The following is a 56069-nucleotide window of genomic DNA, read 5'->3' on the forward strand; positions in this document are numbered from 1 at the left end:
GCCTTGATTTCCCCCACTGCCCTTGCACGGCCGCTGGGGGGCAGCAGCAGACACTGATCAGAGTTGCCGCAAAGAGCGTACTTGTGTCTGGGCAGCCTTCTTTTCCAGCGTTACTCTGTAAACGCATCTCCCCAGCAGAGGCTCCCTTCCGTGTAGCCTGTGTCATCATAGAGACTCTCCACAGTGCCGTTCAGTCAGCCTGGCACCCAGAGCAGGGCACTGTGTCCTGAGAGAGCAGGTTCCAGGCTCTGGGGTAGAGCGGGAAGTCCAGGAAAGGTGACTTGAGTGCCCCCCAACCCTAAACTCTGAGTACAGGCACAGCCCTCCAAGAACCACAGGGAATGGGGGAGATGTCTGTGCGGGATGCATGTGCGCCCAGAGTAGCTGGAGATGGGGCTCTGCTGCACCTGGCTGGGTCGTGGGTCTGCCTGAAGCTGAACATGTGCGTGAAGCTGAGCTATCAAGGGGTCTTTGATCCTGGCGCCCTCCTGGTGGGGTGAGAGGGCTTCCCCGTTGCTGGACAGGGATGAGACACAGACCATGTGGCCTGTGTGCTGGGTGCCCAGGGCTCATTCCTTGTTGGGCTCAGGCTCCGCCCGAGGGGCCCTGGAACTGTGGGCTGGGCAGGGGTGTCTGGGCTGAGCTTCCCAGCCGGCCTGCTCCTCCTCTATGTATTTACTGGTTTGCTTTAAATGTTCCCATTACTCAGGCCTCCAGTGGGCACCAAGACAGAAATAAATCCCACAAGGCAGTCCAGCCAGAAGCCAGGAATACGATTCCCCCTCAAAGGCCGGAAGAGGCCCCTGTGCAGTGTGCCAGACCGCAGTGGCCCACACACTCCACATGGCCATGGCTGGGGCCACGCCTTCCCCTGCGCATCTGCACACCTTTACATGCATGTGCCCATGCAGACTACCCATGCATGCTGCACTGCCCCGCGCACAGCTCCTAAATGCACATGCATGCACACACAGGCCTGACAGCCAGGCTCATACCCAGTTGTGACCACACACCAGGGTCACGGGCTTGGCCATCCTCAAGGTGCCAGTGGGCAAGATGAGTGGGCGAGACCGCGTAGGCTGGGAGGACGAGGCTAGCCCTTGTGTAGTCAGGGAGGAGAGTGGCCTCATGGGAACACAGGCCCAGGGCTGCCAGGGCTTCTGAATTTTTTAGAGAAGCTGGAAAGCTGGATTTTTTATGTGAAATATCCTGATTTTTAAATGTTGGCCCAAGATGTTGAAAATAGTCTGAGAGCCAAACCAAACATGTCTGTGAGCCAAATTCCACTCAAGGCGGCGTTTGCAGACCATGAGTCCACAAACACACACACAAATAGACACGCACGTACACAGGCACACATACACACAAATAGGCACACTGGTGCATGTATGTAAGTCACACACAGAGGCATCCATACAAAAGGCACACACAAACCAACGTGCAGACACACATACAAATACAGACATGCACGCAGGTAGACATACGAAAGAACGGCAAGCACGCACAGATTGACATGCAAACACCCACACATAACATGCAAATACGGACACCCCAACCCCTGCAGAGACACTGAGCGCACCCCTCTGTGTCACTGATGTGGGTGAGCTTGTTGGGGACAGGCCATCTGCATAGACAGGGTGCTCCTTGCCAAAACTGGCCCCTAAATCGTCCAGTGTGAGCAAGAAAAGGATGGTAGAGGCGAGGGTGCAGGGAATAGGGCACAAAGCCCTGGAGAAGGGCCTTGTGGGCTTGGCCCTGAGAGGGAGTCTGACCCAAGCCATGGGGACATACGGTAAAGGTTTGGGGTGACCAAGATCCCACTGTCCAGTGCCACAGCCCATCCTCCAGACTGCCTTGGCTCCTATCTTATGGCCCTGGGAAGCAGACCCAGCAAGAGACCCAAGCTGCTGGCCGTAGACCCCAAAACTCCCAGGCTTCTGTCCACTTCATATCATAATGGACCCTGCACTCAGCCCCTCTCACAGCAGGGTGGCAGGCAGGGAACTCAAGGTCCACGATGAATGTGGGACACGCAGAGGCCCTGCCACCCTCCTCTCACCCATGGCTGAAGTGCCACAGCAGGCTGCAATCCAGGTCTCCTACCTGTAAGACCCCACCCCTTCCCTGCCCAGTCACATTTTGAGGGTATGGACCCTGGCCCCTGGATAGGCAGGGTTTGCAGAGTCCCTGCTCAGCAGCCCTTGACTCCAAAGGGAAGAACCTGTTGCTCCAAGCGTCTTGTCCTTGGACTCCTGACCCCAAGGGTCTCTGATCCATGCTCAGGAACAGTCAGGAACCCTATCCAGGCCTGGGTGTCTGCCAGGGAGCAGTGTGGGGTCCACAGTCCACTCTAGGGCCAAAGAACAGCTGGGATTCAGAGGGAAGTGCTGCAGAGGGTGGTTACTCACTGCCTGCCTGTTCCAGGTATGGGGGTGGGGAGTGGAGTTACACTCCATCCTCACTCTCTGGGACTTGCAGGTGAAGTGGGGTTGTAGCATCTCCTGATGACCCTGGAGAACATCCCCTGCCCTGACTGAGCCTCTGGAGGCTTTGTCCAGGGCTGGGCAGAACCCGTGGCACCCTGCCTGCAGGAGTCCCAGGTCTCCCAGTGTGGCGGTGGTGGTGGGGTGAGGTGATAGGCCTGTCTCCAGGCTCAAGTCAGGTGGCAGTGGGGAGACTGGGGCAGCCGTGAGGTGTCTGGATGCCGTAGCCAGTCGGGCCAAAGGATTGGGGTCTCTCCTCTCTGCACCCACTGCTGCCTAGCTCGGCCGCTGTTTATGTGTTCCCTGTGGCTTGGCTGGTCCCGGGGCCTTGAAGGGAGAAGTAACCACCTGGCTCCAGCTGCTGCTCAGGGCAAACACAGCACTGACCACCAGCCAGGCCCGCTCAGGACTCTCATTTCCTCTGCCAATACCTGGATGGCTCAGCCAGGGCCCAGATGCCTCTCAGAGTGGAGGCCGCTCAGGCCCAGGGGCTCCTAGTCTAAAGCCTGGCCTGGGGGTAGGTGGGGGGCTTGAACTGAGGTAGGATGTCCTATGTACTCAGCCTGCAGGGGAGGCCTAGCTAAGGACAGATGGCCTGAACTGTGGAAGGTGTCCAGGTGAGCTGTGAGAGCTGGCCTGACCGGGGGACAGAGGTGTGGAGCAGGGGAAAAGGCGGGGGACACTCAGTCCAGACAACAGCACTCTCTCAGAGGTGGTCCATCCCAAGAGGAGGTGTGACATAATTGGTCCTTGATGGGAATCCCAGGTCCGAGGGAAGAGGCCAACCCTGTCCCAGAGGCAATCCAGATTGGGAGGAGGGGCTGGACCCCAAGGGGTCCCTTGGACTAAAGAGTAAGGCACAGCCCTGTCTTGAGGTTTGCTGAGCTCAGTGCTTCCAGCTGGTCAGGAGAAGCTCAATGATGGGGGGCTCAGCAGCTTGGGTACAGCCTGGGGAGGGAGCAGCTGGGGTGGCAGCAGTGAGGGAGTTGGGGGCTCAGGCTGGATTCCTGCATAGCACCACTGGGCTGCCGTCGCCTCTGCAAACCTGAGCTCTCCCACTGGCCAGGCCGGATCCCCTCCTCCTCCTGTGGGGCCAAGACACCAGGACTGCTCCGTGGTTCCTGGCCTCTCCCCTACTCCTCCAATTCTCCAAGGCACCCAGCCCCTCCCTCCTGAAGACACAGAAAGCCACACACCGCTTCCTTTTTCTTTTTTCCTTTTTTTTTTTTTTTTCTTATTTTTCCTCCTGGCCACAGCCCTGAGCTGGCAGCCACCCAATCACATGTCTTTTGGTCCAGTTGTCCATCCCTCTGCCACACCAGCAGGTCCAGCCCTGGATGTCAGGTCACATGACTGTCTCCCACTCCTCCTGCAGCAGGGCAGGCGGCCGCTCTGGCCCTGAGGGTTCCTCATCCAGGCCGGAACAGGAGCCATTGAGGAATCCATCGTCCTTGGGAACAGCCATGGCAGGTTGTGTGGCTTCAAGCGCTGGGACACCTGGTTTGGCATGGCCGGGCAACTGCGGGTGGCCATTGGCTGTGGCGGCGGGCAGCAGACGGGGGCTAAGGGACAGGCCAAGCCCAGCACGTGGACCCACGTTGGTCACGCTTGTGTGGGACACCATGGGTCCATAGCTGTAGCTGCTGCTTCCACTGCGCGCCTTGCGCTTGAAGTCCAGTGCCAGTGTCCAGCGGCTCCAGGATTTCTTGATCTCAGCCTGCACCTTGGGGTAGCAGGAAAGCAGGTGGTCAGGGGTGTCTTTGCCCCTGTGCTGCATGTCCCCCCACCAAGTTCTTCAACATCTACCCTCATATTTAACAGAAACAGCAATAGAGAACCCAGTTCCAGAACCCAGTGCCCGATGGCTCAAACCCAAGATGCTTGAAAAGCCCCAAGGATGGCCAAATCCTTCAATGGAGTTTACACAGAACTCAACCAGCCAGAAAGTCATGGGGGGCTATGCCAGTTCAAGAAGACCCCACAAATCCTGATACCTTTGTCCCAAGGAGTGTTCTCAGAGGAACAGAGAACAGGGCGTACAAGTGGAAAGACATTGGGTAGCCCCTGCTTACCTCGCCATTGCAGAAACAGTATATGATGGCCACAAAGAATCCCTGTGGAGAGAGGGGTGCCAGGGTCAGGGGCAGCCCTACCTGCCCCACCCTGCCCTGACCTGCCCTAACCCCTGCCTGGCCTCCTGGGACCACACACCTGGAAAGAGTTGAAGAGCATCTCGTAGTGCATCTGGATCTGCCAGAGCGTCCCTGAGACCTCGGTGTAGGGCATGGCCATGAAGACGGTGTAGTGGACACCAAAGAGCGGCATGAGCACCAGCGTAGACTTCAGCAGCTTCCTGGGCCGGGGTAGGGAGGTCATGGCCAGGCCACTTCCTCCCGGCTGTGTCCCTGGGCATTATCAAGGCCCCTGGGTTCTCAGAGATGGCCTCTCTGCACCCACAGGGGGACATACCCCCTCTTGCCCATGGTCATCCACAGCACACCTTCCCCTCTGACCTGCTGAGGGGAGGGCCGAGTTTGCTCCAGCCCCACAGACTCCCAACTCCAGGGCAGGGCCTGACACCAGCTGGGCCAAGCTGATCCCCAGGTGGCCCGGGATGGGGAAGGTGGTTGGAGTGAGGTCGGTTCTGCCCTGGTGAGAAGCTCCTTCCTTCACAAAGCAGTGTCAGTGCCCATGGCAGGGCAGGCTCACCGGTACTGCTGCCGCGTGTCACACCGGCCGGCGTTGGTCTCCCGCAGCTTCGTGGCCAGCACCCGGACGATGTTGAGGAAGAGGATGAAGTTGAGCTGCGGAGTGATCAAGGTTACATGGTGAGTCTGCAGCTCGGCTGGGCAGGGCAGGGCAGGGACCCAGGGCTCGGCTCTACCCTTGCCTTTTGGGCTCAGACCTGGGGTGGGCGGGGTAGGCGAGGTGCCCAGAGGATACCTTGAGGCCCCTGGCACAGGGTTCATGTCCACACCGCCACCCACCCCTGCTCACCACTACAGAGGCCAGGATGGGCACCTGGATGATCCACTTCTTGTGGCCGGAGCTCAAGTCCCAGCACCTGGGAGAGAATAAGGCATCAGCTGCCACCCTTCCATTAGGCACCAAAGCTGCCCACAGAAGGTACCCCCTCAGCTCAGCCCAGACAGCAGCAGCTAGTGGGTGTGGGCATGCGCCCCACCCTCAGGGCAGGACCCCAAGGGTACTCTAGGCTACAGGCTGGCCTCAGGGCCAGGGTATAGGAAATTTCCTCCTGCATGTCACAGAGCAAGAAGGGGTGTCCCCTTGGCTCCCTTCTCCAGCTGGACCTACCCGGTGTTGGCCAGGGTAGCTCTGACACTAACCCAGACAGCCACAAAGATGGCAGGCAGACCTGTGGACACAGAGGGGTAGTGCGTGAGGGGCCTTGGGTGCTACTCTCGCCATTGGGCCTCACCCCCTCTCCGCCCCCCAGGTACACACTGCTGGGAGACACAGCCGCCTCCCATCTTAGTTTCAGCTAATGCCAGCACTGTGCTCTCCATACCCCACCCCTTCTCTCATGACTAAGGCCAGGGGGCGGCTGATGGCCCAGACTGTGGTCAGGGGCCCCTGGGGTGCTGCGTTCCTGAGTCCCAGTTGAACTGGCTCAGAGGGCACAAGATGCCACCAAGAGCCCTGCAGCCCTCCCCCTGACTCCATGCTAGGCCTGGTGCACCTTTATGGACAGCTGTGTGCCCTGTGTTTCAGGTTAGAGAGAGAACCGTGGCGTTCCTGGGTCACCACAGGCTTCTATGTGTTACCCATCTGGTGTTTCTGGCCCCCTCCCCTGGCCAAACACTTCCTGGCCCCAGAGCCCACCTCAGTTCCTAGGCCTGGGCCTGCCCACCCCATCCCCTGGGTCTTGCCATGCTTGAGGTCAGGGGTAGGTTGTGTGCCAAGGGGCAGGGCAGCTGTGGCTATTGACCTGAGGGCCTCTGGGTGCCATGTATGGGGAGGGCTCCAGCTGGCCCACCCCTCCACAGTTTGGCCGGTTTCCCGGGAGCCCAGCCAAGCTGTAGAGCTGCCAACAATAACGGACAATTATCAGTAACCGATCCCAGAACCCGCGGGGGCCGGGCACGGTGAGCTAAGCCTGGGAACGTGTTCTGTAGAGGGGCCTGAGCCGCTGGGCCCAGAGGACACAGGGCCAGGGCCTGGGGGCGTGGACCCCACCTCCCTGAAAGGGAACTGGTGGGACCACAACAGATGCTAGCGCCAAATTACACTCAGAACCTGTGCTCAATCTTGACCCCAGAGAATCCCTCTCCCTGTCTCTTCCGTGTTAGATCTGACCTTGGGTGAATTGCTGCCCCATCCCAAGCCAACACCAGCTGACCCAAGACCCCCTGGCCAAGTCCTGTCCCCCGGCCTGGAGTTGGGGGTGGGGGCACAGGCATCCCACCTGCAGCCCTCCATTGTGTGGGCAGCGCCCTCCCCCTGCCAGCCGTGCCTCGCCTGCGTACCCCAGCCGAAGACCGTGAAGCCCCACAGGTACTTCTTCTCTGAGAAGAAGGCCATGAAGATGAGGCTGTGTAGGTACAGCCCCTCCACCAGAATCCAGTAGTAGTTGGTGGCCAGGAAGTAAAGGAAGAAGGTCACAGCCACCCGGCAGCCCGCCTAGGAGACCAGCTGGTGTTAGCAGGAGGGCTGGGCCAGGGCTGGTGGGACCGGACAGGTGCAGGCCTGGTGACTGTGGCACAAGGGGCAGTGGGACATGCAGAAGCCTGGGGCTGGGTGCGAAGCTCAGGGGTGCCGAGGACACAGTGACCCGAACAGGGGACAGGCAAAGGGGAAGGCCGGACTGCAGGTGCCACTGGCACGGCAGGACAGCGAGCTGGGGGTGGCACTCACGTAGCCTGCGGCAGCGGCGGCTGCAGGCGGCGGGGGCGCCTGGGCGATGAGGCGCAGCTCCTCCTGGGTGAGGCGTTCGGCCTCATCCAGCGTGAAGCCCGAGTAGAGCACAGCATCCTTGACAAAGATGCTCACGGCACGCAGCATGAAGGACAGGAAGAGGTGCATGTGGATGTAGTTGCGTGTGCAGTGCAGCCGCCTGTAGGACGGGAGACGTCACCATGAGGGGGTTGGTGATAGACTGGGGAGGGGACAGTCGCGGTTCCCACACTTCAGCCCCACCCCTCACCACGCCCACCTGAAGTAGGCCAGGATGAGTACGGCCACAGTGAGGGAGGCCAGCGACATGGAGTAGCCCACAGTGTAGATGAGGCCCAGGCGGTCAAACACCTCCTGTGCGGGGTGGACACACGGTCAGAGCCCTGGGTACAGAGTCAGGCGAGGCCAGATCAGGCCTGCTGGGGGAGGCCTTCTGGGGTCAGGAACTGGGGGGAGAGTGAGGTTGGAGAAGGCTCGCACCCGCTCACGAGTCTCATTGCTCATGAATTTGAGGCATTCGGTGTAGTTGGCCCACGTCCGGTTGTGCCCTGGCACCAGCTCCCAGCTGCCATTGCGGTCACAGCGTCGGTAGGCGTGACCTACAGGTCAAAGGGCAGGGCAGGACGGGGTGGGGGTGGGGAAGAGAGGTCAGGAGCCGCCAAGCCACCACCACCAAAGCCCTGGTGCTCCTGGAGTCCCCCACGTGATCCTGGCCTCACCTTTGTGATTGAAGTCATAAATGTAGTCAGGACAAGGCACGGCCACCACCTCGCCAGGAGCTCCCAGCGGCCAGCACAGGATGTGGTCCCACTCCGGCAGGCAGGGGCGCCCTGTGCCGAGATAGGTGACAGAGGATGGCACACCAGAGGGGCTCAGGTTCGTGGCTGTGACCCACTGGCATGAGCACACACCTGTGGGGATAGATGCAATCCCCCAGGACTGCAAACCCCCAGGCTGGCCTTCCTGCCTGCCATACCCTGCCCTCTCAGACCTCACCCAACTCTCTGTATTACACCTGCCCCACCTGCCAGTAGAGCTGACCTGACAAGTGGGTGGGAGACCTGCAGCTCACACAGCCCCAGGCCCTGCCCTCCTCGGGGGCTCAGCCCAACCACAGGCCAGGGTCTTCCTGCTCTCATTTCCACCTTCTAGGCAAGTTCCCACACAACTGGGTTCCCAGACCCCGGGGCAGGAAGGCAGGATATCTGGCCTCCAAGGCTAGCCCCAGGCAGCTGTCCAGGAAGTCGGGCCAGACCACACCTGCCTCTGTGTCCACCACACTGCAGCGCTATCCCTGCTGTGCCACTTCCATGGCCACTCATGGTGGGGACACTCCCCAAATCTAGATAGTTATGGTGGCAACTTCTTAGGGTGCACCTCTCTCTAGGGTCCCCAGCCTCACTGCAGACACTAAGTTGAGTGACCCCACTGGGTCCCAGCCACTGGGTCTCCCTGCACCAGCCCCAGCTCCCTTCCTCCATCCATCCATCTATCCATCCCCAACCGGGCTCCAGCCACCCTGGAAGGCTTCCTTGATGGCCCAACCTACCCAGCCTGCTGAAAGGCTCTCTGTGCTGGGCACCATGTTCCCAGCCCCTCCCAACACCAGGCCCACAATTCCCTCTGCTCCCCAGGGAGCCACAGTGTGACCACAGCCGCCCAGATGTGGCCCATCTGGAATCCGCTGCCCACCCGACCGGTTCAAACCAGCCCTGTGGCCACAGCCTGGGCTGTGTGTGTGTCTCTCCTCACCTCCCCGAAGGACAACACAGCCTTGCGTCCCCTTCCCTGTCCTCCTGCCTATCCTACTGTCTCCAGCCCACTCCTCTATTGTTCTGTGCCTTGCCTAGCACAGCCCCTCTAGCCACTGAGTCACAGACCCACCACTCTGGCCCCCAGTCCCTTCTCTGGCTCTTCCTTTGCACAGGTGGTCGTAGCCCTGTGGCCCCTCCTGGGTGGTGCTGGCACCTAAGTCCATTCAGCAATCCATATGTTACCCTCCTGGATAGCAAAAAAGCTAAGGAGCCAGGATGTACACAATGGGGACGATGGGGACGGGGGGGAGGATCCAGGCCCACACCTGAGGGACACACGTAGGCAAGGACTTACCTCGGTGCCTGCTGCCCGCAGGCAGCTCCGTGTCCTCCTTGGACTCGACATAGAGCTTCCCGGATAACTTCTCTTTTCTGGGCTTCCCTGAAGTGGACACAGACGTCCATTTCTTGTCTGACTCCATTATGTCAGCTGCCGAAATAGAGCAGGGGGTACTGGCTGCTAGACCCATGCATGGGCGGAACCCAAAGGCAGGGAGGTTGCCGACCATGGGCACACAGGCCCCAGCAGGGGGCGCCAGGGAGTGCGGACAGAGGAGGTGGAGGTGTGCTACCCAGAGGCTACCCCCAAGGGAGAAGGAGGCAGAATGGACAGAGGAGACCCGCCCTGGCCTGTGGAACCCTGGAGAGTCCAGCCTGGCAGGAGGTCGCTCTCTGGCTGCCAAGCCCTGCTCCTGGCCTGACCTGCATCCCTTCCACTGCACCCCAAGCAGATGCCCCTGTCTTCCCGTGTCAGGGTCTGAAGGAAACTGTCCAGAGCCTGGACAAAAATGAAAACCAGTATACCTGTCCTCTGGCCTCCACCCTTGGGTGTCAGTGGGTGTGGGGAGTAAGAAGCAGGAGGGAGGGGCTCCTTGCAGGCCAGGAGCAGGTAGCAAAAGGCATATCACCCTTTATCCCCCCCCCCCCCAAGCATCCACAGTCAGGACCAGGCCCTCAGCTAGGCCCCTTTGGCCTTGCGAAGACCAGGAGCCACAGGGCTGAGTGTGACCACAGCTCGGATGCACCTTGAAGGGTGGGTGTGCCATCGCATGCTGCATCCTGGGTGTTCAGCAGCTGAAAGACCTGCTGTGGGAAGGGGCCGCTCTGGCGGCTCAGTCCAGCAGGCCTTCTATGGGTTGGTGGTTAATGAGACAGACATCACAGGCCCAGGTGGGTGCTGGGGGGACCCTGGCTCCACCACTGACCTGACCCAAGCCCCAGGCGCCATTAAACTGAGTGCCTGCTTCCAGGGAACAGGGGTCCCAGAGGGATGCTGCGCAGGTAAGATGCAGTTCTCTCCCCAGGCCAGGCCCCGCCTCTCTTGGCAGTGGTAACAATTGGGTCCCAGACACCCAATTTTCCATCCCCACCCGGTCCCTGGGGCACTCAGCTTGCTCCCACCAGGGAGCCCTCTGCCCTGGGGTGAGCTCCCAATCTGGGCCTGCCTCGCTTGACCAAAGCCCACTGACCCGTGGCTGCCTTCCTGCCCCATCCCCAGAAAGTCAGAATATTCTGGGAGGACCCTGCCTGAGGCTCTGCCACTGTTGCCTCCTACCCAGTGTCTGGCAGATGAGGGGTGTCCAAGGACCGATGGGGGTCAACCCAAGGACTCTTGAGATGTCCAAGAGCATTGAGCCTGCGGGTCCCACCCTCCCTGCTGCCCCCTCCCTCTCCTGACCTGGCCTCCGCTGAACCTCCTTGAGCAGTTTGTCGCACTGGGCCTGGGCTCGGTGAAGCAGGAAGATCTGTTCCTCTTTGGTGAACACGTCGTCCGCATCCACCTGCCGGGCAAAGGACAGGCTGTAGGTCAGGGGGTTCCAGCATGGGGGTGGGGAGGCAGAGCCATCCCGGCCTCTCCCAAGGTGGAGAGGCCGCCACAGCTGGGCAACCTGCCATGTGCAGCTCCCAAGCCTGCTCTAACGGAGGGCAAGAGGGAGTGCTGTCCCTGGCCCTGCCTGCTAGTAACCCTGAGGCTGTGGCCATTGCTATTCTGTGTCAGTCCACTCCCCAGGGTCCAGGCCAGTGGATGGAATGTCCCAGGACAGATTCTCACAGGGTCCTGGCTGCCTGCTGGGGGCCTGGATGGCGGTGGGGGATGGGGACAGAAACAGCCTGGATTCCTTCATGTCTTGGAGCCCCTAGAGACCTTGGAAGTCACCAATTTCCATCCTGGTCCAGCTCCCCAGCGAGTGAGGAAGGCCTCAGTCCCTCACCCCTCCCAGGAAGCACAACAGGGAGAAGACGGAAGGCTTGTTGAAAGTGGTCAGTGTAGAAATGGGTATCAGGGAGACCGGCGCAGGAGTCCCTCACCCTGGAAGCTCCTTCCCTGCCTCCAAGCACAGCCTGTGTGTGAGCACGCCGGGAGGCCTTGCCTTGCACCTGTCGCTTTCTGCCTGCCCTCTCCCGCTGCTTTTCAGCCTCACACCCTATGAGGGCTCCCTGGTATCTGGTTCAGGTGGAGGTGAGGCTGAAATGTCTGAGCAGGTGGCTGCGGAGGAGGTCTGAGCCCTGGCCCCTGGGGAGGATGGATTTAGCTCTGCAATATCCAGCTTGGCAGTGAACACCCCTAAGCCCTCACTGGTGGGGTGATGCACTCTAACCCTGTCCCACACATAATGGAGTCAAGATTCAACCCCCCTCTGACTACAATTGGCAGAGCTTGTCTTGTACTTGCCAGGACAAGGCTGTCCTCCAGGCAAGCGAAAGAGCGGGGCTATGCGGAGGGGCAGGGAAGGAGGGGCGGGCGGGTCAGGAGGCTGGCTGCAGGGGAAGTTAATTGACCGCGTCTCTTGGCGGCAACAGCAGCAAGGGCTCACAGGGCCAAGGAGTCTCCAATTGGCTCGGCCAGCCCGGGAGTTCTGCTGGTTTCACTTAGCGAGGAGCGCGCCCCCCACAACCCGCCCCGTCCCTGCGCCTGCGCAGACCGCGGTGTGTCTTTGCGTGTGGCCGGCCTCCTGTGTCCTCCCGTGGGCAGGTCCGGCGTGCAGACTGGGGGTGTGGACCTGCCGCATTCGCGAACATGCATGAATTCGTGTATTTTCTGGCAAACGTCCACGTGTGCGACGTGGCGGAGTCGTTAGTCTCCACGTATCTCTGGGGCCTGAGCTGGACACCCGTGCGCCCCAAAGGAAAAGGCTGAAGCGGAGTGCCTCGTGCTGGCTGCTGGCTGCAAAACTCGTTCATCCCGCTGACCTAACCCGTAGCAGCTAGGGCTGAGCCGGCAGAAGCGGCCGCAGGGTGACGGCGCTCGAGGGCGGACAGATTCAAGCTTGCCAAGATCCAGGGGATGCCAAGGCTCTCGTGAAGCTCCCCGCGGGCCCCGCCCAGCCTGCCGCTGTCACAGCACTCACTATCACTTCCATCTGTCCAAAGAGCGGCTCCACCCTGGGACACAACCACCATCACCACCATCCTGGGCTGTGGGATCAAAGCGGTAAACACCATCCACACTGCCGCCGTGGCCACCAGCAGCTCCATCACAAGCCGCGCGTCTGCCCCGCCACCCTCGCCACCGCCACCAGCACTGCTGTGGGTGCCTCCTCCGCCATCTTGGCCTCCTCCAGCCCACCCAAGACAAGCAGAAAGTGCATCCCATTCCCGCCAGCCCACAGAGCACTCCAGAGCCCTGACAAGGCCCCCTCTGGACACCAGTCCGCTAAAGCAGCCGGGACTAGAGGCATAAGCGAGAACTGGCAGACACAGCGACCAACCCACTGACCACCAGGAACGGGCGACCCACAGGTGCCTCTGCTGCTTTAGCCACATCCCTTTCCTGGGTCTTATTTGCATGGGAATGCCCAGGAGGGGGATCTGTGCTTCTAGCACCTCTGGACTCTCCAACTCCTTATGGCAGCTGCAGGGAACATGGCCCACCCCTTGCCCCAGTTAGAGTCTCCTCTGCAGCAAGAGGCATTCAAATCAGAGTGATGGAAGCAAAGGGGGAGGTACCTCTGCAGCATGTGCGTGGCGGCTTCCAAGTGTCAGTGCACAGCTGCCCACATGCACTGGCCTCTGCCTTCCCTCTGTCCAAACAAGCAGCCTCCACCACCTATGACAAAAGCTGCTGAGCCCTCCACCCCTCCACCCCTCCACCCCGTGAATTCGGCGTAATCCCAATGCAGCTGTGAGACTGAATACTGAATGAGAGGATGCAGGGAAAGCTGGGCAGCTCTGTGTGGACTTGGGGGGGAGGGCGGTGATGGGACGGGGAAGGAGGACAACCTGGGGAAACTGGACTGCTGGTGTTGGGTGGGTGGGTGGGCTCCAGGCAGGGTGCAGGACAGGGCTAGAAGTCGATGTGTTACTTATAAACACAGAGGCTGCTTGCCCAGGGAGAGAGTATGTGCCCAAGAGACCCAGGTGCAGCTGAGGGTGGCTCAAGGAGCGGGGTCTCCGCCAAGCAGGCAGGAGACCCTCAATGAGTTCCTGGCTCCTGGCTTTGGCCCAGCCCAGCCCCAGCTGCTGCAGGCATTTGGGGAGTGAACCAGCGGGTGGTAGATCTGTCTGTGTCTCTGTCATTCAAATAGAAAATGAAAATAAAAGATTAAAAAAAAAAGCCTGACCAAGTCTTTTCATTTCCTAAGAAATTCACCAGCAGAGGGGAATGACTGTTGTGGTCACAGACCCTGGTAGGTGGGTGGGGAGGCGTGGGCGAGCTTCCCAACGGAGGATGATGGGGATGGTAGCCAGGGTGCTGGGCAGGGCAGAGGGAGGCATGTCAAGGCTGCCCACTGTGATGGTGACAGTGGTATGGATACAGCCAGGTCCATGCCACCAACCGGACGGGGACCCCGCCCCCTTCCTCTCCTAACTGCCAAATTCTACACATTTGCTGTCTGTAGTCCCAGACGTGCCGGAAGCCTCTCCCTCCGGACAAAAAAACCAAGGCAGAAACAAAAGGGACCCTTCTCCGGCTGCCACCACCACCTCTGGGTGAGGGGCTACTTGGGGGATGCCTTCTGGAAGGAGGGGTCACCTCTTCCTTCCTTGTCCGGCACAGCCTGGTCCCCTTAGGGGAGAGGGACCGGTTGCTTTTCTGCTCACCTTCACAGAAAGCAGGTCTATCTGGTATTTTCCCCTGGAGTCCCATGGAAGCCCCTGCTCACTGCCCCTGCCCTCCCCACCACCCAGCTACAGCCTTGCTTTATAGCCTTCATCTCCCATCACATCCCCATTTCAGCCACAGAATTGGCTGTCCAGAGCCTCCCCATACCAGGTGAGCATCTGGGGGCTGCCCCTCTATGTCACAGGGGCAGAGATACCTGTGGAGCCACTGGGGACGGGGTGCCCACCCCAGTTGTCCCTGGGCAGAATCCAGCTGGGCCATGGTTATTAGGAGCAAGCCTCAGGGAATCCTGCACCCATCCTCTGGGGCCCATTCCCGGGACCCATGCAGACACCCCTCAATGCCCCCTGCACCAACTGGCTGAGGACCGTTTCTGTGGCCCCTGCTGCCCCCTGTCTGTACTGCAGGCCTGAGCAGGCTGGACAAGCTCCTGGTCCTGCCCTTCCACCGCTGACAAGTACTACCCTTCCCTCCCCCGCCCCCCCAGGCCTTCTTGAACAGGCCTGCCTGTGTCTGGGACTGGGAGGGGTTGGGGGGGTGAGGCACGGTGACACCTCTCATGCTGGCCAGCCAGCGTGGCCGCCTTTGGAGCAGGCGATGGGATGGAGCTGGGGACGGCTGCTGGGATGCAGTGGATCCCCACAGGCGGCCTCCACTTGGACTGGAAGACCGAGGCCTGGAAGGATGACCCAGCCTCACCTAGCACAGCCTGGGGAGCAGAATGAGGTTCTAACAAGTTCACAGCAGGCCCAGGGCTGGCCCCTGAGTGGGGCACTCTCAAAGGTTGGGAGCGCCCTGATGTCTGTGCCAACCTAACTCAAAAACTGTGGATGCTCTCTCAATCGCACCATATCTGCACCAGGGTCTGCAGCTCCCCACCCTACCTGCTCTTTGTCCTGGGGCTCGCTCAGAAATAGCCATCTTCCTGGTGTGGTGGCCAGACCAGGGAGTGTCCCCAGAAGGCCCACAGCAGGAATCTGGGGGAGGCCGCCTGCTGCCTCATTAAAACATTCCGAAGAAAACCCAAGTTCCCGGGAGGGTCGGCTCCCCCCTCTCGCCGTTCTGTCCACAGGCAAATTCTGAGAGCTGGGGTGGTTGGGGGAGGGTGGGCACGCGCAGAACAGCAGGATGTGATATAAAAAGCTCTGAGAAATCAATACGAAAAGGATAAATAACCCACAGAAAGATGGGTAATGTCTCTGAGCTAGCTCTGGCAGACGACGGATCACACACCCAGGTCAGGCCAGAAGCCACTGGTGCCAGCATATGAACAGGACAGATGCTCAGCCAAGGTGGCCCTGAGGGGTCCCCATATGTACTAGGAGACAGCAAGCGCTGGCAGTGGGACCCTCCCCATCAGCCTGGGTGTCAGGAGCACAAACCTGTATGAGCTTCGTGGAGAACAACTTGGCTATGCCTGTTACAATAAAAAGTGTGTATGCCCTCAGGCCCAGTGATGACAAAATCTAGAAATATCCTACTAGGAAGTAGTCACATGGGACACAGGAGGCCATTTCAAGGGGCTTTTCTGTCTAGAGTCTCTCTCTCCCTCTGTCACACACATGCAAAATACGAAGATGCAACTTGGACTATTTAATGAAGGGAAGGTTCTGGAATACTATGCAGTACTAAAAAGTGACAAATAGCCCCCACCAAGAGGAAGTTCTCTAATCTACACCTATAAGTACAAACACACGCTCTCCCCAAGCCTGTATTTAAAAACAAACAGCATGGATTTTTTAAAACAATCCTATTACAACCACAAAACTGAACCCTGGACTAAGTCTACACACAATGAGCTACTGTTCAGAAAGACACCAAATGACGAATGGGGGACACCTCCCGCACCCCACCCCAACTGTTACAAGGGGAAAGACATTCCCATTTTTAAGCTGTATTTATTATCTGGCTCTCTTATATGAAAGAACATATTCATGTATCAGTTACACAATTAAAAAATAACAGAAGGATTCTATTTTCCCCCAAAGGTTAGAAGAAGAAGAAAGCACCTCAGAATGGGACTTGCAGACCATCTGCCAGGGGCAGTTCGCAGCCTGCTTTACAGGAAGGAGCTCAGCCAGGCAGCCAGGAGGCCTGGGTTCACCCCACACTCACGGGATGGACCCAGAGAGCCAGTGCCTTAAAATGGCCGGTCCTCGGAAGCATCAGGCAGATTTCTGTGACAAGGTCCAGTTTGGAATCCAAACACTGCCACCGCTCAGGACTCCTTGGTCCTTTCCCGTCTTTTTAAAGCAAGCATGCTCCCAACTGCTGGGGGTCTCCACTCCTCCCAGCCAGCGACTCATTATGTCTCCCCACACCAAGCTCCTGCCTTGCAGGCTGTGGCTTCTCTTCTCCAGGCCTAGGGGGCCCAGGGTATCCTCAGGAGCAAACCCTGAAGACAAGCCCTCCCCGCCGCACCACCCCCACCTCCACCTCCAGATCCATCGGCCCACCTCCTCCTCCAAGCTTCACTGCCCGTGACTCCGGGGCCTCCTTGGAAGGCACAGGATGAACCAGCTGAGTCTGGTTGCCACCGGTGACTTCCCAAGGGGAACGTTCTCTTTGGCCCCTGCATGGTGAGGTCGCTGGACGTGGGAGCCTGGGTCTCGGAGTGTGCTGACAGGTGGCACACAGGTTTGAGGTTGGGGCTATGAGCTGAGCTTGGTGGGCTTGCTGGGCACTGGTGCAGATTTGGCTGGCAGGGGTGCCCAGGGTATTGGGTACCCTGTACCTTCCTGTAAGGAGGTCCAGAACCACTGGTGCTCCAGCTGGGTCAGGAGCATGCTGGGAGCCTGCTTTCCCCCAAACCTCATGCTTGGGCAGGTTCTTGGTACATGGCTCAGCTTCCCTGGAGAGCTGTGGGGAACCCTGGAGGCTCAGAACACCCAGAAGCAGAGGGCCTGACCTGGAGGTTGGCACGAGGCAAACAACTGCGGCAGCACATGTGACTGAGATCAGTTGGATGGGGGCAGTTATCAGGGAGACTATCCTGTGATGATGCATGTCAGACACACAGCGTGTTCACAACAGCACCATGCAGATAGATGTGCGGGGTAAATCAGAGAAGGCCACAGACCTGGGTGTGAGAATGCACACACACAGCACACATACACAACACTCTCACAGAGTGCCACCTTCACATGCGCATGAACTCACCCCTGGATTTGGTCACTCGCGGTCCCCCCACAGCCCATCCATCATCACACACTGTGACACCTGTCACTCATGGCCCACCTGCATGTGTGTGCATGCGCAGAGCTCACCGAAGCAGGCTGGGGAATGACCCTGGCCCCATCGTGCCCTAGTCTCTCCATCACAGATCTGGGGTGCCTCTGGCTGGGGCCGCAGGGCTGCCGGGATCGAGACCCTGGTAAGCGGAGGCCACTGGGGACCTGAAGGGAGAGGCGCCAAGCGGGGTGCTGCCAGGGAAAGGTTGAGCCTGTGCTCTGGGCAGCAGAGGTGTGGAGAAGGCCACCCCAAGCGTGCACAGGCACCTAGCAGAGCTGGGTCTCCAGGGCTCCAGCTTCCCCAGGGGGACACGCAGCTGTTGCTGCTTTGGGGAGGGGGTTGCCTACCTACCCCTCTGGACAGGAGACAGCAGAGGTCTTAATGTCAAGTGCACAAACCGCCCCCCCACCTCCTGAAGAAGAGGTGCCCTAGGGCAGGGCTGCTGGGGGATGTGGCTGAGGGTGGGACACCCCCAGGCCAGGACGCTGCCCCTCTACCTTCGCCTCCCCCCTCCCCTGTTCTCACCTCTACCCACTTTGTCTCCATGTCTCCTGAGCTTTCTCCACTGTCCTGCTCTCCACTACACAGGAACACGGGTGTCCTAGCCGTCTCCTCACTTACCAGAGTCCCCCACCCTGACCCCACCGCACCGCCTCTGTAGGCATGTGGAATGAGAAAGGTCTCCAAGGGACCTCTGTCCCTCTGTCCCTCCCTTTCCCCTGGGGTAAGGGGTTTCCATTTCGGATAAAACCGGACTTGCATACATGCTGGTGTGTGTGTGGGTGACCACCAAACCCGGATGGAGCCCCAAAACCCTACCCCTTGCCTGCGCAATTCTGACCTCAGGCTCACAGCCTGGGTGTTCAGGGCTGCAAACAAAACTTGCAGAAAACCCAGGAACCCATAAGCAAATTTGGCGTATAGCTCCCAGCGGGGATCCGAGGACCAGTCTTCTGCCCCAGCACGTTGTCACCTCAGGAGATGCGAGAGCCCGCGTTGCTTACAGGAGCACAGTTCAGGGAAACCCCAGGCACACTCACGCAGCTGGCAGAGCCGCAACCCCAAGCCCAGGCTTCCCAAGTAGAGACGACTTCAGCCATCTGCAGCCCACATTCCAGATACTCCAAGACAACAGACACGGGGGAGCCTAGAGTAGAGGGGACCCCCTACACACCTCCATGTTCAGACCGCTGGGAGAAGGCAAGGCTCCGAGCGCGGCAGCCGCGCGCTCCAGGGACCCTAGGGACAGCCAGCAGCCTGTCCCGCGGCGTGAGCAGCGAGGGACTTACCAGTGCGTACGCGGAGCTGAGCACGGGGCAGCACAACAGGAGCGCCAGGCCGGGTGCGATCCGGGCGGCCCCCATCGCCACCGCCTAGGGTCGCGTCCCTCGGGGCAGCCACCGCCGCTGACCCTGGGGTAAGGGGGGGTGCAGAGCTGCGTCAGGCCGGGCCGCCCCGCCCACGTCCCGGCCTAGGGGACCCCGGCGTCCGGGCGGCCCGCGGCCCCGGCGCCCGGCGCGGGGCCCATGCGCCGAGGGCGGGCGAGTGAGTGAGCGAGCAAGCGAGGGATGGAATAGAGAGGGAGGGAGGGGAGGACGGGTAGCAGCCTAAGGCCGGGCGGGCGGGCGCCGAGCGCTGCGGAGCGGCCCGTCTGCCTTGGAGCGGAGAAATCACATCCATATGGCCGGGCCCCCCGCCCCCGGCCCGCCCCTCGCCCCCCTCCCGCGCCGCCTTTTCTTCCTTTTTTTTTTTTCCTTTGGGGGAACTGGGAGCTGTGGCTTCGCCCCACGCCCAGTGGGGGAGGGGCGGGGGAGGGGTCGGGGTCGCGGTCTGCGGGGGGCGAGCAGAGCTGTTATTTTTAGCTCGGCGGCGTGGGGCGGCAGGGGAGTCGGGGCGGGGCAGGGGGCGCGTTTGGAGCCGCGCGGGGCATGCAGCTCCAGGACGCGGTTCCAACTTTGCTGCCGCGGTGCTGAGCCCTTCGCAGCTGCGGCCGCCAGCTCCGGGTTCCTCGGCCCCTGGCCCCCAGCAACCGCCTCCCGCACCCCCTACCCATCCTCGGTCTGAGCCCCGCCCTGCGTCCGCCCTGCACGAGCGCGCCCGGCGGCCACGATGCTCTGTCGGTCCACGGGTCGATCGGTCCGTCTCTAGCTTCCCCTCAACCCGGCCTTGGCCTCCGAGTTTCCAGCCGCCCCAACCAGCTCGGTTTCGGTCACTCCCTCGGTCCCCTCCCCCTTCCCTCTCTTCGAAAACATTTGCAAGTTTCCAAAAAAGCCACCGAGCCCAGCGGCGGCGAGGGGCTGGCGGCTCCACCGGGCTCCGAAGAGGCGCCGCCGACAGCATCGAGACAGAGCGGCCGGGCAGGCCCGGCCGGCGCCCGGAGTCACCCCCTGCCCACCTCCGGCCTCCCCTACCTCCCATCCCTTGGCGCCGGACCCCCCCACCCCAGCCTTCACTTACTCCGAGCACGCCGCCGCGGTCCCCGCCTTGCCATGGATGTCGGGGTCCCCCCGACAGTCTCCCCCAGCCAGCGCCCCGTCCGCGGCCCCGGGGGGGCTTCATGGAGCTCTCGGGATCCCCCCCTTGGCCGGCCCAGCCTCCAGCACCCCCCGCCCGGCCGCCTCTGCTCCAAGCCGCCGCCCGCCGCGCGCGTCCCTCGCCTGGGCGTCTGCCGCGCCCCTCCCCCCGGCCGGGCGCCTCTGCCCTCCCCCGCGGCCTCCCCGCCCCCACCCGCGTGGCCTCGGACGGCAGCGTGGAGGGACCGGCCGGAGACCCGAGACCCCTGTCCCGGAACGTTTCTGGCCAGACTGTGGCGGGTGGACACGGGATGTGAGTGTGGGGCGACTTAGTCTCGGAGAGTTCTCACATCGGGGCCTGGGGCATGCGGCGCTCTGCCTTCTTTTCCTCGGGAAGGCACAGAATTTCTTAATTTGTTTTCCGAGCGTCCAGGTTAAGCTGAGGAGGCAAAAAGCAGGGACCCTCCGCCCCAGGCAGGCCCTCCTGGTGGCACGGAGTGGGGAGACCACTCCGTTACTACGCAGTTCCTGAGTGCCGCGCTGCCTTTACGCACACGGAGCAGCCGCCCCGAAGCTGGGTAGGGGACTCTGAGGAGGCCGCTCGCCGCTGGAGCCCTCCAACCCTGTGGGGGCCCAAGTCCGTTGTCCCGTCTTGGTGAGTCGGGGCTGCTCGGATCCCAGACGCGATCCCGCCGCTGCCCTCTTCCCAACCAGTCCCTTCCAAGCCCAGGTATCCTCTCTTCTTGGCCCATTCAGTGGCTGGCAGGGACCCCAGCCCGGAAGGCTCTGGTCAGCCCCCCACAGGGGCTTGTCGCAGACGTGAAGTGATAGGGTTGGCTGGAGAAGGAAGAGTCCCTGGGGACTGTGAGCTGGGTTAAGTGCTGGGTACGGGCAGGGATGCCCAGCTCTTGCACCAGGTGGGGAAGCTGAGATGGCCGGATAGGCTGGGGGTTTCTGAGGGCGGGAAGCTCGAAGGGAGGTTGGAGGACCCCCGTGAAAACTGTCTCCCAGCCTACCTAAAAGGCGGCCTCTGCCTGCAGGCTTACCAATGGCGCTTCCGGGGCACTAGGATTCTGCAGCAGGCTGAGCGTTGTTCTCTTCGTCTGTGAAATGGGAGTGTGGACCAGCTGACGCAAAGGGCACCTCTAACTATATTGCTTAGTACCCCCCCCCCCCACCGCTGCTGCATACACACATCGAGGATGGGGGTTCTGGCGTTTACGGCTACCCTTCTCCAGCATATTAATTTCTCTCTCAGCTGCCTTCTCTTAGGTGCTCCAGCCCTGGCCCTTTCTCAACAATCTCGTCCTGCTAGGATGACCCCAGCCCACCCACCACCACTCCTCAGCCTCCATCCTGGCTCCCCCCATGGGCAAATTTCCTCTCCTGCTTGTGTCTGCTGTTTTCTCCCCCAGGACTGACTGAGCCCCTCTCGCTAGCCCACCATCGCCCACAACCGCCCTTCTTAGGAGGCTGTGCTGTCAAGGCTGCTTCTGGGGGAATTCAACTGTTGTGGCTGTGTCTGACTCTGAGCTGGGTGCACCCCCTTCCCAGTCCCTTAGGGATAAGAAAAGAACATTCCTGTAGGGACTGGAAGAGTAGAGGTGGAGGGTGTCTGATCTGATATGAGAAGGGCTTGAGGCTTGGAAACAAGTCCTATCTGTGTTGGAGAGGACCCGGGCCAGCGGTGCACAGGGCCACACAGGGGGCTCTTGTCAGGGGGGTGCTCTGGGCCCCTTAAGGGCATCCCCCTGCCCCAGCTCTAACTCCTGCACCTCACCTCAGAACTCCCCACTGGACATTCCACAGCTGGGGGTGGGGCTGCTGACCCCCTAACCCACCCCCAGGGCTTCTGGTTAAAGTGCCACCATGGGGGTGGGGGTGTCACACATTAACTGGTAGCACCCCCAGCACCCGGGCCAAGCTAGCCTGGCTCTTTCTGACGGGCAGGCCCCAGGGGCAGTTTCTGGTTGGTCTCAGGTCAGTTTCAGCCAAGCTTGGCCAAGCCCTGCTGGAAGGGGGCGGGGAGGGGTGTGAGTCCACACACACATACACCACCCCCTCTGATCCCCTGCCTGGGGCCTGGCAGGAAGGGCCAAGGCGGTCCCCGGAGCACAGAGCTATAGCCGCTGCTGGACTCTGGCTTCTGCCCCACCAGTGACAGGGCTCTGCTGCGGCCACTGCCACCGTGAGTAGGCCTCTGGCCAAGGTACGCAGCCCCTCTGCTGCGGCCACTGCCACCGTGAATAGGCCTCTGGCCAAGGTACACAGCCCCTGGGGCCAGAGTGGGCACCAGACGCCAACAGCAAAGTCAGAAGCTCAGCCCTCTGTAGCTAGGCCTCAACGGACACCTCGCCCCGCCCAGGTCTGCCTTGGAATCACCTAACTCCTCAGGCACATTATCCCAGCCCTGGCGCTGGGAGCAAGTGTCATGTTGTCCCAGCCCTGCTCCCAGCGCCAGCCCTGCCCCCACCTAATTAAGTCCTTATCCTAGTCTGATCTCTCACCCCTGGCTGACCACCAGCCAAGCCGCCTTCCAGGCCTCACCCCCAGACCTCTCTACTATTCCAAACCCGGGTGGAAGCTTTTTGAGGCAAGGGGCCAGTAGAGGAGGGGATGGCCAGGCCGTGAGTGAAGCAAGGTGCCACTTTTACAGCCATTTCGGCTGCTCATAAACACCCCCCACCCACCCAGCTGAGTTGCTGCAGGCTCCCCCAGCAGCTGTGGAGGTAGCCCCTTCCCCTCACAGCAGAGGCTTGCCTGCCGGGGTTTCTGACTTCTCAGGAAGGGAGAGAGGAGGTCCTGCAAATTCTGTAGCTATCAGAATATACTTGCCAAGGCAGCCAGGCATGTGGGTGTCCTGTCCCTGTTGAGCCCAGTGGTCACAGGCCCCTGTTGTCATGGTGCCAGTTCTACATCCTGTGGACATGCCTTGTGTGCCCCATGGTATGGCTCGGGCACCCACATATACCCCCCTGGGAAGCCACAACTACACCTCTCCCGGCTGCATGCAGGCCCCTGGGCTCCTTGGACCCCACTCACCTGGACCCCATAGGCCTTCCATGGGGGGCAGGACCCACTCAGATTGGCCACTGGGAGGCCACGGGCACCCCCGAGTAGCGTCTGTGGTTCAGGCTGAGGCAAGGGTGTCGCTACTGGGGACAAGATACAGCCTGAGTCAAAGCTTTCCCTTGAAAGGAAAAATTAATGATTTTTGTACCCAGCCATGTACTTACTCAGGACTTTGTCCCATCCCCTGGTGGGGGAATGGAGGCAGGTCCAAGGGTGTCATGTTCACATGTGCTGGGCTCGGTCCTTTCCCAACCCCCCTCCCCATGCCTGCCTTCCGGATGGCCAGCCCAGCCCAGTTACCCACCCTCCAAGGCATGTGTCCGCCTTGGGTCCTCCTCTCACCCTGCTACCTCCCTCTGACTAGCTTTCCTTCTTTCTGACTCAGCAGCTCTCATTTCCCATTCCTTCTCTCATTTCTGACATAGCAGACCGCCGTGGGGTATGTGTGCACTTCCTACAAGTTGTAGGTACCAGGAGAGATCTGTTGAGGCACTGGGGCTGGTGCAATGCCCGTATCCTAGGCAGAAAGACAGAGGCCTGAGAAGGATATGCAGGAGCTTCCAGGCAGGAGAGATGGAAGATTGTAAGATTTAGTTCATTTTTTTTTTTAATTTGATAGGCAAATTTACAGAGAGAAGGTCTTCCATCCACTGGTTCACTCCCCAGATGGGCTCAATGGCCAAAGCTGAAGCCAAAAGCCAAGAGCCTCTTCTGGGTCTCCCATGTAAGTACAGGAGCCCAAGGCTTTAGACCATTCACTGCTGCTTTCCCAGACCATAAGCAGGATTGGAAGTGGAGCAGCTGGGATTAGAACCAGTGCCCATAAGGGATACCAGTACCACAGAGTAGAAGATTTTCCATTGAGCCACAGTGTGGCTCTGGAACCCTTATTCTACCCTGTCCCTTGTCCTGACCTCTGCAGCCCCATGGCCACCCGGGTCTGGTTCATGGTGCAGAGTTTAGCCAGAAAGTCCTCTCTGCTTCCCACATGTGCCTCCCAGGCTAGGGACCTGCATAAGTCGTTAACGGCTCACAGGGATGGTGGGGGTGGAGGTTGTGAACCCGATGACCCTGTGTGTGGATGCTGAATGATCTGTGGCAGAACCAGGGCTGGGTGCCCAGAGGGAAGATGTGAACAGATCAGGTGGCAAGGGGTGGGGGTAGAAGCCATGCCAGAGGCGATGGGGGTATGTGTGTGTGGCAGGGGCCAGGGGGGATGTCTGTGAACCAGATGACCCCATCTGTGGTCACTGAATGACCCCTGATGGAGCCAGGACTGGGGACCCAGGGGGAAGACATGGATAGACAGGGCTGGGGTGAGGGGAGGAGAAGCCATCCAATCCTGAAGAACTCACCCCAGAGTCCCTAGCACCTGGCAGCCCAGGCCTGCAGCTGCCCTTGCACTGGAGCCCAGCACGAGCTGGTTTGAGTCTGGGAGTCCCGGGCTCGGCCTGACGAGGTCTAATGATTCACGTGGTGACTGCCACTCAGCACATTCCTGTCAGAGCCCCCAGTGCCTGGCATGTGAGGCGGCTGGCCCCAAACCACCCCTCAGCCACCAGGCCACGATCCTAGGCTTGTAGCTTCCAGACTGCTAGGGAGGGCTTTACACTTTCCTTTGCCAGGCGTGGGGTAAGGGGTGGCAGGGGGTGGCAGGGGTGGGGAGGGAAGAACAGGGAGCCTCCAGGTAGAAGAAACTGGGACCCAGAGAGCATCAACAGCCCGGCTGGGGCACCTAGCACGGCTGTACTGGGCTGCAGTTGTTAGACTCCTGCCACTTGTCTCTGGGAGACTCCAGGGGTGTCTTCAGCCAGGCCAAGTAGGGAGCTGATGTCAGCTCCACAGCTCAGCAGCCAAGCTGTTGCCCTGACCCTTGACCTTGGAGCTTGTCCCTCCCCCTGGTTTCCTGTGCACTGCCCTGTCTTCCCCACATCCCCATCCTCCTGGGCCAGGGAGCTGGGTCTTGGTCCACCCTGTGGCACCTGAGCCGGACTCCTGCTCCTCAGTGTCCTGATTTAAGCTGTGCGAGGTTCCCAGGGTCTCCGGGAGTAAGTGGCTGCAAACTTAAGGTCCTCTCTCCTTCCAACCCCAAGGCCACAGGCGCAGCCAGTCCGTTGTCCTTCCAGTGGACCCCAGCCTGGGGTTCCAAGGGGGCGTGTTGGGCCTGCTGCTTGGGGACAGGAAGTCATATTTTGGTCCCGGGTCCTGGGAAAGGAGGTGCTGGGAGAAAGGCGGCTCAGACCCAGCCATGTTTACCTGAGTCCGGCCCCCTCCTGGCTCAACAGGCTCTCATTCATCGGGAGCCCCATAAAGCCTTTGGTACGCCCTGAGGTTCAGGGTGTGTGGATAGATGCCAAGCCTGGCTACTCCCCCCAGATCCAATGGGGACAGTGGATGGGGGAGCCCCAGTCAGGGGCTGACTCCTGAGCTGCCTTCAGGATGGTCCAGTGCAGTTGAGGACCCATAGGAGGGTATATGTGGAATAGAGCAAGTGTTCCTTCGCTGGTCCATACCTTCATCAGTGTTTCCTCTTGTGTCAGGCACACCCAGGGCAGGGCCTCATTGTCTCACACCAAGCTCCTGGTGGCGCATTCTCCAAGCCTGCTTGGGTCCAAGGTGAGCCTGAGGCTACTGTAGTGGCCCCGACCAGAGCCAACTTGCTTGTGGAGACCCTGCACATGGCCCTGGGGCTCCGCAGTGCTCATTGCACATCCCACTGAAGTAGGAATTGCCCTCTGTGTGCCCCAGCTGGCTCCTCTGACTCTTTCTCTTATTTGTTCCCATAGGTTGGATAAGTGATTGAAGGATGAGGTCTTTGGGTTGGCTTGCCCCAGGTGCCAGGTCCTTGGTGCTGCTTATCGCTTGTTATACTTGTTTCAAATGTTTTGCAAATGGAAGGTAAGCAATATTTAGCAGCAAAGGGCTGTGGCATGGGGGACATAGCCCAACCCTACCTCTCAGTTCCCCCAGCTAAAATGGGCTGCAGGTGGACACACCTCTGGCCCCCCTCACCTGGCTGTGAGTTTCCCATGCTGGGCAACCCTGAGGGCAGCCTCCCACCCCTACCCCATGGCATGGCAGGGAGGGGAGGAGAAAGCTCCACTCCACATCCCTTTTTGGTGTAGTCCCATATGTCCCTGGCAACCTGGCCAGCCAACCGCTGGGGACCCTGGCAGGGGCCAGAAGGGGCTTTCATTTCCTAGTTGCCTTCCGGGTGGGGTGTGACTTCCTGCTCCAGTGGCTGTAAAATGCCCAGAAGCCCCATGGGTCCCTGGTGTGGCTGGTCAGGGGGTACAGGGTGGGGGGGTACACGCCTCAGAATCCCCTCCTCCCAGGCGTGCTTGACACGTGTTTCCGCCGCTCCAGGCACGGGCTCCCGCAGCTGCTATTTATAACCTTTAAGAGCTCCTGCCGACTGCAAAGTTTTCTTAAACTCAAAATATCACAGAGGTCCCGGGCACGCGTTCCAGAGGCCGACTGGGCCCTGTGGTTAGCTGGGAGGATGGAGAGGGGGTCAGCTCTGTCGCCGGGACCTTGCTTGGGGAGACCCTATGTGGGGAACCTGCCATCCTGCTGCTCTAGCTCTGTTGGGGCTAGAGGGAAGCCTCTGTGTGGGTGGCCCTCGATCAGGCTGGGCCACAGGAGGCTGCCCTGTGCCATGTCTCTGGGCCTCAGTTCCTCTCGTGTACCACAAGGGAGTGTTGGCCGGGCTGGGGAAATGGACTGCTGGACATAGCAGGACATCTCTGGGTCTGGGGTTAGGCCTGGGACCGCGTGGCTGTCCAGAGCCCAGCACAGGGCATTGGCCCAGAGTGCACTGAGGACATTGATTGGCCTGGTCAGAGGGGGGAGTCATCTCGGGGGGTGGCAGGGAGTTTCTAAGACCACATGTGGGAATGCAGTGTCCCAGAGAGGGCCCCTGCTCATGCAGGCCTGGTTCTCTGAGCCTCCCACTGGCCATGGAAAAGGCTAAGGGACCGTTAGCAGAGAGCTGGAGGCCGAGTGGAAGTCCCAGGGCTACCAGGCACATGGCTGTGCTTAGCTCAGACACCCCCTTGATGTTGGAGGAGGCGTAATACCAGCCAAAGTTACATACCCAGCTCCCGCCTGGCCTGTGCCACTGCTGTGTCCCTGGGGCCCCTTTGCTCACAGGCCTAGGTGGACAGTACTGTATCCTGTGTGCTAAGCCTCTGCACCCCCAGCTTACCTGCAATCCTTCCCTGTGCTGTGGTGAGGATTGCAGGGCCAGGCGACTGGAGTGCTGACTTCCAGGCCATCCAGCACATCCTGTCCCCATCAGTAGCAGTCTGGCCCCACATAGCCAGCTCTGCCAGCCCCAGCCCAGTGAGCACGATTGAGGTCCAAGATGAAAATTCCATGGCCCCTCTAACTCAGGGCCCCACCAAACTCATCCTCCAGCACTAGCAGAAGGCTCCATGTGGCCTCCGTGGGTCCCCTGGCTGGACCACGCACACTTTGTGTGTGCTGGGCTGGCCCTGTGGGAGGCAGACCCGGCCCTCGGCTTACCTGGCCCCATGGCTCTGCGTAGCTGTGTCGTGGACACTTGTGTGAGCTCTGAGCTTCAGTCCCTGTGCTTTTCGCCAACTCCCTTCTCTGCCCGGGTGCTGCGGCTATATGCCCTTCAAATGTGTCCCCCTTTCTTCGAAGCTTTATTTCTGCAAGTGCACCACTCAGCCTCCAGCTGAGTGAGACCTTGGCTCCCCCATTCCAGGGTGTGCTGCCGATGCTGTCCTGGGACACTAAGTCCCGGTACAAAGCTGGTTCTCTTCTGTGGACCCAGAGTCTACCTTCTCCCTTACTGGGGGCCACAGTTACTGGGTGGGGCCTTGGAGCCCAAACACCCTGCCTGGCTCATCTCTCGGTTGCCACGGTGAAGCCCCTCCCTTTAGAGTCCCAGTTTCCTCATAGAGAGAAAGCAAAGCCCAGGGTCTGAGAAGGACTCTGCCCAGGCCTCTGGCAACATTCCTAACATCCACTGTCAGCAAAGTTCTCTTCTTGGGAGTGCTGAGACAAATTCACCTGACACAGCTGTTCAGAGGTCACGGAGCAGCCCCAGGACCCTACGAGGGGGATTTAAGCCCATCCTCAGACGGGAGGCCCAGGGTGGGCAGGGTAGAACTGCATCATCCCCTGGCCCAGGTGCCTTTTGCTGTGCCAGGTCAGCAGTCTCTGATGGGCTCAATGCTGGTTCCTTCTAATCTTCCGGAACCCCAAATACAATCACTTTGGGTGGGTGGGGTCTGATCCTGTTGGCTGTGGAGTGTGCCAGAGAGGGACTAAGGGGACTCACGCCCACCCCTCCCCCCAATGGGTGGGTGCAGGAATCCCCTTCCCCCCACCCAGGTCCTTCCTAGCTTATCAGTGGCATCCAGGGACAAGCCCTCTGTGTTCATGCAGAATTCCGGGCAGTTGTTCCCCCTGTTGATTCAGCTCTAATCTCCAGTCCTATTCCTCACTGAGACTTGGGAGCAAAGGTTAAGGCTGTGGGGGAAAGTATGGACTCAGGACCAAGGATGTCTCCATTGTACACCTGCTGAGCCAAACCAAACCCTCAGCCCATTGCTAAAGTGTCAACACTGAGATCCCCAAAGAGCAAGAGGCTCGCTCCCAGTTACCCCAATCTCTGTGTGGGGTGGGGGAACAATGCTTCGGTGTCTTCTAACATTCCTACTGCTCTCGAATGGTGTCTCCATCCCAAGAGCTCCTGCTCGGCAGCCCTGGCTCCAGAAACTTACACAGCTTGCCTTTGCAGTTCCCATTGGTGTACAGAGAGCTGGCAGCTGGCCTCACTCCTGCATGCTGCCCCAGAAACAGCCCTTGGGGAGATCATACCCCATTCCCAAGGTACCTGTGAATCCTCAATTTTCTGTAGGCTCCCTGCAGCCTGATGGGAACTTGCCGCCCTCCACCCCCCCCACACACCATTCTGCGCCCCCCTTTGCCTTCCCTCTGCTTGTCCCAGGGCCCCAGGATCTGGGAAAGGAATGGATCGGGAGCCTTCCAAAGAGTCCTTTCCCACGAGAGCTCAGCTCTGACCCCATCCTTATCTGGCCTGGATGCGCCAAGAACAACACAGATGCTGAGCCTGCGAGCCCCGAACCTAGGGGCTGGTGACCTCCCCCAGAGCAGCTGCTCTGCTGTAGCTGCTGTCCCCCGATTTGTGGACGGGATGTGGGTGGGGTGGCCCTCCAGGGGCCTGGTGGAGAGGGCACTGGGGAGGCCTTGAACACCTGGACACACATGTGCAGGGTTCTCCAACGCCTTCTGCCTTCAGCTCGGCACACGCACACTTTGGTGTGATTCTGGTTGGCTTCAGTGTTGACCAAAAGCAGACCAGGCGTGATGGATAGATAGAGGTGGAGTGACAGCACCCAGGGATAACGGCCGACACAGAGAGGCTGCTGAGTCTGCCGTGTGTGTGTGTGTGTGTTTAAAACACAGTCCCTCCAGGCAGGTGGGTGGCTAGGTACATAAATACTCATACAGGCAGGTACGGGAATTGGCCCTTACTATTCCTGGCTGGGGGCTTGGCCATTTTTAATGCAGGCTCCACACTCTGGGCCACACGGGGCTTTTGTGTGGCCACAGCAGGGAGAGGCACAGCTGGCAATGGGTGGAGCAGAGTGGGGGACAGACCTGGGTCTGGTGGGTCCCACAGCTGGGTGGGGTCTGGAAAGGGACAAGGAGTCCTGTGCAACCGGCACTGCCTTACCTTACCTCATGTCCCCCCTCACGGCTTCACCTCCACCAGTCACCCCCCACACCGTCCTCCTTCTTGTCACTGTCATAACTGCTCATACATCCTGCTCTGCCGCCCACTCCAGGTCCGCTTGGGGCTACTTGAGCATGAGCGAGAGGTTGGAGGACTTTGCCTCATACTGGCTTGGTGCTGTGGTTAAGGGCAAGGGGACAGTGGCCGTGCACTGAACAGTGACATCATTCGTTAGGCTAACTGGTCCCTAATCCAGGCCAGCCACCCTCCCTCTGTGCCTCTGCAGGTTTCTGAATCTTTCTCCACCTCTGTCTCTGTCCTGCTGTCTATTCCACGGTCGGGGTCCTGAGCTCCAGTTTCTCCGGCCTGGCTCTGGGGAGCCAGTACCTCCTCCCTGGGCCAGCGTGAACTCTTGCCAGAGACAGTCGGTCCATCCAGTCAAACAACTACTCAATTCAGACTGCTCGTCTGACTGACGTTGTTTTTTTTTTTTTTTTTTTTTCCCGCCTGCTAAATTTACTTGCATTTTTTGGCTGAATTGGCCATTCAACAGAGGTTGTGTCCACATGCCCCCACCCCACCCACGCCAACAGATGAACAGGCTCCCAGACAGCCCCAGGCGCGCTCAGAGCCACGCGTGGTCCCAGCCCGGTGCCCACAGGGACGCACACAAGGCTCCACGCCTGCACACGCTCACACACGTGGCCCCTTGGCCCCCACAGAGACTTGCACACACTCATCCAATCCCACACATATTCCCAGCAGTGGCTGTATACCCTTGTGTATTCAAGGAAGACGGAGGATGAGGCACGGGGCAAAATCGAGGCAAGGGAAGGGAAGAGCAGGGTCCAGGGTTTGGAATCCAGCAGAGCCCCGGGTGGGTGTCCTCTGCTCTGAGGCCAGCTGGTGTTGGGGCACCCTCCTTCCTCCTTCGTCAGTGCCTCCAGGTGGGGTTTCTGGTCATCTCAGGCCACTGCTGAGTCCCTGCAAACCTCAATCGTAGCTCCCAGACCCCAATCCTAAAAGGGGACTCTTTTTTTTTTTTCTTCCAAGGACAATAAATATTTGCTCTTTGGGAGACTGCTGGTGGGAGAGTACAGGGTTTGGCCCAGTGGCAGGGAATGTCCAGGGCCGTGCAGGAAGGCCACAGGCCATGTGGTGGGTGGGGGAGGGGCTGGGCCCCTGTCTGGAAGCTAGAGTACCAGGCAGAGCTGGGACTGATCGGCTCAATTCTTCCCTGCCCTCTGACCCCAGCTCCAGACCTCAGCTTTCTCAGCTTCCATTTCAGACCTCGTTACCCCAAGCCTCACTCTGTTTCTGCCTCAACCCACCCCTGCCAGCCCCCTCTCATTTGGCACTCAGCGTGCGAGGCCCAACTTGGATTCTCAAGTCGCTGGGCCAGAGAAGGGGGTTCCGTGTCCCAGATACATTGTGGGTTCCCCCAGACCAGATGCCCTCTGGGAAGGACCTCTGCCCATGGACTATATAACTGTAGACCAGGGCTGTGCCCTCCTTCCATAATGGAGGAAGCCTGGCCAATGCTGTCCCCATCCTGTCCCCCACAAGGCCCTGGAGGCCCCTGCTTGCCATCCCTCCCTCATGCTGAATTGGGCTCCCAAATATAGCGGCCGTGGTCACAGCCGGCCAGGACACCACAGCCCCAAGCGTCAGTCCTGGGCTGGGATCAGAGGGGCAAGAGCTGATTATAGGTCCCTGGGCCAAACCCAGGACTCGCCTGCCAGCCCGCTGGGCCCTGCCACCCCCACCCTTGGAACCACAAGATTGGAGCATCTGGTCCCCGTCAGCACAGTGGGCAGAGGGAGGGGCCTGAGAGTTGTGCTTGGCCTGCCCGAGGAGGACAGAGTTGTCTGTGTGTAGTGTGGGGGCAGCCTTGGTGGTGGTGTGGGGGCAAGGCAGAGACTGTCCTCCGAGCCTGGGTCCGCTGAACTGTACCCGCGGCCATTGTACAGGTGAGGACACTGAGGCCAGGAGGAGCAGGGAACAGCCAGGGTCCCGGGAGTGCAGGGAAGCCTTGTGCCTCCGCCTGCCTCGAGTAAGCGAGCACACTTTTCCCATCTTTCACGGCCTGGGGCTGTGCCTCCGGGAAGCGGGCCACATCCTGTTGGTGGCAGAGCAGTCTTGCCGGGAAGTCCTCCTTGGAGTCAGACTTCCACCCCAGCTTCCAGAGCTGTGGGACGGTGCAGCAGTGCTTCTCCTGGTCCTCGTGGCTGCCTCGTGACATCTCCAGCCTGGGCTGCCCCGGGGGCAGCAGCCCTCGTCCCACCGCTGGACTGTGGGCCTCCAAAGCTGTGTGGCCGAGTGGCCCTAGGAGCCCCATGTAGACATGGACATGCATGCATACCCTGGTGGGCAGCTGCAGCCACGGGGTCTCCAGGACCTGCTGCGAAGCAACATCTGACCTACTTCTAAGGCTCTGGGTCTGGCGCAGGCCGCGTTCTTGACTCCTCCGGGAAGTGTGGGCCTGCATCCCAGCCCGGAGGCTGTGGGCCAGGAGGGGCGTGCCCGGACGGGCCAGGGCTGCCTGCGGAGCCTGTGGCCTGGGGATGAGGGCACGTGGGCAACCCGACCCCTACCTCTGCCTCCTGGACCCAAGGGACAGCTGGTTCTCGCCTCTGCCCCCTCCATGGAGATGCCATGCTCTGCCAGGGTGAGGGGTGTTCCTGGGAAATTTGCCAAGCGCCCACCCAGCTATTTGCTAGGAGGGAGAGGCCTGGCTTTGTTTGCACACTGGGTGACAGGCAGTATTGATCTGGGTATTCACCAGCCATAGTCCTGGGTCTGGAGACCTGGGTCCTGGGTTTGATTGACAACTCTGAATTCTGGGTTTGAGATCTGAACTTAAGGTTAAGCAAGCTGTGGATTTGGCCTCCTGGGATGTGGAGTTTGGGATGCCGGGACCTGGGTCTGGGGCCCTAGGAGAGTCTAGTCCTGGATTTTTGGGCTATGGGTTCTGAATTTGGGGTTCAGATTGTGAGGTCTAAGCCTGGGGTTTGAGTCTAGGATTCTGCATTCCAGGTCAGGATCCTGGTTGCCGGTTCTGCAATCCAAGAGCCAGAGGTCGGATCCCATCCCTTCTGCGCCCCCTACTGGTCGGCTGTCAAGGACCGGAGGTTGTCCGTATCCTGAAGCCTGGCAAGGTCCGGCCAAGGGCTCTGGGGTAGTGGCAGGTGGAGAAGCCTGAACCGAACTGGGTTTGGGGCAGCTGTTGTCTGCACTCCTGTCCTGGGGTGCCCTCTGCGGTCCCCAAGCATCTGTCAGCCAATTGGCAAAACTCTGCACCCCGCAGATAGGATTTGGCAGATCTCTCTGGGAAAGGTGTGATTGTTGAGCTGTTTAGGACCTTCGTGTGTTGAACGTTGACTAAGGGCCAGTTGTGTACACCAGCTCTGGGGACAGATAGCCATGGAAGAAAAGAACTACTTCCTGGCACTGCTGACCCTGAGGCAGGGAGGAGACATGTATGGAAGTGGGCAGGAGGTGGTGAGTGACAGAGGGGGCAGAGGGAGCTGGCCCAGGGTCGTTTGAGGTGTGGTGCTGGTCGGGGACGACATATCACTGAGACCAGGTAGTGATAGGGAGCAAGGGTCTATGGGGGAGGACAAAACTTGGGGACATGGAAGGGAGCGGCTGGGACAGGAAGATCCTAGACAGAGGCCAGTGTCCACCTGCTTCAATTCACAGGCCTTTCAAGGGTAGGGTGCACATCTTCCCCTTGGCTGAGGGGCATGAAAGGGAAGGTGATGGTCCCCAGAGAAGATTCTGGAACAGGGTTCAGATACCTTCTCTCCACTCACCAGGCCCCACCACAGGCTCTCAATCCTCCTTCAGGGTATCGACTCCAGACTGGGACCTGGGGGGGGGGGGGGAGAGGGCAGTGCCAGGGCTCCCTGGGACCTATACTTGTACCCACCGACACCTGCCCCTGTGTGGCCATCTGTCTCACTCTTGGCCTGTGACAGCTAGTGCTGAAGGCAAATAAATGGAACAGGCCCCAGCAGGGGTGTGGGAGTTGGGGGATGCAAGGGGTGCCTATGGGTCCCTGCTGGGCTGGACTGGGCAGTGGTGAGAGCTCGGAGGGGGTCCTGCGGGTGAGCCCTCAGGCACCGTGAGAGTGCTCAGAACCACAACTCTGCTGCTAGACGCCCAGCTGCAGCCTCCTGCGACTGAGCCCTAGCGAGGCAGCAAACCTACCTCAGGAAACAGTGTCCCCACCGCAGAGCCACTTCTTCCTTGTACATGTGGACTCTGGACCAAGACACTCCCTGTGCCTGACACCTATAGGGAGAGGGAGGGAGATGCTTCCTGAGCCTGCCCACTCCAGTGACAGACCTGGAAACCGGTGCCCGAGCACTCAGCTGCTCAGTTCTGGGGTGCCAGGGGACTCTGGGTGACCCTAAAGGTGTCCTCTGTCCTGGGCCTCCATTCCCCCTTGGTCTTACTGGCTATGTCTGTGGGTGGCTGGGAACCCCTAGACGACATCCCACGTTGGTGGGCCTGAAGGTCAGCGGGCCTGGGCACGGCTGGAACAGAGGGCCACTCGAGGTCCCTCCCTGGGTGTGTGTGTGTCCCTGCCACCCGCCTCAGGCTGTCTTCTCCCCTGCGGTATTTCTGGCAGTCTCTGCGGACCCTCCCCCCTACCCTTGCTTTCTCAATACTCTTGCCAAACATCTGGAAGGAAAGTGAAAAACTTGCCCCCTCCAGCCCCGGATGCTGTCAGATTTCCAGATGTGGGGTGTTCTGCCCTCCAGATGATGGCAAGAATGTGTGCCAGGCGGGGCAGGGGGCAGCCCTGAACCCACGTCCCCATTCTGTGGGGCTGATTGACCGGAAGACAGAGACCCAGAAACCCCCTCAGAAAGGACATGGTGTGCCTCCAGGGAAGGGCCCTCTCTTCCCCCTCCCCAACCCTGGGACATCCCTTGGGGCCTGGGTGGGTGGGGGAGTGCTGCCTCTGAAGTCTCTATCAAAGGCTGCAGGCCTTAAAAATAACCAGGAACACCTCCCCCCCATCCCTGCAAGGATGCGGGGTAGGGGACAGAGCCCAATGTGTCTGCAAGATGTTCCCGCCCTCCCTGCCTTGTGCTGGAAATGCCTCTCCCACTCCCCAAAGGATGGCCCACTGGACTGTACCATCTCTGCCATCTCCGCCGCCTGCCCTGAGCTTGGGCACAAAGGGGTCAGGAACAGGGCTGAGCCTGTTGGAGCGGACCTGAGGGACAAATCCTGCCCGGACCCTTGGGATTCCTTGGTGCTGCAGACCTCTCTCTGCAACCTGCACTCCTGCAGGGTCCCTGTGTGAAGTGTCCTCAGAGAGAAGCAGGGGCCCGTGGGAACAGTACGTTGAGAGAGCTTCCTGGAGGAGCGGGTGGTGGGGCCCAGTGTTGATTTATCCACAGAGGAGGGGCAGGCAGCAGAGGGTGGAGTGTTGTGCCTGCAAGGGTCTGGGAGGACTCAGGCCCCCTAGAATATGCAGGAAGGGCAAGGAGGGGGCCATGGGATGCCAAGTCTGAGGGCCAGCCATACAGGAGCTCCCCAGCAGTACCCTTTCCTTGCTGTGTGGCCCCAGAAACCCTGGGACCCGCAGCGAGGCCTCCGCTGCCTGCTGTGACCAGACGCTCACATAGGCACAAAGAGATCCAGACATAAACACGGCAGCCACACTCGCAGGCATGCAGACAAGGGTGCTGTGGATGGCAACTTCAGCCCCACACTCAGGGAAGATAGTACAGACCCCTCCCTTCCCCCACAGGCATGGACACACAGATGTACACTCAGATGCACCGCCTCTCCCCAGGGACTCAGACACAGATGTGAGGACCCCCATGAGCACATAGGAAGTGCGTTGAATGCCAGGGTGCCCTTAGGCAATCCTTTCCACCTCCACTGCACCTGGCACACATGTAGTCCCACCATTGGTACCTATAGAGGGCTGCAGGAAGGTGCGGTGTCTTGCCTGGAGTGTGTGAATGGTGTGTTCAGCCGTGGCCTTGGCTCCCCTTCCCGCGCCTGCCCAACAGGTGACTGGGAGGAATGGAGAGCCCTCCCCACCATCCATTCCTGGGCCTAGAACAATGCCCTCCCCAGACCCCAAAATAGCCCCTGAGCTGAGCCAATGTCCTTTTATGGCCCTGTCCCTATTGTGCCCTGTGGGGTGGGGCCGGGGTCAGGAGAGCAGGGGCAAGATAAAGGGCCGGGCACACCTACCCTGTCTGCACTTTCTCTCAGTGTCCTCTGCCTGCTTGTGGTTCCCATGGCCCCCAAAAAGCCAGACCCCAAGAAGGATGAGGCCAAGGCCGCCCCGAAGGCAGCGGCTCCGGCCCCCGCTCCCGCTCCTGCTCCAGAGCCCGAGCGCCCCAAGGAGGCCGAGTTTGATGCTTCCAAGATCAAGGTGGGTGTTGGGGCTGGGATGGCACGGGGGTCCCAGGGGTGGTCTTGATCAGGCTCCTCAAGTCAGCCTTGAGCTGAAACCGAATGCCTTGGTGCAGGCTTCAGACAAGCTGAGCTTGCACCAACCACTGAGGGAGCAGCTGTGGGGACTCCCACACCCCAGTGCCACTGAATGTCCAGTGCCCTTGAAGGAGGAAGTTCAGGCTGGGGTCTGGAACAATGTCTTTCTAGAAGCTGATTCTGCCTTGCCTTTCTAAACTTCCCATCCTAGAGGCATCCTAAAGCCAGTTGTCCTTCTCTAACCCCAGTATCCAGGTGGAGATGATCCTTGATGAGCTGGGATGGGGGTTGGGGTGAGGTCAGAGGAAGACCCCTAGGGAGAGGGGGTGGGAAGAATAGGTAGCAGGGCCATGGGGCGCACTCACCCCTGCAAGGTTACTGAACCCAGGGCTGGTGGAGCCCTCCTCACGTGTTTTTAGGTAAGGGAAATTGAGGCACAGGCTGGGAAACAGTGTCATGAAATCTGTGCAGAAGGCAGACTGTGGAGCTGCAACCAGTAGCCCCAAGAGACCTGCCTGGCTGGGAAGTTGTCCCTAGAGTCTAAAATGGGAGGACGAGCCATGACGGCCACCTGTGGCATCTGCATAGCGGCACGCACCCCATGTACTGCCCGCTCCTTGCACTTAGCTGGCCACCATCCACTGCTGCCTTGGCTGCCTCCCGAAGGGCCCTGCTGAGCACACCCTGCCCCTACCCCCCCACTCCAACACTCAACTGCCCAGGCTCACTTCTCTTTTCCAGTCATGCCCCCTGAGACAAGAATTCAAATTGCAGCTTGGCTCCATCTCTGTGATCATGCGCTTCCACACTGCTGTTTAATGCTTGGTTTTCTGAGCTGTGAAATGGGACCATCTCCCACTCTCCCCACAACCCCAGCCCTAGTGCAGAGCTGCCAGGAATCCTTCCAAGCTCATGGGCCTCAGAGGTGGCTCCTTCTCTGGCCACCCCACGTTCCCACGCTCGTGCCTTGCCCATGGTGGCATCATGCAGTGTCTGTGGGCACAGACTCTGCTCTGAGGGGCTGGGATGGAGTGAGAGCCTTCCTCCGCCCCTCCCATCATGGCTGGCAGGTGAAAGGCAGGCAGGCCGTGCTGGGAGCCCAGGGAACCTCGTCTCAGCAGGATTCTTGGCAGACAGAGCACTGAGAAAGCCAGGAATGGAACTGCTCTTCCTCACACTGGGTGGAGCCAAAAGCCACGAGGGACAGCCAGGGCAGGGTGGCAGGGACAGGTGTCCCCTTGCACTGTGTGCCCTGGGGAGCTTGTTGGAGCTCCTTGGAAGCACGGAGGAGTGAGGTGCCAGCCGTGGTCCCTCCCCTGAACTTTTTCCTTGTGTGATTTTGACCTTGGGACAAGTGACTACAATGTTAAAAATAGACTTGATATCGGGTGAGGAGGGGGACACTGGGTCCCAGGAGGCCTCCTGACCGCCAAGTGGCCCTGATGTGGACTCAGTAAACACTGCCCCGGCTCTGAGCTATGCTGGCATAGTGATGGTAAGGAACGGGGGGGAGTGCTGCTGTGGGACCCACAAGGTGTGGGATATGAGTGTAGGTAGGGAGTGCAGGTGGCTCTATGAGGGGCCAATACCTACATACAGATACACACACACACACACACACACACACACACACACGTTGCTGTGCAGACACAACCCCCTGGCCTGTAGCCTCCTGCTTACTCTGCCTCCCAACCGGAGATTCCTGTTTCACTCATGTCAACAGTCCTGGCCACGGCGCCCCTGACCCCAGGCGGGCCAACCCAGAAGGTTCTGGTCTCACACGGTGGCGTGTCTACAGCTAGAGGCGTCAGGCAAGGCCCACCTGGGCTGAGGCTTCGGGATGCTGGGGCTCTTTAGCAGCACCCGAGCCACAGCCTCCAGGTAGCACACTCTGCATTCACACAGGTTGGGGAGGTGGAGAGGCCTGGGGAGGCAGCGAGGTCTATCCATGCACCTGGCAGTGTACGCTGGAGTGCTGGAATGGGCTGGGGCTGGCGCTGGCCACTCTGGGACCCCAGGAGGAGGCTCGGCTTTACTCTCTGGGTCAGGTACTCAGAGACTTCTGGGGTTTCTTTTCAGATTGAGTTCACGCCGGAGCAGATTGAAGGTGAGCAAGGTTCAGGAGGTTGCAGGATTGGGTTCTGGAAGTGGACGGGGATCCTGCTAGTGGTGTGGGGGCAGGGGATGGGCACCACCTGCTAACTGCCATCTCCCGGCAGAGTTCAAGGAAGCCTTCATGCTGTTCGACCGCACACCCAAGGGTGAGATGAAGATCACCTATGGGCAGTGCGGAGACGTCCTGCGGGCGCTGGGCCAGAACCCCACACAAGCTGAGGTGCAGCGGGTCCTGGGGAAGCCCAAGCAAGAAGGTAGTGTACCTGTCCCAAGACCCAGCACTCCACATACAACCCAGGGTGTGGGGTCTGCCTGGGGCAACATGAGAGCCCACACCGCCTCCCCACCCCCGCCGCCGGGGGTTCTTGGGGCTGTCTCTGGGCAGAGCTCAACACGAAGCTGATGGACTTCGACACGTTCCTGCCCATGCTCCAGCACATTGCCAAGAACAGGGACACGGGCACCTATGAGGACTTCGTGGAGGGGCTGCGCGTCTTTGACAAGGAAGGCAACGGCACAGTCATGGGTGCAGAACTCCGCCACGTGCTGGCCACTCTGGGTGAGGGCAAACTCTGTCCACTCCCTGCACCCTGCCAAGGGTCACAGCAGGGCCTGTGTCTCTGGAGCAGGATGACATAGTCATCAAGTAGGTGTTAGCACAGTTCATGGAACCCAGCGGCTCCAGGTTGGGGTGGGGGACAACTGTGGGGGAAAGGGTAGGAAAGGTGTAGGGGGACCAAGTTGGTCCTGGATCAGGTTCCATGGCTGGAGCTCTTGGGTAGTGGAATAGGGGCCTCCTGACCTCCTCCGGGGGCCCTGGGTATCCCTGCCACTCACACCCTCACCTTCAGGGCTTGCTGTTGCACGGACCAAGCACTGACCATGTACAGCCCCACGTCGCCCTCTGGAGGAGGCTGCAGGGAGGGATACTTCGGTAGCTGCTCTTTGCAGGGCGGAAGGGGCCCTGCCACCTGGAGGGGGGGGGCAAATGGGTGGTCCTGAACCTTCCCCAACCATTCCCCAAGGTTCCAAGTGCCAATCCTTAGGCCGTTTTCCCCAGAGAAGTGGGGGCCTCTCTTCCTTCTGGGGGAGAGATCCTCTGGAAGCCCAGTAGCAAAGGGAACAGCACTTGTAGAGCAGGAAGCCCAGGCTTAGAGGAGGCACAGGCGTATACCTGGAGCCCTGCCAATTCTTCACTGGTCATGGGTTCCTGAAGCTTCTGCAATGGGGGTGAGGGCTGGGGTCTTGTGAGCAAAGCCCATCCTCTCTGACCCGTCACACTTGCAATGCCAACTCAGCCTGCTCCTCCCACCCTGCCAGGTGAGAGGCTGACAGAGGATGAAGTGGAGAAGCTGATGGCGGGCCAAGAGGACTCCAATGGTTGCATCAACTACGAAGGTGGGCTTGACACAAGCGGGGGTCGGGGGGCCTGCAGGGAGGAGGCTGATGCTCTTGGTCATCCAGTGCTGAAGCCCTAGCCCCTCCTTTTCTTTCCAGCCTTTGTGAAGCATATCATGGCCAGCTGAGCCTCTCAGCTAAGGTGAGAACCTCACCATTTCCACTTCCAGCCAGACCTACTACACCACCTCCCCCACCCCTACCTTCAGCTCCACGGACTGGATGGGCCGGGTGACCTGTAGCTGCCTTTGCCCGCAGGGAGTCCAGGAGGCCTCGCGGGGGACAGTTCAACTTCACGCATGCTGCTGACACCAGAAACCAGGGGAAGGAGCCCGGGAGAGGAAGAGCACCGGGATCCCTGTGCAAGCCTTCAGCCCTTCGACATTGCACCAAGGTTGTCTCTGGCCCTGTAGGCTTAGCTGAGACTATAACCCTGTCTCTGCGAGCCTCATAAATAAATGGCTTCCTTCTTTCTTCTTTTCTTCTATCCTGTTTTCCTTCATCCTCTGTAATTTTCTTTCCTTACTAAGATTTATGTGTGTATTTGAAAGGTAGAGTTACAGAGAAACAGAAGGAAGGAGGGAGAGTGGTGAGAGAGAGAGTGCTTCCCACCCACTGGGTCACTTCACAAATTCCTGCAACAGGCAGAGCAGGGCCAAGGCAAAGCCAGGAGTCTGGAACTCCATTCCGTTTTCTCGTGTGGGTCCAGACACTCATCTTCTGCTGCCCTCCCAGGCACGTTGGCAGAAAGCTGTATTGCAAGTCGTGCTGGGATATTGGGATGTTGGAGTTGGAGGATTAACTTGTTATGCCACAGTGTTGGCCCATCTTCCTTGCTCTCTTCTCTCCTCTCCTTGTCTCTTTGGCTAACTCTGCAAACCCTCCAGTCCATTGTATTTGTCAACTTTTCCTTACCATAACCCAATATTGTGACAGATGACTTTAAAAAGGTGATTCCACTCCCACTTTTGGAGGGTGACAGTGCCAGCAGCACAGTGCAGGCTCTGGCAGGGTCCCTCTGGCAGAAGGTGGAGCTCATGGGGCTGTGAACAGATCCTGAGCCTGGAACCTAGGGAGAGGTGGGGAGGGCCTGGCTCGCTGCTGCCTTTGTAGCTAATCTCAGGAGAGTTACCTAGTGACCGGAGGCCCCATCTGTTAAAGGTTACATATGTCACCTCCCAGGACCACCACCCAACCTGGGGACCACGCTTGTAGCATATCAACTCTTGCAGATACCCAAAGCACATCCAAATCGCTCAGATGCTGGGGTGGGAGTGGGGTTGAGCTGGGCGGTGCCTGGTCCTCCTCCTCTCTTCTGGACGTGGCAGCTGTGCTGCCCCCCTCCCACTAACGAACAGCTGCCTTGTTTAGCCCTTGGGTATGACAGGGCACTGGCCCAGAGGTACCTTGTCGCAGGTCTGGGAGCCGAGGCCAGTACCAGGAGTGCTTGGCCCGAGTCCCCCTGGGAATGGGTGGCTTTGGAGAGGCAGACTTTGTCATTAAGCCAGCAGAGTTGAAGGGGCCTCAGCTCCTGCCCGGTCTCAGGTGGGGGAAACTGAGGCACTCTGCTTGTAGCGTGATCCTTGGCCAGTGTCTGTGTCCACCTGCCGTGGGTTCCTGAGCAGGAGACCATGTGCATCCCCATGCTGTGGTGAGTGGAGAGGCACATACCTCCTGCCACCCCTACCCAAGCCTCACACCCAGGGTACTGAAGCCAACGGGAACAGTGAGGGAAGGCTTCCCAGAGAAAGAGGGGGCACACAGCTCCAATGGGGGGATAGAGCAACCTGTTGCAGATAGGCCAGGGTTGGATCCCTGGGGAAAACTGAGGGCTCAGAGTAGAGAGAACACACCGGGTGTGAAGCCACTTGCAGGCCAAGAGGTCAGGTGTGCTTGGGTGGCCTGATGGGGTGTGAGTGTGTCTGCTTGAGTGGTGGATGACAGCAAGGTCAAGGGCCTGGCTGTGCATGTGCGAGAATGGCGTGTGAGTGGATGTGGGGACCTTTGTCCTAGAAGTCTTGGCATTTGCCTTTCACTCACCACGTATTAAACACCGGCTGTGTGCAGGGCTCTGTTCCAGATGATAGGACCGCTGCAGGGGCAGGGCTCTAGGACCTATTGTCCTCACTATGAAGTGTCCAGCTGAGCAGGGATGTGCAGGTGGGAGTTACTGAGCCCTGTGCGTGCACGTGTGTGTGTGTGTATGTGTATGAGGCCAGGGGTGGTTGACATCTTTCTTTTTAAAATTTTTTTTCCAATTCAGAATTACTTATTTTATTTATTTGAAAGACAGAGTTCTATAGAGAGAAGGCAGACAGAGAAATTTTCCATCTGTTGATTCACTCCCCAGATGGCTACAACAGCCGTGGCCGGGCCAGTCTGAAGCCAAGAGCCAGCAGCCTCATCTGAGTCTCTCATGTGGATGGCAGGGACCCAAGCACTTGGGCCATCTTCCACTACTTTCCCAGGCACATTAGCTGGGGAGCTGGATCAGAAGTGGAGCAGCTGGAATACCTGTTGGTGCCCATATGGCATGCTGGTGCTGCAGTTTGCTGCTTAACTGGCTATGTCAGCACTGCCGCTTTCTCTCTCTCTCCTTCCTTCCTTCCTTCCTTCCTTCCTTCCTTCCTTCCTTCCTTTCTTTCTTTTTTTTTCTCCCAAGGATGTATTTATGTGGGCATAGTATTGTGGCATAAGCCTTTCACATAAGTAAATATATCTTTTAAAAAGTAATTCCTTATTTGAAAGGGCGAGAGGGAGAGAGAGACAGTCTTCCGTTCACTGGTTCACTCCCTAAATGACCACATTGGCCAGGGCTGGACTAGGTTGAAGCCAGGAGTCAGAACTCCTTCCAGGTTTCCCACCAGGATGACCCAAGTCACTCAGGCCAATTTCTGCTGCTTTCCCAGGTGCATTAGCAAGCAACAGGATTAGGAGTCGAGTAGTGGAACTTGAACCCATGGTCTTATGAGGTGAACACATTGCAAGCAGTGGCTTAACCTGCTATGCTAAACATTGGCCCCAAAGAGTTAAATGATGGGGATCAGGGGTTATCTGAGAAGGTGATGGTTAGGTAGAGATTTAGAGGAGAGGTGATAATATTCAGAATCGATCTTTAAAAACAAAACAAAACAAAACAAACGAACGAGGAAAAAAAAAAAAAAACTCCTGTACTCAAAATACCCCTGGTAATGCAAGACCTTTCTCCAAGGAAGATGCATGGCCACATAAATCATTAAGAGCAAGCCTCGGGCCTGGTGTGGTAGCCTAGCGGTTAAGGTCCTTGCCTTGGCAACGCCGGGATCCCATATGGGAGCTGGTTCTAATCTTGGTGGCCCCATTTTCCATCCAGCTTTCCCATCCAGCTCCCTGCTTGTGGCCTGGGAAAGCAGTTGAGGACGGCCCAATGCCTTGGGACCCTGTGCCTGCATGGGAGACCTGGAAGAGGCTCTGGGCTCCTGATTTCGGATTAGCTCAGCTCCAGCCATTGTGGCCGCTTGGGGGGGGAATCACCGGACAGAAGATCTTCCTCTCTGTCTCTCCTCCTCTCTGTATATCTGACTTTGCAATAAAAGTAAATAAATCCTAAAGTAAAAAAAAAGAGCAAGCCCCTAGAAGCAGGCAGAGACCTGCGCTCCACACACTGCGTGTGGGAATGTCAACCCTGGAAGCCAGCATGGCCATTTCCATAAATGCCAAGTGGGCAGCTTCCCTAAACCCAGCATCTCCTGGCTCTACACCAGATGCCCTCGAAAGCAAGATGCCTGCAGATGTTTGTGGACCCAAGTTCAGGGCAGCATTGTCTACAACCCGCATGTCCGCTGCGGGTGAATGGGGAAACACCACTTAGCACATGCCAGTGTGTGTGAGGGCTGGTGTTTGGCCCTGTGGCTAAGGTGACCACACTTCACACCCAAGTACTTGGATTTGACTTTCTATTGCAGCTCCTGGTTCCAGTTTCTTGTTAATTTGGACTTTGGCAGGAAACAGGGAATGGTTCAGGAGTTGGGTTACTGTTACCTGCGTGAGAGACTTGGAATTCTGGGGTCTCCATTTCTGGACGTGGGCATTTGGGGAGTGAACCAGCAAATGGCAGTTTGCTCACTCTGTCTTCTCTCTGTGTGTCTTTCTCAACTGTCAAATAAACAAAAATTTTCCAAGTTAAAAAATCAGGATACTTCAAAAATGCTAGGAAAAACAGAAATTTTTGTAAATATTTATTCATTTTTATTGGAAGGTCAGATACACAGAGAGGAGAGGCAGAGAGGAAGATCTTCCATCCATTGATTCACTCTCCAAGTGACTGCAATGACTGGAGCTGAGCTGATCCAAAGCCAGGAGCCAGGAGCCTCCTCGGGGTCTCCCATGTGGGTGCAGGGTTCCAACGCCTTAGGTCATACTTGACTGCTTTCCCAGGCCACAAGCAGGAAGCTGGATGGGAAGCAGGAATGCTCGGATTAGAACCAGAACCCACATGGGATCCCAGCGCATGCAAGGCGAAGATTTTAGGCTACCGCACTGGGCCCTTGGGTTGGTTTTGAAAAGTGCTCTACAGCATCTCGTCTTGGGATTGGGGACTGACTTGTTGGTGTCTTTCCTTTCTGGGTCTGGGTTGGGGAAATGGTGTGGTCTGCCTTGCAGGGTTTGCCACCAGAGCAGCAGCAGCAGTGTGCACAGTCTGGCTGCTAGGGCAGGACCCAGGTGTCTTCCACCTTGTTGCGTTGGCCTTGGCCAACAGGGATGACTAAGTCTGAGTGCTTGTGGGATCTTGCTGGGCTCTGGCCATCCTCTCCTGCCCCGTTAGGCTCCACCCCCAGAATGCCAAGCCGGATGTCACCTGGTATAACCAACACACTTGTCAGCAGTCCCTTGCTTCTACCTGCCCTGGCCACCTCCTTGCAGGCTCCAGGACTGCTAAGCTCCCCTGCAAAGATCTCCAAGGGCTGCTCCATGGGACTGGGTAGCCTCAGCCGTTTTTGGACTGGAGCCGTGAGCTGGAATGGCACCTGCTCTCCCTTCATTTCCAGGCCGGAAGTGACCCTGTCTTTAAGTTCACAGGGTCTCTCAAGAATGTCTGCCCCTCCTCCAGTCCCTGCAGGACTTCGAGCACTTCTTGTGGCTTCCCTGGGTCTTGGGAGCTCCCCTGCTTGGCTTGGCAACGGAGGGGAGCAACCCTCACTCCTGCTGTGACCCTCTGCAGTCAGCTTCCCTACCCGTGCAGTCTGAGGCTACCGGCTTGGTGTGGCTAGTGGGGGCGGGGCCAGGGCTATTGCCTCCCACCTGTGGAGGCTCATTCCAGCTGGGCTGTGTCTGTCTTACCTGGTAGATTGATGGCCTAACTGTTCAAGACACCCGTCCACATCCTGCAGCAGAGGGTTCGGTACCTACTTCAGCCTCTGCTAATGCACACTCTGGGAGGCAGTGCGGATGGCGGAAGTGGCTGGGTCTCTGCCACCTACATGGGAGACCTGAACTGAGTCCCTGACTTTGGCTCTGACCCTGCTCTGGTTGTCACAGCCATTTGAGGAGTAAACCACAAGTGTTGAGTCTGAAATAAATACACACTTAAAGAAATGTGTCCCTGTCATAAGCATGGCCACTTTGCCACTCTGGGGCATGTTCCATGTGGCTGTACTGAGCACACATGGGCTGGCTCGCTGGCTGTGGGTGCACGCGGCACAGCAGGATGGATGGAGGCAACTAGGAGGCGAGATTCAGCTGCAGGTGTACTTCCTCCTCACTCAGTGTTCCCCAGGAGCCTGGCTGCACAGGATGCATATGCATTTCTATGTGTGCTACAAGTGTGCGTGGAGGTGCATGTCATGTGCTGTGCATCTGTGGTGGTGTGTGCAGGTGGCCTCTGTGTATCTACCTGTGTCTGTGTGGGTACATGTGTGTTTACTACTGTGTGCACACGTGAGTGTGCATGTCTGAGTGTGTACATACTGGGGGGGGGGCTCTTGAGTCAGTGCTGGTGCTGGGCGGGCAGCACTGCCTGCCAGGCTGTGGCCTCCCCGCAGTTGCATAAACACTGTTCCCAGTTCCCCCCTCAAGCAGGGTGGTCTAGCCTCTAGGACAGGACCGGGTGAGAGGTTTATCCTTCCGGAGCTTCCTTCCAGGCCTCCAGGGCCAGATCACGTGGCCCATTAGCCTTAGGCCGCCCAGGGTCTCTCTGCACTTCACTCTGAGGCCTGATTTCTGAGATCTCTCACAGGTGACGGCATGAACCAGCATTCCAGAGTTCTAGGCTAAACCAGAAGGTCCAAGGGGGAGGCCAAGGGCAGAGTTCAGTCTCAGGCCCCTGGACAGGCCAAGGCCTTGCCCCCAAAAGTGTAGACAGGAATGTGAATGCGGGAGGCCCAGTGACTCACCGCTTGAGGGCAGAGGTTTGGGATCTGGGACTTGAGACAGCAAATTACTGGAGCTGGGCTTGTGATAGTCCTGGACAAAGTATCCTCCATCATCCTGATGTTCCTGCACAGCTGCCCACCGTACTTCACAGTCTCACGCTGCGGCCTCTTCCAGCTCCCCTCCCCCAGGTTCAGGGCATGGAACATGGATTAAGTGGCATGAACTGGGGAGTAGAGTGTGAGACCCAGTTGGAATGAAGCCAGGAACTGGACCAAACTACCTGGCCACAAGAAGGAAATAAATCAGATGAACAAGATGGGGCTGGCAGCAGGCGGCAGCAGTCAGTAGCAGGGAGGCTGTGGGGAAGCTGGTGAAGGCCTTAAGGGTTGGGGTGTGGGGAACCCCAGAGAACACAAGACATGCAACTGGAGGGGGAAGCAGCAGCCCAGAGAGATGGGGCAGCTAGCTCTGTGAGCTGCCAAGGGCGTGAGTGGGGTACTGGCTGCAGGGCCAAGTGTGGGCTTGCCTGGGAACAGGGTTGGTCCCAAAGGGGGTTGCTGATCCCATCCTTCAGATGGCAGCAGGAACACCCAAGCCTAGAACCCATGACTCCGCATAGAAGTGGCTCCCCGGGTTCCCCCCATATTCCCCGCAACCAGCTTCAGCCCCACCCACACCCAAATTTGGGGGTTATTTGTTCCCTGCCCTCCCCCAAGCCACACAATCCTGGTTTGCCCAAACGCTGACAGAGCACCACTGGAATGTGGGGGTGTGTAAGTGCGTGTGAGTGTGTGGGAATGTGCAGTGCGTGTGAGTGAATACACAAGATTCCCTAGGCCCGACCACCCAGCAGGCTCCCTCCAGTCCCAGCACCCAGGGCCTCTCAAACTGAGGAGGACCCAAGACCCCTGCATGCTGCTTCCTCTCCAGCCTGGCTGGCGATCTGTGAGGTTCCAGCATTTTCTCTTAGTCCCTGTCCTTTTGATGATGGTCCAGGCCTTTCATGCAGCCACTGAAGTCTTACTTAGAATGCATGGCCAGAACTCTTCTGGGGCTGGGTGGGAATGGAGCAACGGGAAGACCCCCGACTCCAGAGACTGGGAGCCAGTGTGCCCTGGAAATGTTCACATCTTGGCCAGTGTTCTGAGCTTTAAACAGCAGGCCAGCTGAACGTGAGAACTCCCTGAGCCCTGCGTCATGAAGCTTCTGTCTGCTCTCGCCCCTCTGGCGTGGCTCCTCTGCCATCTCATGCCACTCCTAGTCTCTTCCCACGATAATTGTGCAGGTCACTGAAAGATGGCTCTTAAGTTCACTGAGGGAGGTTGTGGGTACTCTGTCCAGAGGGGTGTGCAAGCAAAGGGGGGCTTGAACCTGCTGCGGAAGAGACTGCTGCCCTGGTAGAGACCCTCTGGATCTCAAGGCCTGACCTAGCAATGCTCTAAAAGTTTTGGAGGACCAAAATGTAAGAGTTCCACACAGTGTGTTTTCCATCAAATTCACTTTGTGTGTCTTTGGGGCCCGTTGCCTTGTTTTGGCTCTGGCAGTATCCTTTCGTTTACATAATGTTGGTGATGGTAGCTGGTGGCTGCTGGTTTCCAGATCCTGGCACAATAAGACCTTACGTGTTAGTTTTTAAGTTTTGAGGATATTTCCGTTTGTTGTAGTTGACAACTCCCCAAATCTTGCATAGAGACCCTTGAAAGCAGCAAGTCCTTTTCAGATCCAAAGCTTACCCATCCACCTCTTCTCACACTCGCCCACCTTCTCCCCACCCCTCCCATCCATCCATCCATCCTGTGATTATCAGATGCTGTGTGCCCCTGTGATGATGAACAGAAGCCCGACCCTGTCAGTTGGGATGGAGCAGAAGTGAGGAGTGTCCCAGTGAGTCCCTGGGACAAAGGGGTGCCAGTGAGTTTGGGGCTGAGGTGGGTAGGGCACAGAGGGAAGACAATTCACCCCCCTGATGTCCTGCCATGGTTCTGTGTGTCCCCAACCTGCCACATGTCGTGCCTGTTCCCCAGACTCCTAAGAAGGCAGGTGGCACCAAGAGAGAAATGGGTACCTGTGCAACAAGAGGGCCAAGGTTCAGTGATTTCTAGGCCAGGAAAGGGTCTGTGCTCAGTCCTAATGGAAGGGAGAGGAGACCAAGTTGTCCTCTGTTTGGTCCTGGCTTGGGAGCCCCAAGAGGGTGGTACGGCTGGTTGCTCTCTGCCTGGGGAGGGGCTGCTTCCTTCCCAGGGGGTGGGCTTACTATGTACCACAAGGACCCTCTAGAGCCACGTCTCAGAGTGACCCCTAATTCCCTGGCCCCTGAGGATGCTGCTGTCAAGCCTACACGCCCAGGCCCCAAGGTTGACCTCTACTCATCTCCAGCATTTGCCCCACCTGGGTCCCTGTCTGTTTCTCCACGAGTCAGGGTCTTCCCCTAGGTGGAAGCCCCTGTAGGCTACCTCTACTTGCAGCTGTCTGAGGGGGTGACCCCAAGCAGACCCGGTGAAGCGGTAAGGACAGGATACTGGAATAAACTGAGGAAAATACCTTGGCCAAGTTCTCAGAAGCCAGGAACCTGGAACTCCGTTTTGGGTATCAGGGACCCAAGAACTTGGGTCATTGTTTTGCTGCTTTGCAGGTGTATGAGCAGGGAGTTGGAGCAGAAGCAGAGCATCTGGGACTCAAACCTGCAGGCTGACATAGGATGCTGGTGCTCCAGGCAGCGGCTTAACCCCCTGCACCGTGAGTCTGCCCTTGTTCCAGGAGAGGTCACTGACTCACTGGGGTCTCAGGCCTCCAGGGAAAGGACCGGGTGTCGGTGGAGGCAAGGGCTAGTCTTGGGTCACAGAGGCGCTAGTAGCAGCTTTTGGGAAACCAGCAGGATAGGGCCACGGGAAGGTACCTGGGGGCACACAGGTGTTGGGGTGTCCAGTGAGGATGGCCCTACACCTTGGAGTCTGAGCTTCCCTCTGGTACTAGTCTCATCGGATTGTACAGGCTGATGTTCTGAGCCCTGGAGGGGCCCCTGTGGGACTCTGTGGGCCCGGGGGTGGTGGGGGAGGCGACAGCTGCTTTGAAATGTGGAGAATAATAAAGTCAGGAATGTCTGAGCTCAGGGGAAAAAATAACCCCACCCGCTGGGCCTCCCACCCTGCTGGGTGCAATGAATTAGGGACAGGGAGGCCCATTTCATGTGGGGGTGTGGGGTGGGGCCAGCAGGGAGGCCCCTAATGAGAAACAGGACCCCTGGGTAGGGAGCTGGGGGTCTCTGAACAGGAGACCCAAAGGCCCTTCCTTCTACAAGGGGAAAGGGTGGGCTACTGCCCCCATTCCCGCACCAACTCTTGACCCAGGCTACACCTTGTGCTGACACTGACCCCCCAAAGGCCAGAGAGAGGTAAAGTGCACCTGACACTCCGGGTGGGTCTCCTCCTTACCCTGCCACCAGCCTTCCTGGGAGCACAGTCCTGGAGGCAGTATGAGGGGCCCAACGCTGACCCCTGCTGGACAGAGCACACCTGCTGCGGTACCCATCAGTCTGGGAGGACCAAAGGCTGCAAGGCAGTCCTGGGAGAACTCTGGGCAGCCCTCCCCTTCCTCCCGTCAGCTCTTCGCAAAGCATGTGAAGAAACCTGGCTGTGCAGTGTGTGTGTGTGTGTGTGCGTGTGTGTGTGTGTGTGTGGTGTCATCTCCCTTCCCCCTTCCTTCCCCACGCCCCTGCCGACTCTCCCTAGGGGCTTGGTCATCATGGGCTCCCAACTCCAGCTCTGCCCTTTGAGTCCACCCTTCTGGGGTGAGCTGACTTCCATGGGTTGCTGGGACTCCTCTCCCTCCCCCCGCCTGGTCCCCTTCACTCCCGGGTTTTCTCTTTCACTCATCTACCCACCTCTTGGGGGTAATGGAATAATTGTGTGAACTCTCAGCAATGGAGCTAGAGGAAGAGGCCGGTAGAGGTCATCCCCGGGGACTCTCCCAGGATTCTCACCTCTCAGCCTCTGCCAGTGTGGGAGGAAAGGCTCACACTTTAAGGGTGTGGTGCTCCTTGAAATGCATCCCCCACCCCCTGTCTTTGCTCTCCTCCACCCATTTTAATGAAAACCACTGTCTTCCAAGCACATGTTAATTAAAAAGCAAACATGTTTTGCTAAGTAATTTGGAAGTTCTGGTTATGCCAACCTTAGCTGGTCCAGTTAAAAGAGGTTCCTTGCCCAGCTTGTCCCAGCATCTGGGGGGAGCTGAGCACCCCTGCAGCCACTTTGTATATGAAGGTCCGTGGCAGCTGACAGGCCCATCACAGCCTGGCTTCTGTAGCTCACAGGTACGGTCAAGGAGGACGATGAGGAGTCCCAGAGCTCCTAGCAAGCTCAGCTGCAGGACCCCTAGCAACACTGCACCTTGAGCCCTGGGGGTCTCTGGACCCCCAGGAGAGGAAGGGTCAAAGACTCATGTGCCCCTGCAAACGGCTGTGGAGGAAGTAGACAGAATGGTGGCACGTGGCACGCCAATTCTAAGACCCAGGGCTTGTGAGGACTGGGTGGCCTTCTTGGGGTTGCACAGCGTGTCCAGATTTGTGACAACAGGTGCACCAGGTGACAGCCCAAGGTAAGGGATGGCTTGATTGGTGTGTGTGTTGGGGGGAAGAGCTGGAGGGTGTCTGCACTGCCTATCTCTCCACACCCTCACTCCCCAGGGCTGTGCCCCTAGGACCATGGCAAGGGTCTTGGAGGGGCTCCTACGGTGCAAGTGTCAGTGACTTATGGCCCCCTTTACTTTCTGCCGTGGCAAGGCGGAGGGCACCACATTAAGAGGCCTTTCCAAGTCTGGCTTTCATGTTGCAAGCTGCTGTTGGCTCTCCCCCTCGGATTGCGGACACAGGGCAGCCTCTCTTGGGAGTGTGTGTCTGCCTATGAGGCCGTGTGGGTCCAGACTGTGTCAGTGTTAGCCAAGACCTAGCTGGAAAGGGGTTTCTCTGCTGCTCCTGCAGTGGGGGGAGGGGGCGCTGAGAGAGTGAGGTCTTTGGGCTAGACTGGAGGGTCAGGTAGGGGCAGTGACCAGAACTACTATGTGGGTGGCCGTAGGAATAGAGTCCCTGGGGAGTCTGGATTGCCACAGAACCCAGAGTGTGAGCATCCGGGTGTGAGGACACAGGTTTGGGCTGGTGTGTACGTTGGGGGGGGGGGGGCAAGCCTCATGCACCTGGCCCACACCCTTCTCCTCCTCTGCCCTTGGCCTTCTTGGTGAGCAGGAGCAGAACATGTGCTGTAGTGTTCTCTTGTGGCGCACGCACGCACGCCCCCTCCAGCCGCGACACTGGGACACCCTCCGGGCCCCGCGCCAGTGACGCACACTCGGGGCCACGGTGCTTCACACCCACATCCCGCGCGCAGCGGCTGCCGCGCCGCGCTCCCCCGCCGACCCTCGGCGGCGCTTCTGTGTTGTTCCCTCCGCAGCCGCGTGCAAACCGCAGCGGGGCGGGCCGGGATGAGCTCACGCCGCCGCCCGGCGGGCCTAACTCGCTCCAGATGCCGGGCGGCCCCGTAGGCTCGGGCAGCGGCCTCTCGCGCCCCCTGCAGGGGGCTCCTCAGGCTCTCCTCGGAGGTGGGGCTGGACGAGCAGGGCTGGGGGCTGCTCCGGAAGGGGAGGATGCTCGGGAGCCGCCCTCCGCCTGGGTCTGTCTCCGGTATAGGCAGCTGGTGGGGATCACGGCCACGATGCTCCCTCAACACCCCCCCCCCCACCGCAGTGCGGGGAGCTCAGTCTCTGTGTGGGCTCTGTGACTCGTGGCCTGCCCTGGCCAAAGCCTGTGGACGGGGGTGGCTCTCTTTCTTCCCCCTGCACCCCCAGGACGCGCCCCCTTCCAGGTACTGCGGCTCCCGCCTCGCTCTGGCTGCAGGCTCCCCAGCCAAGCCCGGCCCTCTCGGGTTCCTCTTGGAACGCACACCCCAGTTTCTACTGGGAAAGCAGCGGGGGCCTGACCGCCGCCTGTTTTTAATAAGGAGCTGGTATTTCCCCGAAATCGCCAGGCCGTGGCTGACCTCATGGGGATGACGGCTGGCTGTGGGCCAGGGGCGGGAGCCGGCTCCCGTGTGAGCCCCTGACGCTTGGCCTGGAAGCGACCGTGGGCAGGGAAAAGGGCTCTAGTTTTTGGTCCCAGTCCAACGGCTGGATCATGCAAAAGAAAAAAAAAAAAGTGTCCAGTTTGCTTGTCTGCCGTGGAGGGCCCTGGATGAGTACCTGGAGGCTCGCTGCTGCTCAGCCCAGCACAGAGTTCTGGATGCAAGTCCCGCCTAGCTCCTGCCTTTGGTGATGCTGCGGGAGTGGAGGAGAGTAGCCCCTGACGGTTAGGTCCCAGGTAGCCGCAGTACCCAGCAGGGTGAGGATGGGAACCTTTTTCTGAGGCTGTGCGGACATGAGGGACCTGCAACTGGCCCAGAAGTCCCATCTGTGACTGTAGGACCGACAGTGCCTCTGCCTCCACCTTGCAGATGGTTACATGCCCCTAGCACTAGGCGTGTCTGACGCCACTGAGCCCTCAGTGTGTTGGCTGATGGTCTAAGAGCTTATGGGTGTTAACATGTTCTTTTTTGTAGTTGTTTTATTTTTATTGGAAAGGCAGATTTACAGAGAGAAGGAGAGGCAGAAAAAAGATCTTCCATCTGCTGGTTCACTGCCCAAATGGCCACAAGGGCTGGAGCTGAACTGATCCAAAGCCAAGAGCCAGAAGCTTCTTCTGGGTCTCCTACATGAATGCAATGGTCCCAAGGCTTTGGGCCATCCTCTACCGCTTTCCCAAGTCATAAGCAGGGAGCTGGACGGGAACTGGAGCAGTTGGGACATGAACTGGCACCGATATGGGATGCTGGAGTTTGCAGTAGAGGATGAGTCAGTTGAGCCATCGTGCCAGTCCCTAACACGTTTTGCATCTAGTATAAATCATTCATTCACTTGCTCACCAACTCATTCATTCAGGCAGTCAACAGATGCCTCCTTAGTGCCTACTATGTACCAGACATGTTGCATGTGCTAGGAACACAAGCAATGTCCAAGACGGAAACAAAAAAACAAACAAAAAAGCAAACCTACCCCCAAAATATTCACAGGAAGAAGAGGAATGTATAACAAAGGAAATTATATCCTTAAATCAAACATGCAGTGGGTCAGAAAGGTGCTTCAGAGAGAATTAAAAGAAGGCTGAGGGCTGGAAGGCAAAGGAGGGTGGCCGGACACAGCTCCGAGTGTCCTGGGAAGGCCCCGGTGAGGAGGTACTCTTTGGGTGGAGTCCAAGGCCCGTCTGGTGCCTCTTTGCCTGCAAGCTGAGAATGGTTTTACAGAAGAACATTTGCAGCTAATTTCATGATAGGGAACACTAACTTTGATGTTATCCCTGGAAAACAATTCCATTCTTCTCCTTAGTAGAGCTGTATTTTCAAAAACAGTGAAAAATGAGAAAAGGTACCAGTTCTCATTTTTCCTTTTCTTTCTGTCTCTTTCTTTTCTTTCTTTCTTTTCTCTCTTTCTTTTTGGTTAATAGCATATTTATTTGAATGGCAGGGCAACAGAATAAGAGTGTGTGTGTGTGTATGTAAAAGAGAGAGAGAGAGAGAGAGAGAGAGATAGGCCTTTCATCCACTGGTTCGCTACTCGAATGGCCATGGCAGCCAGAGGTGGACTGGAATAAAGCCAGCTGCTAGGAATTCCATCCTGAACTCCCATGGAGGTGGCAGTGACCCAAGTTCAATGGACCATCTTCCACTGCCTTTGGAAGGGGAACAGTGGGGACTTGAACCAGGACTCTGACAGGGGATGCCATCATTGCAGGTGGTAGTCTAATCCACGGTGCTACAACAGTGGCTCCACATAGCTCATATTTGGAATTTATCAATGAAACTTTTTGGGAAATTGTTTTCTATTCTGTAAGTACCTATGTGGTATTCTCAATTTTGTCTCTTGGTTCCCATACTCCACAATCATTACTCTTTGGCCCTATATAGAAGTTGGCTGACTCTGATATAGACTCAGGAGGTGAGGAAGGACATGGCATGCATATCTGGTCCCAAAAGGAAGAGCCAATGAAAAGCCATGGACGTAGAGCTGGCATGGCCTCAACCCTGGGGGCAAGGAGTGCTGTTGGCAAGGGCTGGCAGAAGGAGCGGGGCAGACTTTTGGCTCAGCCATTCTGACACCTGTGTCCCAAGAGGAACTGTGTTCAAGATGTCCAATTCCACCGTCCTGAGAGGCAGCAGGTGATGGTTCAAGTCCTCCTGTCCCTTTTGTGTGTGATGAAAATGTGCTGAATTTTGTCAAATATTTTTCTGCTTCAATGGAAATAATCATGTGATGTTTACTAATGTGGCAAGTTATGTTGATTGGTTTTGATTTTCATATGTTGAATCATCCTTGTATTTTGGAAACAAATCCCAAGTGTTCACTGCCATATGCTGCTAAATTTGGTTTGTTAGTCTTTTCACTGAGGATTTTTGCATCACGACTCATTAGGGCTACCCATCTGTAGCTGTCTTTATTGGAGTATTTCTATCTGGCTTTTGTGACAGAGTACTACTAGTCATACAGGATGAGTTAAGAGATGTTCCTTCCTTTTCATTTGTCAACATTTGACCAAGATTGGTGTTCATTCCTTTGTAAATGTTTGATAGAATTCTTCAGTGAAAGCGCTTCATCCTGAGGTTTTCTTTGTTGGGAAGTGCCTTGTTTTGTTTTGTTGCTGTTACTGATTCAACCTCCTTAGTAATTGTAGTTCTGTTCCTGTTTCCTATTTTTTAATATTCAATTTTGTTAGATTATATGTTTCTAGAAATTTCATCTAGATTACCCAATTCGTTGGTATATGGTTGTTCATTATATTTGCTTAATCTTTGATATCTGTAAAGTTCCTAGTAATGCCCCTTGTTTTATCATCTTCGTGTTTGAAAATTATTGTTGTTGAAGTGGCAGTTACTTCTTTTAGCACTTAAGTTGTCCCACTATCTCTGGCCCCTTCACTCTTTCATTATTTCTAAGATTTATTTATTTACTCGAAAGAGTTACACAGAGAGAGGAAGAGACAAATCGAGAGACAGAGGGAGAGAGCGAGCGATCTGCTATCCACTGGTTCACTCCTCTGTTGTCAGCAATGGCTGGGCCAGGCAGAAACCAGGATGCTGGGGGTCATCTGGGTCTTCCATGTGGGTGGCAGAGGGACCCAAGGACTTGGACTGTCTCCTGGTGCCTCCTTCAAGTGTGGGATTCAACCTAAATCAATCTGAGGTGGGACTTGAACCCAGGTACTCCCATAAAGGATCTGCGCATCCCAAGTAGCATCTCTTTTATTTTTTAAAGATTTATTTATTTTATTTTATTGGAAAGGCAGATTTATAGAGAGAAGAAGAGACAAAGCTCTTTCATCCGCTGGTTCATTCCCCAGGTGGCTACAACGGCCAGAGCTGAGCCATTCTGAAGCCAGGAAACAGGAGCCTCTCCCAGGTCTCCCATGTGGGTGCAGAGTCTTAGGACTTTGGGCCATCCTCGACTGCTTTCCCAGATCACAAGCAGGGAGCTGAATGGGAAGTGGAGCGGCTGGTATATGAACTGGTGCCCATATGGGATCCTGTGCATGTAAGGATGCAAGATTCAGCCACCAAGTAGCATCTTAAGGGCTGTGCCATACATCTGTACCCTGACTGCGGAAGCTTGGGGCTAATTTACCAGCAGTGCACTTACCAGAAACACTGTTTTCTGGTTCAAGTGGAAGTGGTCCGCCCTACATACATGATTATTTTAAACCTGAACTCAGTCGTGGCTCCCTTGTGGCCGCTGAGTCAGAATTCTTTGATGTAGAGAAACGAATGTAAAAGGTGAGAGGACTGCATTGGAATAAATTCATGATGTGAGACCGGCTTGCCTACTGCGCAGACCAAGGAG

General features: G+C 58.1%; 2 protein-coding genes across 5 annotated transcripts; one reads left to right on the plus strand and one right to left on the minus strand.

Annotated features, from left to right (window-relative positions):
* Positions 1-3682: 3682 nt before the first annotated feature.
* PTH1R (parathyroid hormone 1 receptor) lies at positions 3683-21192 on the minus strand. 4 transcript variants are annotated; one of them, XM_058678975.1, is made up of 15 exons: positions 21067-21192; positions 18797-18919; positions 10890-10992; positions 9507-9641; positions 8117-8227; positions 7878-7996; positions 7657-7751; positions 7359-7557; positions 6971-7124; positions 5799-5859; positions 5481-5547; positions 5193-5287; positions 4695-4836; positions 4556-4597; positions 3683-4206 (listed from the first exon to the last, which is right to left on the minus strand). In XM_058678975.1, the coding sequence occupies exons 2-15, from the start codon at positions 18869-18871 to the stop codon at positions 3829-3831; spliced, it is 1776 nt and encodes a 591-aa protein (XP_058534958.1). In that variant the 5' UTR covers positions 18872-18919; positions 21067-21192; the 3' UTR covers positions 3683-3828. The 4 variants fall into 4 exon arrangements, with proteins under 4 accessions (XP_058534958.1, XP_058534959.1, XP_058534957.1 ...); XM_058678976.1 differs by lacking the exon at positions 21067-21192 and adding an exon at positions 19965-20163 and having other exon boundaries at positions 9507-9593; XM_058678974.1 differs by lacking the exon at positions 21067-21192 and adding an exon at positions 19965-20162.
* A 14849-nt stretch (positions 21193-36041) lies between these two features.
* Positions 36042-40190, plus strand: MYL3 (myosin light chain 3). Its single transcript, XM_004581414.4, has 7 exons — positions 36042-36234; positions 38373-38400; positions 38513-38662; positions 38794-38967; positions 39729-39806; positions 39906-39948; positions 40065-40190. Exons 1-6 carry the CDS (start codon positions 36097-36099, stop codon positions 39932-39934), a joined length of 597 nt encoding a protein of 198 aa, XP_004581471.1. The 5' UTR covers positions 36042-36096; the 3' UTR covers positions 39935-39948; positions 40065-40190.
* Positions 40191-56069: the final 15879 nt, after the last annotated feature.

Source organism: Ochotona princeps, chromosome 21, assembly GCF_030435755.1.
Source record: "Ochotona princeps isolate mOchPri1 chromosome 21, mOchPri1.hap1, whole genome shotgun sequence".
In the NCBI taxonomy this organism is placed as follows: domain Eukaryota; kingdom Metazoa; phylum Chordata; class Mammalia; order Lagomorpha; family Ochotonidae; genus Ochotona; species Ochotona princeps.

What these genes read in the sequence shown, in the direction of transcription:
- PTH1R (XM_058678975.1), bottom strand. Translation starts at nt 18,871, where the DNA reads ATGGGGGCCGCCCGGATCGCACCCGGCCTGGCGCTCCTGTTGTGCTGC. An exon ending in TGCGGGCAGCAGGCACCGAG is followed by an intron (nt 8,228 to 9,506) that starts GTAAGTCCTTGC and finishes ATCTCGGCACAG; the next exon opens with GGCGCCCCTGCCTGCCGGAG. An exon ending in CTTCACGGTCTTCGGCTGGG is followed by an intron (nt 5,860 to 6,970) that starts GTACGCAGGCGA and finishes CTGTGTCCACAG; the next exon opens with GTCTGCCTGCCATCTTTGTG.
- MYL3 (XM_004581414.4), top strand. Translation starts at nt 36,097, where the DNA reads ATGGCCCCCAAAAAGCCAGACCCCAAGAAGGATGAGGCCAAGGCCGCC. An exon ending in CACGCCGGAGCAGATTGAAG is followed by an intron (nt 38,401 to 38,512) that starts GTGAGCAAGGTT and finishes ATCTCCCGGCAG; the next exon opens with AGTTCAAGGAAGCCTTCATG. An exon ending in TGGTTGCATCAACTACGAAG is followed by an intron (nt 39,807 to 39,905) that starts GTGGGCTTGACA and finishes TTTTCTTTCCAG; the next exon opens with CCTTTGTGAAGCATATCATG.